The 72,089-nt window shown below is 39.1% G+C and overlaps 1 long non-coding RNA gene across 1 annotated transcript; it reads right to left on the reverse strand.

Annotated features, from left to right (window-relative positions):
- Positions 1-292: 292 nt before the first annotated feature.
- On the reverse strand, positions 293-54,078 carry LOC135312861 (uncharacterized). The gene is made up of 4 exons (XR_010372480.1): positions 53,913-54,078; positions 45,152-45,384; positions 30,317-30,411; positions 293-2,550 (listed from the first exon to the last, which is right to left on the reverse strand). It is a non-coding gene; the product is annotated as an uncharacterized LOC135312861 (long non-coding RNA).
- Between the last annotated feature and the right edge of the window lie 18,011 nt (positions 54,079-72,089).

Consider the following 72,089-nt stretch of genomic DNA (forward strand, 5'->3'; position numbering starts at 1 on the left):
ATATGGAAAAAATTACATATTACATTAAAAAGCTGGTTTAAAAATATACAAACACATTAATTAGCAGTTCTGGGAGAATTAAAAACATTCCTGTTTTTGTCACAATTGTTTTAAGGCTATTTTTCTTCTCACTCCTTTGGCTCTGTAGACTAATTTTACTGTAAAAATTCTGGATTTTTTTCCTGCAATAAGAGCAAATATTTCCCCAAGGAAATATGACAGAAGTTCAGTAAGTTTATCAGAGACAGTAAACTTCCACTTTTATTGCAAAAAATGTGTTTACTGATGGAAATATTAGAATGTACCTCTAAATGAAATTCATAACAAGGTTACAGAAAACAAACTGAGGTTTTACATATAAGTGTTTCTGGGAAGAAAGAAAAAAAGCTACAAAATTTTGTATTTAAATTCCAGAGCAAGGAAGTCTGCAGGTAATCAGCTTTATTCCCCTGATAAGTATTTTGCTACAGACCATGGAACTGCTCTAGAGATGTTCACAGATGCAGAGACTAGATGACTCAGGGGAACAATACTAGGCTACCAAGCCTTCCACCTCTAAATCAACAGCTGAATGCAACACAAGGAAGAGCTAGATGATATTCTGAAAGCAGTGTAATGTTTTCTTTAATTCATTACTAGACTCTATAAATATATTTTGAAAGGAATCTTTTAATCTGATGGATGTTCAGGGTCAGTGTTAGTGATGCTTGAATTCTTTTTTATGTGTCAGAAGTTTGGTCATCACCATTACCTTATGACAGCTTCAGACTCATGGACGTAAGGGACATGGAAGATGAAATATCACCCCAGAAATTTTCCTTCCCAGCAAGATTTGAGACAAATTAATGGATTAGTGTGGGGAAATTTACATCAGGTTTTCTTAAACAGCAGAACATCAATAGATGTCTTCAGTCCCCACGGCTATCACATCAACAGCTTTCATCATTTTAATACCTTCCAAAAAAACTCCTAAGACAGAGTACATTCTCAGGAAATCTAGATTCATACAAATCAATGAAAGATAAATCAATGAGCCAAATAACGTCATAAGCTACCAAGACAACAACACTATCTGAACACATAAAACAATAAATCTTCAATACTTTATGCCGTACAAACCTTTTGGTGAGTAGAGCTTTTTAACTGCTATCTAACGGGAAAGGTTTCTTTTAAGATGTACATATATTTGTTTTCTGACACAGAGCAGTCTATTTATAATCAATGTTTAGCTTTTCTGGGATTTTACTTTTAGCACAGTATTTTGAAAATATGTGTCCTTCACTATAAGGTCCTATATCCAACAGGCGATAATTTGAATTCATTTAATTAGGTGATTCTGCCGAACAGAGGTGCAGGTATGCCTTTCAATTTTTCTCACTTATTGCTGTGTATTACCTCATTTTATGGATAAGGATGAATGGATGTTAACATTAAAGGAAAAGAAAACAACAACACTATATTCCCATTCTTATTGCTGGTCAAAACGTCCTTCTAAAATACAGAATTTTTCTTCGTTGCTATAACCTCCATAACAGATATAATGCAGACAGAATAATTACAGTTTAAGATGAGGAAAGTGTGTCCTTTTTGGTTAACATCTTGAGGGGACACATTTTCTTCCTCTTATTTTTGAGCAATATATGTAGCTCTATCACATTCACTGCAGGCAGTTCCCAGAGGATTTTCAGAACACCTCCTCCTGTAAATAGGCCAGTTCTTTTGGAAGTATGTATTCCAGAAAAGAGTGAATTTAAAAGACTTGAAGGTGGCTGTTACCATGCTCGGGATGTACCTTGAACTTCACACCTTTTCTACAGTAAGGATGTTTTAGGGGAAATGTTACACCTAGACTAGAAAACCTATTTTGACTTCTGTCAGCATTTTAGCACCATATTGATTAGACCTGCATACACAGTTCTTGAAACACTGGCAGAATATGGTCGTACAGATACCTTCTAAGTCCAAACAGTGAAATCAAATTAACATTAGGAAGAAAAAATTCCTATTTCCAAAACTTCCTAACCGAGAAAAAGAGAATACAACAGCTCCTGCAGAATTGTGGACTATATACCTATATATGGATTTGTGCAGTTCAACATTTCTGAAGGACGTAACCCTTTGCTTCGCTTCTAATGTAGTGCATTATAAAGAAATTCAGTGAGCACTGACACTGGGTTTCCTTAAGATCAGCTTGGGTTTTTTTGCAGTACAATGAGAAAGAAGGAAAATCCAGGGGAGAAAAAAATTTTTAAAAAAAGAGAAAGGATGACATTTTTGGTGGAATATTTTAGTGGATAATTCACAACTTCTTACCATTTCTGCATATATTTATTTATATGATTGTACATCATTATATTTGTATCACCCACCCTCAAAAGTACTGCTGGGAATGAAAAAGTTTCAGAGAGATGCCACAGTCATATGGACTTGACTTACACCCATCATTTTTCAGGAGGTTCAGATGCTCGTCTGAAGCACTCTTGATATGGTCCAGAGGCTTCACTATCTTCTGTCGTCATGGCTCAAATTATCCACTGATTCTCCAGGTCTCTGTCAAGGTGAATCAACACCATTATCAGGAAAGGTTTTGCTGTCATTAAGTCTTGAAATGCTTGCTCTGGTTATATCAAATACTAGTTCCGTTTAAAGATATTGCAGCATGAACTCCAAGGCAGGCTTGTCCAGTACTGTGGGGAACTACTGAAGCAGAAAGAGTGTGCTGCTATGATTAAATTCCTATCAATCAGGTATGCCTGCGTATAGTTTAGTCATACCTTGAATTGCATTCTACAATCCAGTTTCAAAGATACTCTGAGAACATCCTCTCCAATGGCTTTTGCCCTTTGAGACACCCTTCCTGACACCATCTCACAAATATGTGGGAATAAAGCATTAGTGATATGACATGTACTTGCTAAATGTGCCCATTAGAAGATGACAACCAGTCCTTCATGTTGTATCAGAAGATTCTGCAGTAGATTTGAACTCTAGAGGGTAAACTTCCTCCTATCCCAAGTGTTCAGAGCAGTGGCGGAAGCAGCAAGGGTATCGTGGAAGCGGAAGCAGACTGTCAAGAGTAACTCTCTGAACAACACACAACACGCCCGGAGGCAGCCACAGCAACTCCCTCCTACCCATGGGAGGCCACAGTAGATGGCTTCGCATGCTCTTCTTTTTGAGGTTTATACCTACATAATGCAAGGCGTTTTCTGAACAGCTTTAAACAAGGATGAACCCAGAGACTGAATCCAATCAGTATGTAACAGAGCTTTTATAGGAAGGCACAAATCAAGCCCTGTGATACTGACAATTTGTGGGATATTATTGTCAGCAATACTATTGACAGGCTTTAGGAGGACACGCTAAGGGTTCAAGGTCAAATTTCCATCAGGCAAAGTCATCACTAATATAAATCTCATTCAAGTGTGATTTTGTAGTTAAGAGTATTAATATCTGGCATTTCTCATCTGAAAAAGCCACTCACTAGCTGTATGTTTACACCGCATGCTGCACCTCAATGGGAGCTTGTGCTGCACACAAATGAACTGATTCTGTCTGTGTCCACAACTGAGGGGGGGGGGGGGGGGGAAAATACAAAGCCCCATCAGGTGCTAATAATCTAATAATCTCAGCCTCTCAACAGCTTTTGTTATTTTAGCACTTTATTAATGCCCTCATGTATCCTTTTTTCTTTCAACTCAGGGCACAGATAGGGCAACATTGCACGGAACCACAGTGTATCGTGTAAGCACTGTGCAGGAAGACTCTATAGTAAGGATTATTTGCCATGTCCCATGTGGAGCAGATTATGTTCATGGAGAAACAAAGGGCTTAAGGACATAAGCATCCTCTAACTCGAGTGGTGGAAAAGAAATAAGAATGTTCAGGGAGGGATGGAGGGCAGCAGCTGTAGAGTCACTGATTGATTGGTGTGGGAGGGGCTCCCATACAAAACTGACATTGATCTATCTTTTAATCTAACTGCACAACAACAAATCTTAAGGCAATCAATTTTAATGGTATTAATAGTCCCATTCAAATTATTCACTTTCTACCTTAATTTAGGAGGCTGGCTTCATATTTCCTTGGCAGATTTGTCAAATAAGTATTGCTGTTTCTTTAGGAGCAGCTTTCCTTACTGCTTCATTTCTTTAGCATGCTTGCTTCTTTAAAGAGTGTTATAATTTCCTCCCAGGACTGAATAATTAATAATTCATTCATTTGCTGCTTGTTGTGATAATCTTTCTTCCTTTTATAAATCATTTCCATGTTGGCTTGTTTTTCCTTTTGGCAAACCACAGCCAGCCTCAACATATCTTAATCCAACACAAGCTCTGATCAGTTTAGATAATCTTTGTCACTCCTGAGTCAAGGCTGGGCACAGGTCAGGACTCTTCATTCTAGTAATTGCCCTCACTTCATCTATAATTTGCTCTCTTGAATAAACCATCAGCTCATCCTGCTTTGTGGTTTGGTTTTTTTTTTTTCCTTCATTTCAGGCCTCTTCCAGTGGCTATGGGAATCAATGGGAGTTTTTACTGTGGGAACAATAGGCAGTGAGTTAAATTTTTATCACTTTCCAGTGTATTGAACTGGGTGAGAGGAGCAAATGGAGCAGGGCTAGGATGAACCGCTTCGAGACAGAAAGCAATAACTTGAGCAGCAAGCTCACAGAGCTCATAGGCCTGCAAGCATATGATCATCTTCCACGCCTGCTTAAGTCTCTGGAATAAGTAAATAAATAATAAATACATGAACAGAAGCCAAATTGCTGTTTTCCTGTAACCAATAGCCACAGAGTGATGCAGTAATATTATTTTTCAACTTAATTTGTTTCTAAGTAAAATATGAACATAAATACATGTAAACACCATATGTAAAAGCCATACTTCCCTACTATTAAGGGACTATATTTTCATTTATGGGAATACAGCTAAGGGAATGCAATTAAGTAAATAGAACTTCAGTTTCAAAGAACGTCCTAATTTCAGAAAATGCAAACACTTTGAGAATAGACATATCCGCTAGAAGTTGGAAGACTGAGTTTTATTTCTTTCTCTTTATTCATATAGTCTTCCATAAGGATTTGCTACTGGCCACTTCCAGAGACAGGTTTGGTGTGGTTTTCATCTGACACAGTAAGACAGTCCTTATATCCTTACACCCTCATAGTGTGGATCCCTGCACCTCAGGTCATGCTATCCTCATACATCTAGAGTGGCTGGTTGTCAGGTAGATTTGGGGATTTTAACCATATATCTGTCTGTCAGACTTCCATATCTGATCTGTAACTTTGGGATTTATCTCACCTAACTTAAAATTTCTACAAAAGCTGAACAGATCTCCACCCTAAAACAGCTGAATCACTTTCCAGAAAGGTTTGTCATTTCCATGTATTGCAGAGAGACAGCCTAGTCATTTAAGACTCAACTTTAGCCAGCTGGTCAAGGGTGTGACCAGCTGTGTAAAACTCTGCTATGTGGCTACGTCCCAGCCAACTTTGAGCTATAGCTGTCAACATTAAGCTGTGAGCAAGAGAATATGTTGACTGTGAAGTTGCACAGATTAAGAAAGCACAGAGTGGAGGAGTGAGGCTGTGCTCATAAGAATCTATGAACTCAGTTTCAGAAGAGAAATGTTGGCATAAAAAGCTATAAACTTTGAGAAAAAGATGGAAAGTAAAAAGAAAGCAATTTAGCAAGACTGAGGATGAAGACATTTCAAAGAGCAATGGAGGCCAATGCTTTCGCCTTACTGCCTCACCAACAAAGACTCCTCAGATATCTGCACCAGGGTGGCAAAACTAAAAATATTCAACTTAATCTTTGTTTCAGCCTTTGATAGCCATACTAGCCAATAAACAATTGCTGTACATGCAGAAGTTGTGCATATGATCCTGACTAAAAGCCTTTACACAGAGTAAGGGACATCCAAATAAAAAGGTCCAAAAACTCACTAAAGGAAGGGATTCGGATCATTAAACATAGGTATCTAGTACCATTTTAGGTGTTTAAATGATCTGATAAAACAACAGGTATACTTCATTCTGGCAGATAATGATACAAGACCTTCTGGAATAGCCTGCTGAAGTCAGGTGTGATAGCCTAGGATGCACTGTTAAGTGCTCATGTAGTGTCCTGAACCAGATCTTTAAACCAGGCTAAATTAATCTTACCCTTACAGACTAGTGTTGAAAATTGGACAGTGAACTGTATTAGTCATTAAATGAGGAAGTATCTCATTTCCTAAAAGCAGTAGAAGATATCTGCTCTGTGTCTCCTTCAGTTTTTCAAAAGAGCTGCTTCACCCTTGTTGATAAGGAGATTTCAACCACAGATCTCTGTCGTGGTTTAGCGGCAGCTCAGCCCCACACAGTCGCTCGCTCACTGCCCCACCGGTAGATGGGGGAGAGAATCAGGAGGGTAACGCTCGTGGGTTGGGATAAGAACAGTTTAATAATTAAAATTAAAAGAAAACAACAGTAGAAATGCAATGTAAAGGGGAACAACGAGAATTAAAAGAAAACAACAGTAGAAATGCAATGTAAAGGAGAACAACGAGAGGCGCAAAGCCCCGGGGGGGGGGGGGGGGGGGGGGTGGGGGGAAGGGAGGGGAGAGGGGGAACGAACCGCCGGAACAAACTGCCCGCGCCGCAACCGCGCGCCGCCCGCCGACCCGCCGCCGCGCCGCCTCCACCCCCGCTGCAACTGCCCCCACCTCAATATATTGGTCATGGTGTCACATGGTATGGAATGAACCTGCCATTGGCCAGTCGGGGTCAGCCGCCCCCACCATGGCCCTGCCCCTCCCAGCCCCCCCCCGCCACGCGGCAGAGCGCGGGAAGCTGGAAAGGTAGCCGACCCCCACAGTGAGGAGAATTAACCCCTTCTCAGCCAAAACCAGCACATTCTCCACCCCTTATTCCATACCATTTACACCATGCCCAGGTCCCATATGATGCAATACAACCATACCAACCACCACCCCTCCCCTTCCCATCCTTTAACATAATACACAGACATCATTCCCTTAGTTCATGGACCTTCCCTGTACAATGTCCATTAAAAATGTCCATTGAGTTCATCCAGTCCATGACTCTGGGCTCCATCTGTTGTATCAGTCTTTCCGGGTGGGAGAGATGGTGTGTGGCGTTGGGTCGCTGCATACCGAGTCAGTCATCGTTCCATCACTGCTGCACGGCTTGTTTCATAGTTGATCTTCCATAGGTTGGGAGGCTCGTACTCTGATATCATTGGTACAACACAGAGGTGACACACAGTATTATATAGCAGCTCACATTGTGCCATTCAGTTCATTGACTGTTTTCACCCAAAATCAAATCCCCTTGAGGCACACATCGGATTTCTCCATCCTCCCGCATCACCCACCAAGTGCACCCAGGTCCTCGAGCAAAAGCAATCCCACGAATGGGTTTGCCTTTGCCGGAGGCAGGAAGAACCCAGACTGTTTTGCCCAGCATACTTTTTGTGTGCACTACAGGGACTCTATCCCCTTCCACAGTACGTAAGGATTCTGACTGGGCAGGGCCAGCTCGGTTGGCAGATCCCCTCGTGTTGACTAACCACGTGGCTTTTGCTAAATGTGTATCCCAGTGCTTGAATGTTCCACCCCCCATTGCTCTCAGTGTAGTTTTTAACAGTCCATTGTACCGTTCAATTTTCCCAGAGGCTGGTGCGTGATAGGGGATGTGATACACCCACTCAATGCCATGCTCTTTGGCCCAGATGTCTATGAGGCTATTTCGGAAATGAGTCCCGTTGTCTGACTCAATTCTCTCTGGGGTGCCATGTCGCCACAGGACTTGTTTCTCAAGGCCCAGGATAGTGTTCCGGGCAGTGGCGTGGGGGACAGGATATGTTTCCAGCCAGCCAGTCGTTGTTTCTACCATTGTAAGCACATGGCGCTTGCCTTGGCGGGTCTGTGGGAGTGTGATATAGTCAATTTGCCAGGCCTCCCCATATTTATATTTCAGCCATCGTCCCCCATACCACAGAGGCTTTACCCGCTTCGCTTGCTTGATTGCAGCGCATGTGTCACATTCGTGGATAACCTGTGCAATAATATCCATGGTCAAGTCCACCCCTCGATCACGAGCCCACCTGTATGTTGCATCTCTCCCTTGATGACCTGAGGTGTCATGGGCCCACCGAGCTAGAAATAGTTCACCCTTATGCTGCCAGTCCAGATCCACCTCAGCCACTTCAATCTTGGCAGCCTGATCTACCTGCTGGTTGTTCCGATGTTCTTCAGTGGCCCGACTCTTGGGAACGTGAGCATCCACATGACGTACCTTTACAACCAGGTTCTCTACCCGGGCAGCAATATCTTGCCACAGTGCGGCAGCCCAGATGGGTTTGCCTCTGCGCTGCCAGTTGCTTTGCTTCCATTGCTGCAGCCAGCCCCACAAGGCATTTGCCACCATCCAGGAGTCAGTATAGAGATAGAGCACTGGCCACTTTTCCCGTTCAGCGATGTCTAAGGCCAGCTGGATGGCCTTTACCTCTGCAAACTGGCTCGATTCACCTTCTCCTTCAGCAGTTTCTGCTACTTGTCGTGTAGGACTCCATACAGCAGCCTTCCATCTCCGGTGCTTTCCCACAAGGCGACAGGACCCATCAGTGAACAGGGCGTATTGCTTCTCATTTTCTGGCAGTTGGTTATACAGTGGGGCTTCTTCAGCACGTGTCACCTCCTCCTCTGGTGATAATCCAAAATCTTTGCCTTCTGGCCAGTCCATAATCACTTCCAAGATTCCTGGGCGACTGGGGTTTCCTACTCGAGCCCGCTGGGTAATCAGTGCAACCCATTTACTCCATGTAGCATCAGTTGCATGGTGTGTAGAGGGGATGTTTCCTTTGAACATCCAGCCCAGCACTGGCAGTCGGGGTGCCAGGAGCAACTGTGCTTCAGTACCAACCACTTCTGAAGCAGCTCGAACCCCTTCATATGCTGCCAATATCTCTTTTTCAGTTGGAGTATAGCGGGCTTCGGACCCTCTGTATCCCCGACTCCAAAACCCTAGGGGTCGACCCCGAGTCTCCCCTGGTGCTTTCTGCCAGAGGCTCCAGGTAGGGCCATTCTCCCCGGCTGCAGTGTAGAGCACATTTTTTACATCTTGTCCTGCCCGGACTGGCCCAAGAGCTACTGCATGGACTATTTCTCGTTTAATCTGTTCAAAGGCTTGTCGTTGCTCAGGGCCCCATTTGAAATAATTCTTTTTCCGGGTCACTTGATAGAGAGGGCTTACAATCAGACTGTAATTTGGGATATGCATTCTCCAAAAACCCACAACGCCCAAGAAAGCTTGTGTTTCCTTTTTGCTAGTTGGTGGAGACATGGCTGCTATTTTGTTGATCACATCCATTGGAATATGACGACGACCATCTTGCCATTTGATTCCTAAGAACTGGATTTCTCGTGCAGGTCCCTTCACCTTACTTTGTTTTATGGCAAAACCAGCTTTCAGAAGGATTTGGACTATTTTCTCTCCTTTCTCAAAAACTTCTTCCGCTGTGCTGCCCCACACAATGATGTCATCAATGTACTGAAGGTGTTCTGGAGCTTCTCCCTGTTCCAGTACAGTCTGAATCAGTCCATGGCAAATGGTAGGACTGTGTTTCCACCCCTGGGGCAGTCGATTCCAGGTATACTGGACGCCCCTCCATGTGAAAGCAAACTGTGGCCTGCACTCTGCTGCCAGAGGGATTGAGAAGAATGCATTAGCAATATCAATTGTGGCATACCACTTGGCCGCCTTTGACTCCAGTTCGTATTGAAGTTCTAGCATGTCTGGCACAGCAGCACTCAACGGTGGAGTGACTTCATTCAGGCCACGATAGTCTACTGTTAGTCTCCACTCTCCATTAGACTTCCGGACTGGCCATATGGGACTGTTAAAGGGTGAGTGGGTCTTACTGATGACTCCTTGGCTCCTCAGTTGGTGAATGAGTTTATGGATGGGGATCAGAGAGTCTCTGTTGGTGCGATATTGCCGCCGGTGCACTGTTGTGGTGGCGATTGGCACCTGTTGTTCTTTGACCTTCAGCAACCCCACCACAGAAGGGTCCTTTGAGAGACCGGGCAAGGTAGACAGCTGTTCAGTTTCCTCCGTCTCCAAGGCAGCTACACCAAAAGCCCACTTGTAACCTTTTGGGTCCTTGAAATACCCTTTCCTGAGGTAGTCTATGCCAAGGATGCACGGAGCCTCTGGGCCAGTCACAATGGGGTGCTTCTGCCACTCATTGCCAGTTAGGCTCACTTCGGCCTCCAATACAGTTAGCTCTTGGGATCCCCCTGTCACTCCAGCAATGCTGATGGGTTCTGCCCCTATATAGTTCGATGGCATTAAGGTGCACTGTGCGCCGGTGTCCACTAAAGCTTTATACTCCTGTGGGTCGGACGTGCCAGGCCATCGGATCCACACAGTCCAGTAAGCCCGGTTATCCCTTTCCTCCACCCGGCTGGAGGCAGGGCCCCTCTAGTCCTGATCATGGCAGTCACAACTCACTTCCTGCAAATGTGAATCAGGAGTCCCTCTATTACACTTAGAAATAAAATCTGCGCTTCTACTCCTCTGTCTGGGGACTTGTTCACTGGAAATTGGAGCAGCAGCTTTCCTGGAAGAGCCCCCCTGAGTGACTGTTCTTCCTTGCAGTTCATGCACTCGTGCCTGTAGGGTCGAGGTAGGCTTGCCATCCCACCTCATCATGTCCTCTCCGTGGTCACGCAGGTAGAACCATAGGGTGGCCCGTGGTGTGTATCCCCTTCTTTGAGCCAAAGGACGCTTATTCCTAACAGCTGAGACACTGCTCTGTCGAGGTGGGGAGTAGGACAGATCTTCTTTGAGTTGCTGGACCTCTTGGGATAGTTTCTCCACAGCAGAGACAAGCGAGGAAGAGATATTTGTGTCGTAATCTCGGAGTCTATCTATCACCTCTGCCACCGTTGGTGTCTCGTCATCTTTCCAGGACATCACTGCCAATGAGTTTGCATGCGAAGATGGTGCGCTCCGTACAAACTTCCGCCACATGGGTCGTGTGCACTCGGCTTCATCTGGATCTTTGGATGACCGTTGATCATCCAGGTCACCATAAATCACCTCAAACACAGCTAATTCCCTTAGATACTGGATGCCTTTCTCCATAGTTGTCCATTTTCCTGGGCGATATGTAACATCTTCTTTAAAGGGATACCTTTCCTTCACTCCAGACAGGAGTCGCCTCCAGAGGCTGAGGGCTTGTGGCTTTTTTCCTATTGCTTTGTCAACGCCCCCTTCCCCAGAAAGGGATCCCAATTGTTTGGCTTCTTTTCCCTCTAGTTCCAGGCTACTGGCCCCATTATCCCAGCATCGGAGCAGCCAGGTGACAATGTGCTCACCTGAACGACGGCTATAATCTTTTCGCATATCTCGCAACTCGCTTAAGGACAGGGATCGGGTGGTCTCTATTTCATTTATTACTTCTCCCTCCTCTCCCCGCGATGGCCCTGGTTCTTCATCATCCCGTTCTAAACGAGTTGATGTCCGCTTCCAATATTTTGTCTTGTGTATGGGGGCAACTGATACTGGTACGGGTTTATTTTCTGAGCTAGCTCTGGTACTTGTTGTGGGGGTTTGAGTGGCTGCAGTGCCTGTCGTCCGGGCTGGATTGTCTACAGTGCCACTCACTTTGCATTTCAATCCAGAGACATTCTCTTCCCCCTGGGGGCATTGAATGCTGTTGAGCAGGGCTCGGTATGCATGGGCCAGACCCCAGCATGTTGCAGTTATCTGTGTCTCTCTGGAGTTCCCAGCACAACAACATACTTTCTCCAAATATTCTACTAGTTTTTTAGGATTCTGCACTTGTTCGGGGGTGAAACTCCAAAACACTGGGGGTGCCCACTGCCCTAGGTATTTGCCCATGCTATCCCACATGCCCTGCCACTCGTAACTATCAAGCCTCGGGGCAGATTTCTGGGTGATATTCTTAAGTTGCTTAGTCAAAACCAAAACAACCTGCCCAAAAACTAACAATAAGTGCACCTTAACCACCCAAGGATGTTCAAGATACAAAGACGTTGTTGTAACAAAGGCACAGACATCATAGAACAAAGTTGCAAAGGTATTATTCTGTATTTCCTCCATATAAAATCTCTCAGAGGAGGAGGTATAATTGCTAATTGCCTCAACAAGGTGGTATCCAAAGTACAGTAACGGTTTCAGCAAAAACCCCAAATACCAGATAAAGCTGAAAACGAGTGTTTGTATAACAAATCTTGTAGGCAAAACATTACTAATCACAGCAGAACACAGCAGACTCAACAAACCAACACCAATCTGTAACACCAACTGCAAAAAGGACAACATGGTGCTGTGACCAGCAGCTGTTATTATCTCCAACCCTTGAGCCCCACGTTGGGCGCCAAAAAGACTGTCGTGGTTTAGCGGCAGCTCAGCCCCACACAGTCGCTCGCTCACTGCCCCACCGGTAGATGGGGGAGAGAATCAGGAGGGTAACGCTCGTGGGTTGGGATAAGAACAGTTTAATAATTAAAATTTAAAGAAAACAACAGTAGAAATGCAATGTAAAGGGGAACAACGAGAATTAAAAGAAAACAACAGTAGAAATGCAATGTAAAGGAGAACAACGAGAATTAAAAGAAAACAACAGTAGAAATGCAATGTAAAGGAGAACAACGAGAGGCGCAAAGCCCCGGGGGGGGGGGGGGGGGGGGGGGGTGGGGGGAAGGGAGGGGAGAGGGGGAACGAACCGCCGGAACAAACTGCCCGCGCCGCAACCGCGCGCCGCGCGCCGACCCGCCGCCGCGCCGCCTCCACCCCCGCTACAACTGCCCCCACCTCAATATATTGGTCATGGTGTCACATGGTATGGAATGAACCTGCCATTGGCCAGTCGGGGTCAGCCGCCCCCACCATGGCCCTGCCCCTCCCAGCCCCCCCCCGCCACGCGGCAGAGCGCGGGAAGCTGGAAAGGTAGCCGACCCCCACAGTGAGGAGAATTAACCCCTTCTCAGCCAAAACCAGCACAATCTCATACGCATATCCTATCATTACTTATGTGTAATTTGGTAGCACAAGGAAGCTCTCATCATGATCCTGGACTCTTGTGTTACACCTAGTAAAACACACAAGACAAAGGGACCATTTCACAAAGACCTTAAAATGTAAACACAGCAGTCCATTGGACCAGCAGACTTCTTCTTTTATCACTTTTTGTTAAGAAAAGACAGGGATTGAGAGCTGAGAGAGCTCATATTATGGTGGGAGAGAAACAGAAGATGGAAAAGGTAAAAAAATGCAAGAAAAGGGACAGAAGATAAAAGTTTAGGAGGAGATAAAAAGGGTGAATGAAAAGATAAATATAGACACCTATCCCCTGACAGGAAAGAAAAGAAGAAATCATTTTATAATGAAGCCATCCCCAAGGAAAACAGTGGAGAAGGTTTTCCTTGAGAATGTCAGGAAAGAAAAAAAAAAAATTCATTCTCTTTTTAAGATGTTATATTGAGAGAAATGTCTCTGCCATAATTTAGTTAATGTATGAGAATGGAGATAACCCTATCAGAAAATCATAAGTAGCACCAGTAGCACAGAGACCTTACGGAAAAATCACTACAAAGCTTACTCTGAAAGAAGATGCACTTCATAGTAGAGCGTATTTATGCGACAGTTTGACTGCAAATTATATGACAGTTGCCATTAATAAAAATGGAATACAGCATAGAATATCTTAGCATTTATCCCACAGTCTGATATTTTCAATGTTTGCTTTTGAAATCCCACTATAGTATATCTGACTGCACATTTAATAACACCATATTAAAAAATCCTGTAACCAAAGTTTACTATACAAGTGATGAATTAGCCATGCATAATCACAGTGCTGAGTAATTAATGCATTTTTAGAACCCGGATTACAGTGTACAACTATATATCACACAAATGTGAGATACAAAGACAAATTACAGTGTAATTGTAGTGTACCTATAGGATATTGAATGTGACTATAAAGTATCAGCCAGCGAAAAGGATGTTTGTGATCTGACTCCCCAACACTCTGTTGGACAGTGCAGTGTTAGAAGTCCCAATAAATTGAGGAATAGGTGCATAAAGAGCTTATCTGGAAGAAGAAACTAGGAACAAAACTCAATCCATCGAGTCTTGGGGAAAAGAGTAAAAGATGTCAAGAAGACTGTGAACCTCTTATGCAGTACCTTGAAGGCACCGTGTGGCCTGGGAGATGATGAAGAAGATGATGATAATTGTTTATCTTGCTGATGGGTTATGGAGGGATGTTATAGGAAAGAGTCAAATAGTACAAAGAGAGACAACCTAAAAGAGCAAGCCCACAGCTGGCTGTGATCTGCACCCCTATGTCTGGAAAGAGACCTCAGCTGTGTGTGAAAGGGAATGGGTGGCAGCGCCACCAATTTGTGCAATGCATTGTGCTCTCACCGTCCCTTAGTCTTTTTCCCTAGTCTTTCTCTTTTTTAATGTTTGGAAGCTAATTGATTGGGATATTAACATATTAATCTTTCCTCTGTAGGAATCTCTTTAGTGTCTAACATCATTGCCAAAACTTCAGAAGTGTTAAAAAAATCAACAAATGCCAACAACCCTAGCAGGAGTCCTCATAAACCCCAACTATTTATGCTTCAGCTTTATAATCTTAAAATTCTCATGCCTATTTAGTCAGACAAAATACACTACAGAAGCAAATGTATGTGGTGGCCACAACCCTTCACTCTGTTCAGTAGCTATATTATGTCAATCATTTTTCCCCAACATAAGGATTTCTCATTGATTTGTCTTGAAAATTAAAGCCTGAGATGTCATTGTATGACTTTCCTGACTATATCAGAAAACAAACCTAAGCAGAAAAAAAGCTGTATGATAAGAGGTCTACAATGACATAACAAGGAGACAGGCAGACACAGAGAAAGAGAGAGAGACACGCTTGGCCATCAAGCGGAAAGGCTACACTTTCTTGCATACCTACAAATATGTTACATGAACCACGTTAAAATTTATAACCTCACAATCTCTCCTTCTTTCTCTTCCCTTCTCATCCAGCTAAAGAACACATTGAAAGGTCTCTTCCATTCAGTTCAATCAATATCTGATAATTATGCCTTCTTATTCTTGTGTTATTAATACTTGTGAGTCCTGGGCATGGGCTATTTGGTCACAGGCAATGTGCACCTAGGTCTGAAAGGTCCTCCTACTCTACATTTCATTCTACACAACTTTGGCAAGCAATTTACTAGAAAATAAACTAAAGTCAGCTTTTCTATGAATGCAGAAATTGTATTTTTGCCTGAGAAACTGGAATGGTAGGCTGAGTTTGAAAATCGTTTCTATGATATTGATTCAAGTGGGCAGTTAAGTCCATCAGAGCAAGACAGAAGAATGCTTTATGACCCTTTTCTTAACAGGAAGAAAAAGATAGCTGTAAATTTTCAAAATACTTCACCTGCCATCTCCTACATAGCCATTCTGGTACCCCCTTCAACAGCTGCCTTGTGCTAGGGATGCTGTCCTGGAAACAACAAGCTGTTCACAAGAGCCATCCTTTCCCATGAGAGCAAAAATATGGCTCCAGGAACAGGAGGTGGGCAGGAAGGACTGTGGCAGGGTCTGCAGCCTAAATTACATACTGCCAGCAGAGGTCCAGACTTTTCAGATGCAAGGGAAGAATTCTGACTTTTCATGCACAACAGGCTGTTTTCCTTTGAGATTCAGAATGAGTTAATGAGCAGGGCACTATATAAGAAAAGGATTGGTAATTTATTCCCCTAGAAGTCTGGTAATGCTGGCTAAACATACTCTCTTAACAAAGCCTGAGGAGCTGTGGGCAGCTATAGTGACCATGAACACTCTAAAATAAGATATGACCTTACCCTTCCCTACCGTCTGCCTGCACCGAGGACAGCTGTCACTCTCAGACCCGTCTGCTTCTGCATTTCTCTTGCAGCCTTTGACATTTTATTCGGACATTGAGATAAGGCTGTAACAGGAGAACAATGGAAGCAGAGGCACCACAGAGCAATTTTCCTCCCTCCACCTCCTTTCTCATCCTTCCCCAGCAGCACACAGAAAAATAACATGGCTGTAGCCTTTTAACAGCTTGGGATCAGGTTCACACTTTCATTCAGGACACTGCACTAGAATGACTTGTGTTTATCTGAGCCACTGAAGCAGTCAAATCCGAGACCAATGTTTTCTTGGTATAAAAGAAGTTAATTGGAGCATTTCAGGCTTTTTCTGGTTCTATCTTTAGACTGATCTTCCATAGGATGGAGTCCAGTGAAAAATATAAATGTTAAAATAAAACAAGCAAGACTTATGTCCATCCAATGCCACAAACCCTCCATTAGTGGTATTTAAGATCTAGCCAGCTTTAGAGTTCAGAAGGTGAAAACTTCCTCAGAAGGATCAAAGCTGCTATTTTCTGAGGGTAGAACAAAATTTTTAAATCACAGCGGAAAGATATGGAAAAGTAGAGGTATCTTTTTTTGTAAATTTACAATAATTCAGTGTTTACTAACAAGAGTAATTCTGAGTTTCTTCATTATTTGAAAATGGAGTATTTAATAATTTTCCTTAAAAAAAAAAAGATACCACCAAAATGCTAAACAAAAAAATAAGTTCAAATATTTTCAGACACCCTATCTTCCCTCTTTTACCTGTAACCCAGTTTCTTTTTATTTCAAGTGTCCAACAAATCATGAATGTAAACAACATTTTCATATTATTTTAAACATTAATTTTACTTTTTGGGGTTTGTTTTTTTTTTTTGTATTTTGGTTTCTGAGCCTTTGAGATATAATGAGTCACTTTTGTAGTTTCCTCTCCAGCCAAAAGGCTGAAAGCTTATGGTTTTAGGCTTTTTCAAGGTTCTGAGGCTGGGTGTCTGACATAATTTCTATACTGATAAATAAAATTCATAATGCAGTTGCAATATCTTCTCTCTTTCTTTAGTCTGAATGTAACAGCTGGTGAAAGAAAATCTAAACAACTGTAAACAAAACAAAATTTCACAGATGAATGATTCTGCTTTCATCAAAACCCATATGTTTCCAGACAAAGATTTTCTTTCGAAAATTTGTTTTTCGTTTCATCTGAAAACGCCAAGGAAACCTTTAATTGATGGGAAAGTTGAGAATTCTTCTGATATGTTTTCCTCCCACCGCTTAATCACCTTCTCCGTGTAAGGATGCTTACTTTATTTCTCATTTGCAATTGTCTGACTTCAGCTGCCAGCTATTATACTTTGTAATGCCTTTGTCTCCTAGATTAAAGAACACTTCAGTAGCCAGTGTTTTCTCCCTGTGAAGTTACTCGTATCTGTGCTATAATCAAGTCACCTCTCAATCTTCTTTCACTTTAAAGGAGTGTGAGGGATGAAAGACCTAACAGACTATGAACTCTGGAGGGGTACTTAGAATGGGAAACCCTGTGTTCATTATGGGACCTGTCGTTCACCCTCAGGCAAACCAGCTTATCTACCCCCATGTTTTCCTTCTTACAGATTTTTCTTGATTGTTTAAATTGCAAAGTCTTTGGGTGTGTCTGTAGTGCAACAGATTAGCAACCTTTTTCAGACCTTTATTAGTGCAATAAAAAGCCGCTAAACCATACCACAAAGGGGTTTGTCCATTGTAGTTCATTTACATTTATTTGGTTGGTAACTGATCTTATGCTGTTCTCTAAAGTTGTTCTTTGTTTGCTTGTTTGTTTTTTAGTTGAAACATTGATTGACTTAGAAGACATGAGGATCCCTCTTTAGATCACTGCTGACTTGATTTCAGAAAATTTAGGATCAGTTAATGTAAGGATATGAAGTTTTTCCAACCTACCAATTGCAAATCCCAAGAGAATATCAATGGAAATACAGTTTCAAATATATCTTTGTGGCAGTTTTTTGAGCAGAGAGATTCCTAATGCAGGAAGTTCTGTTCTTTTGGGACATTAGTTGCTCCATTTTAATTAATCATAGGCAAGAGCTCCCTACCCTACAAAAAAAAACATAATTAATAATATTAGCAAAAATGTGTACTTTATGCATTGCTCTTTTACATACTTCTGTGATAGTTAAAGGCCTTAAATGACTGAGGCAAAAGCTAAGAGCATCATTTAATGATACCTGAACTCCGCTCCATAATGCTTATTGGTTTTGGTGTAGGTTGAGTTAATTAAACTTGGAGTAAAAGTTAAAGAGTTAATCAAACCCACAGAAAAGTGAAAGATTTTTGAAGGTAAAGAGTGTCAAGAGGTACAACTGCAGTCAAGACAGAACAATTCTGAGAATACTTTAAAAAACCCAAAATACCATAGTAGGCTACAATAGGTAACTTGTGATAATTTGTGGCAGATAACTTCTCCCTCTGGACACACAATTCTGCCTGCATACTATGGACATCATCAATACCAACTAAACTATACACAGTGCTTTAGTAAAGAGACCAAATCAATGGAATAAGAACATAGTATATTACTTTCATCAAGGTATTTACTTCTTATTGGGTTCTGCTCACATGACTGAAAGGAATACTAAAAACATCCCTGCTTCTGCACACCAAAGGAAGATTGATGATGCATAATAAATCATTAATTCATTTTGTTGTTTTCTTGACTGACTTCACATTGAAAAGTTGGAGTAAAAGACCTGAGATTTTGAACATCAATTCAGAGACCTTTGGAACACCACAGATGTTCTTTATCTTCATGCTAGACCATGTCAGATATGACACCAATTAATATTACTACATGCTATAATGTTGCAATGTACCTTTTTAAAGCAGAGGGAATTTATGAAAATTGTGGAATCAGAATGAAATCAACACTTAAAGAGTTATATGAATGTACTAAGCTATACACTTTCATAAGCCTCAGTTAATTAATTTTCACCCATCCCAAGAAAAAATAGGACTAGAGGTTATTCTATGTCCCAGTCCACTCTGGGGTTCCTCTGAAATTAATGAAGCTTAACATTAAGCCTTACTCCAGGGAAAGAGCAAGCTAAAGTCCTGTAGAAGAGAGAAACAAACTGAAACATGAAGAAACATGAAGTTGTGAGGAAGTTTGCTTTCAGTAGCTGCATAAGTTGAGTTTACTTCATACCTTCGTATAGTAAATTCCATTCCAACCTATTAAATACAGAGAAAAACAAGGAAAAAAGATCTGAGATGGAGGTGGTGACATGTTCATTAAAGTGACACTCCATCTCACTTTAAAATAAGTGTTAGGGTCGTCATGGGTCACCTTAGTGCTAGCAACTTATTTACACTGTCTGTCTGACCCCTCTGGGCAGAAGCCTAAAAGTGAAGCAAGTGGACTGAGATTTCCTCACTAAACCCATCCCAAGGTTGAATTCTTGTAACTAAGCAAGACATGAACTGATTCCTTAATACAGATCAAAGGCTGCCAGGTCTTATGATAAAACTGAAAAGATAGCCCATGTTGGTACCTGCCCAAGTATATAGACCCACTTGCACCCCAGGGTAACTCCTGGTGGCATAAGCCCAACATTCCTGTTAGTCTCCGGGGCTAACATTAACTATCTGCCCTTATATGTTATGCTGGCTCTTTCCCATTCTAACATTTACCCTTTGGTTCTCAGGGCTTGAAGCTTAACTTTAGGGGTGGCCCAGATGTTAACCCTGAACACTCTCTGGCCTTCATTTCAACCTGGAGACCACTTCCATAGCCAGAGATCATAAAGTAGCCACAGGTTGTGCTGGCTGATTCTGCTCGTTGATCCTGTTCTAGCCCTAGTCCCAGTTTGGCCCAGCATCCTCTTGCACCATCTGTTGTGTATGTATATGTCATATAGACAGGTGTATAAGTAAGTATATAAATTCACACCCATATTACATACATCTGTATAGGTGTATACACATTGTATACATGTATACAAATACACACCAAATATATACATATATACATAGATAAATACATGTATGTTTAGCTAGGCCACTAATGAATACCACTGTGGAGCTAAGATCTATTAAAAAAACAGATGACATCTGCCTATGCCAATGCTAATTTATACTAATTATACTATATCCATGGCTCAAATACACAAACCCCTCCTAGCCCCACCACCCAAAATAGCCTCATTGTAGTCCTCCCTGGTACGGTAATCTGTGCAGGTTTCTCCTGCACGCTAGAATTCTGACAAGAGGAATAAAATCATACATGCAAGGTGCTCCTTGCAGGTTGGTTTGAGTTTTGTTTTTACAATCAGCAAATATGATGTGATTTTGAAAGTAACTAAAATGTTCATTATGTATCAAGGACATAGAAAGGCTCTTTAACTGGTGCCCTGAATGGCTTAAAATTGTACTGGCGCCTTCCTGCCTGCTTCTGTATCTTAAACTAAGCATGAATCACAAGTAAATTGCCAGTCTAATCAAATTCTACCTGAATATATGTTACATAGAGTTGCAGAAGATGTGCTATATCTTGAAAAATGGAAATATTTCAAGGTCTAATCAGATCACTTTAAGTGGAGAAGCAGTGATCACTAACGCCAAATGGAATTAGATTGTGGAAAGTACAGAATGTGTTATTAGATAAGGGCCGAGTGATCACTAGTATAAATTATTGATCACTACTTCCAAATTCCACTCTATGACTGACATCTCCTCCAGTGTTTCTAAGTACGGGTCAATTGTTATATGACTAACATCCCCTAACCTTATACTTTCAAAGTACATGCCAAGGTTTCTAAGAAAGAATCAGTGTGATAGATAAAGCCTGATTCATCACTCTTTATTTCCAGTCTTGGCAATGTATGGAATGTTATTGAGCTCAATGGCAAATAAGTAGGGTTTGTGCATAAAGCTATAATGATCATTAATATAAATGACAGATAACTATCTTAATTTCCAGTATGACTGTTCCAGAGCTGCAGGATCAAGCTGAGGGAGATGGCTGCAGAAGAAGCAGATAAAGAGTGATGTGATTTGAAAGAGCATCTGTAGTGAGGAACTAAATCTTCTTTCACTGTCATAGGTACCTGGAGAGCTAAAACAGGAGGGTGAAGGGTGTGCATGTATGTCTGTGTTGGTGTATAGGGAAGACAGGGATAAGAAACAAGGATATTAGCAACACTGGGCTGAGAAATCCCCTTGTTATGAAGGCTAACATCCTTCCTATTTCTTGGAAGGCTTTCAGAGACAACCAGGAAAGATACAGTTTACTCATACCAGAGAAAACTCAAAGCACCCAGTTCCCAGATATTTGGAAATACAGAATCCAAGCCCAGCAGCTGGTGGAGGTTTACCAGTACCACAGAAATAAGTACTGACAGCACTGAGCAGATACGTAAAAGGAAGAGAAAAACCACAGACAGGCTCACAAAATATGGATCACTGGACTGACTTGCCTTCAGAGAATCAGTGCAAATCTGTATCTTCCACTTACACTGCAATTTATACTTCACAGTGCTTATTCTTCTAAGCCAGGTGCACACACCAGGTTTTTGGCTCACTTAACACTTTACTTTCCTGTGATTTTGAAGACTCTCTTCCTGACTAATCTATCATTTTTCTGTAAAACATTTTAAAAAATAATCCAGAATTCTTATGCAGCAACTTTGGACTGTCTCTGGGATGTATGGGCTTGACTGTTTTTGTGTGGAAACAAGAAAGGAGTGGAAAGAAATATGGGTAAAAAGAGAGGAAAAGTCAGTTGCTCTGAACAGCTTAGCTGCAGTCAAAACTAAGAAGTTCAAGTACCGTAAACAGCACAAAGTATATCTTTTGGTTTTTATACAGAAGTGTACTCCTCAAAGATTTCCAGCTCAATTTTCAAATAAAAAAGCTTTCAACAGAACTGTAATATTTGCAGTGCATTTTCTGCTGAACATTATGGAGTGTATGTCACACATATTATTTAGGTCAAAAGTATAATATTCAATTGAGCCCTTAGTCTGAATGTTTATATCTGTTATATTTGATTTGGGTTTTTTGGAGTGAAACAAAAATTGACATCGAAACAGGAGCTATTGCACACTAGCAGCACACATTTTTCACAATATTTTTGCCAAACCGAGTTGCTGGATCTATTGAAACTGATAGCACTGGTCTGGGAACTTGCTATCAATTCAGATTTGATAGGAAGGAAATCAATAGAGCTGTTGAAATTAATAGTGCCATTCTAAAGAATATGACCTGTTAACTAACCAACATTTAAATAATCACTCCTGGGCTCAATATAAAATTTCCATGGCTTTAAACAGTAGTTTGAGCAAATCCTTATTCATTAGCAGGTCAGATTTGTTAGATATGGTTTATTGATTCACAAATCAATGAAAGATGGTTTTGGAAAGGCAGCAGGGACTATTTATTAAAAGCTTTAGTTTAAACTCACAGAAGAGCTAACCAAGATAGCTAAAGATAAAACCTCTAGCATATAAAACATTCAGATCTGTAGGGAAGAGCACCATTTTTGCAAGTACATTATGCTTCTCTGCACCCAGCTGAGCTTCCTACTACACAAGCAAGAGTCCTGCTATGTAGCAGAAGTCAGAAGGAACATATGAGAACTTATCTACAGATGCAAAGAAGAATGCTTTTAAAATTCTTTAAAATAAGAGTGAAGAATTAAACCTGCAGAAATCTAATTGATCCCATGAAAAGAATAAGGTCAAGAAAAATACACTGTAAGGCATATACTTCAGAACAGTTCATCACCACTAAAAGTAAACAGATTTATATCTCTTATTTTTCTCTTAAAATTCTTTTTGCAGTGTTGGTTCTAGATCAAGTCAAAGAGCTTCATTCCATTTTTAAATTAATTCCCATTGTGTTCACCTTCTCAGCAATCCAATTTTTCCAGCACAAATGTGGAAGTGAATTTCAAGTAAATATACACAGAAATGGGATTTTCAATTCACCCATGCAAATATTCACCCTGGCAGAGCATGCATGGTCATTCAATCCAGAAATAGAAATTCTATCATGTGAGTTTCTGACCACCTACAACTAAGCAACACAATATAAACTTTGGCTGTTTGCATATCAACTACTCACAGAAAATGGTTTATGATTAATGGCTTCAAGCAATAAATATTGAAAAATGGCAGACAGAGTCCACTCAAAGAAAAAAGGAATCCTGACCTGAGCACAGCTATTTCAGAGAACACACACACAAAAAAGGATGCAGTCATATAAATGATTGACTTCAAATTTTTTCTGTGAGGGAGACAATTTTTTTTCTATTTCAGATATGGTGATTCCAAGTGCAAAATTAATTCTTTCCGGTTATCCAAAAAAGAAAACCAAGTTTGCTTTGTCATTACTGACTGTTGCTTTACTTATTAAACTGTACACGGGAATGTTTTTCAGTACTTATCCACAGCATAATAAACTATAGAGAAGCTACGGAGCATGAATTTCTGGACATACATAAATTCGAAGTACTGTACTGTCTTTAACATATATTTCATCTGTTCTTTTGCATTTGATCTTCATTTCAAAATATTTTTTGCATGTATATATACTCTACTGTAACACAATAATGTTATGCAATTTTTTTCACATTTCTTTAATTTTTACAGTAAGAAGACAACTACAGTCCATATTGGCTTCAAGAGGACTGTGGCTGTATTGCCTTTCAGGAAGTCAGGCCATACAGACCTATTATCAGCAGGTTATTTTCTGCTGTTTGACTGTAGCAGCCACATTGTGGATCTTTTTTTTCTTTTTATTCAGACACTTGGAATTGTTTGTTTCTGTTGGTAATGAGTCAGTGTTCCTAACTCATAAGTGCTTCAAATTTTCTTATTTCAGAAAAATGACAGAATAACATGAAAGATGCTGTCACTTACTGTATTTTTCTGCAACCTCTGTGACATATCTCAAGTAAAGTAAAGAAACAGAACATTTATTTTTTCCCCCATCACTGAGAAGAAAAGACTGTGGTGGATTCAAACAGTTTTAACTCTTTAGTACCTAACAGCAGAAGTGAAGCAAACAGCTGAGTACTAAAAAAAGATTGGAAGGATGAGTCAGGCAGGCAGGAAGAAGAAATCAGAGATCCAGAACTGTTTCTACAACTAAAGGAGAGGGACTAACCGCCTCAGGGACTTCATAAAGTTGTCCAGAGTGCTTGGGAAGGAAGTGCTGCTGGACCCAGCCCAAATCATCATGCTCTGTATGAACACAGCAGGACAGCTCTCTAAACTGATTAAACTGGATTTTCTCTTTAACAAATAAACTGCAGGAAAAAAATGCCCCTCTCTCAGCACTAAGCTAAAGAGATGTGTTTTAGTTCTTCTACGAGCCTTAGCTACAGGATCACAGAGCTTCAGCTTAGTTCCTTATTACCACAAGCATTCCTTCAATGACTATAAAACCGGCTTAACAAGCTTCAAGTCAACAAAACTGGGACCAGAATGGCTAATACCTACTGTCTCCTCTCAGGAGTGAGTGACACAATAGTAGTGATCTTTTGTGACTGACTGAGCATGAATGTTATTTTCCCCAATGTGGCCTAATCTACCCTGTCAGATTTGCAGGGGGTAAACTAACATCAGTGGGAACCCTTCAGTTAATTCCCTGTGAACTATTCTTTAAATATCCCCCCACATGTCACCTTTTAGAAAGGCAATTTTGCTGCATAACAACACCCTCTGAAACTCTGGCATCTCAGTGCCAGATGAGGAACACCGTTTCAAGATATCAAGGCATGTAGGAGTAATGCAGCCCATCTCTGTTAAGGAAATCCCTTCTAAGTGGAATGAGGTGCAGACAGGAATTTCTAATGATAAATAGGACACGCTAATAGCAAGAGATCCTAGCTTGTCACTGGTATCTTAGCTGCTGCTGAAGCTGCTAATACTGACTTCTATACTCAGAAAAAGTTTCCAGAATCATCCACAGTGTCTAGATTTGGCCCACTGACTGAGGAAGAAAATATTTAAGGATTTCAGGACCAGGTCTATTCAATTGGACAGGCCCAGTGGACTTTCTGCTGCTCTAATTTCATTCTTAGGATTTCTATCAGGAAAGCAAAGGAAGCCTCAGCTGGCAAAAATTAAGATACATGTGGGCTGAGGTATGCTAAAACCTGATTTACCTTTCAATTTTTTAAAACTTTACCTTTGAATTTTTATGCCCTTTTTTCTTGCGACTCACTACATCATGCCTACTGCTCTAATTAGAGTTACAGCAATCATAACCACTCCTGGCTCTGATCCTTTCCTACAAATCACCTTGTAATATGAATTAATGAACTGAAGGGTTAAGAACTCTTAATCCAGATTTCATTTCTTTTCTTCGCCTATAGCTTATGTGGCCAGCTAGCTGCTTGCAGTGACATATTGCATTATTTTCTGTCCACTGTTGCATGCTCTGCCCTCCAAAGGGAGTCCAGGCACTGCAAACCCAGGCGTAGATCTCTTCAGCTTTCTATGTTTGTCACATCTTGGATGATTTTTGCTAACCAGCATTATTCTCTTACCCCTCTTTTGCCATTAAGAAAAATTTAAGGTCAAGAAGCTGGTAAGTAATTCTTTCTTTTTTCCAAAGCCTGATTATTCCCAAAACAATTCATTGCTATTTTCGTGTAAGTAGATTTGTATTTAAGGGTACTTAATACCTCATTTTAAAAGGGACACATAAAAATAAATATTTCTTTCCCCATTACAACTGTTCTTTCCACACTCTATTTTTCCCTCTTTCTATAAAGTAAGAAAAATAACATGTTTGTTTTAAATCTGATTTTTCAAGAAGGATTAAGAATATATGAAGTAAATAAAGATTAGACAACTTTGTCTTTTTTCTTTACTTATTTGTGGCATTTTTTTCATCAGCTTTTCCTGAAATTCCCATCAGCTTCTCCCATTCCAAGATCTACACACCCTTTTTTCTTTGGAAACTTCCTGTGAATACAGACTTTAATTAGTAGACAGTATTCCCTAAGGGTGGATTTTATCAAGGGCCTTCCCAGGCCCTCTGGAGCTCTTCAGCCTTGAGTGAAGCTGAGCAATACTGGTGGAATGAAAACTGGGAGAACAAATTTCTTGAAGTGTCTCTAATCCCATTATATACTGCAGAGTATAGTCAGGTTAGTATCAAGAAGAGTGGCATGGAGATTTTCTCCCCTCTTTTATGGGACTGACTCACCAGTACAGAGTTCACCAAGTTCAGCCTCTCTGGGCAGCTTCGATGTGGAAGGGATAAAAATATTTTCACTCAAAAATGTGAAGCACAATATGTTGAAATTTGGATACATGCATACCCACTGTCATAAATAGAAAACATGCAAAAAGGAAAAGAACTAAGAGTCCTGTGGGGGACCATTCACTGGCCTGAAAATTTAGCTCACCATGCAATGTTTACTCATGTTATAAACAACTATTCCCTAATAAGCACTCTGGAGTTTCACTTCATTAGCTTTAGTGTTCAGTACTGTTTTGTACTTTGTGTTTCACATATTATCTTTGCACAATATAGAGCCAATACAATCCTCTTCAGACTGAAAGAGAAAACATGATACCTGTTAGTCAGGGGCTGAGAAGCTTCTCCATGAAAAACAGCTTTTGTGGTGCTCTGGTCTGAGTGCAACAGAGCCTGGAAGGGCAGTGTGTTGAAATACTGCCTCTGTTTCCCTCCCTCAACTGAGAAGCCCATGTCTGAAGACTGACAACTGTGCAACCTTTTTCTGCACGGCCTTGCAATGTTTATTGCTGGGATCCCATCTGAAGAGCAGGGTGAACAGCAGCTAAGTAATGAGGCAAAGTGCTCTCCAGAAATAACACGGGTAGTCAAACTGTTGTACTTTCCATTCACCAACACTGCAAACATTTATACTTTTTAAATCTGCTCCTGTAGCACTGCAGCTTTTCAGAGTGGAAGCATTGCTTTTAGGTGGGGATAGCCCACCTTCTTTGAAGGAAATGTAATTATTTCATTCATCTTCCAGGTTGAGAGTCACTGTTTCTTTTATTACCCCCAACACTTCCTGAGATCCCAAATAAGATATTTCTTCAGTGCAAACCACCTCTGCCCTCCAGGCCAGCACGGGATTTCTTAGACAAACAGCTCCATATATGCTAATGAAGATTCCTGCCTGGAAGTAGGGTTATAAAACTCAGTACCTCCCCTAGCTGCTTTCTTCCACCATTAAAAAAAAAAAAAAAAAAAAGGAAGGCAAAACATGCCCTTGGGGCTTCAAGAACAGCTTATATTTATATTACCAAAGAAAAACCCCATGACAGGATAAAAGCCCTGCATGTTATTGCACAGGGAAAGTTAAATTGTGTTAAAAGTGATGGATGCAAAGTAAAGCCTAAAAAAGTGCACAATCCATTCTGGCATTTGGATATGCAGGTAGTTCTCAGGTGCAGCATAATGTGATTCCCCTTATTAATTGACTAATTTATGCATGACAGAAAACATTCAATTATGCCTACAGGAACTTTTGCTAAGCCCTGCTCCTGCCTTTCTTTCTCACACTATCAGGTGAGACCTTTCAGTGTGGCTGGACCCTTGTCAAAAAAGGAGAAAGGATGGCACAGTGATTGCTCGGACTAACAGAGGGTCAGTTTCATGCTGAGAATACTTCTAGGACTCTGGAGCATCTAAGTTACACTTGTGCATTTTGGGGTCCTACCTCAATGTTCTTCTCACATGTGTTCATCTTAATTGTCACCACCAGGAAGGCAAGACACAACAGTAACACCAAAGATTTTCCCCTTATCTGAGGTAACCATCTCTCTTTGTAACCCCCTTTTTTTCTCCTGAAGCAGCACAAGACGGTAGCTGGGTGGAGGGATGCAAGGATCTAAGCCTCATCCTTTCTTAGGGATGCTCTGCTGAAGTTTGAATTGGAAGCCTATTTATAAGAGCCTATACGTTAAGGTTGTTAATACCCTGTACAGTGTTTCTTTAAAACAAACAAGAGCATCTTTTCCCTACTACTACTCATGACTGAATAGTGTGAAAAACTAAATAACAGATCTTCCAATACTATACTCTTAGCTATGCTGATTCTCAGCTGAAAAGTCAACCATCAGTTGAAAGAGCAGACACTCCCACTAAAAAGATGCAACAGCGAAGTATGTCAGGAAACAGGGAGGAAGGTGGGGGTGGGACTGTTTATGAGACATATGTGAACCAAATGCCCAGACAAGCCTAGCCCACACAAAAAAAAACCCTAGGTCTTCAGGTTTTCTCCTAGAGACTAAGACATGAAGCTAATCAGGAAAAATTCTCATCAGATTTTTCTCAGGACAGATGGATATAACACTATTAAAAATAAAAGAAAAAAAAATAATAATTAGGAATAGCTGGCTCATTATATGCCTGTTGGGATGTCTGGTTATAATACCCCACACTTAGCCTGTTATATACTTTTACAGTTCTTACGATGAAAATGAAACCACTGGGTTTGGTGGTTTTTTCCTTTTCAGTGTTTAAGAATGACATTGCAAAGGCATGAAAGAAATCTCATTCCAAATACAAACCCTCTGCAAATTCACTGGTTTGATGGTTGTTTGCAAACTTCCCCTTGAGAGGAATAAATCCTTGGTAACCAGATCACAAACCCTCCCACCCGGTCAGCTTAGCATTTGTTCCTGTTTAGGAGTGCAAGGGGAGCACCCAAGGAGTCTGGCTGGCAGGATGCCCTGGAGAGATAGTACTGCTTAGCACCAAGGTTTTAAAAGTAGCTTTGCAGACAGAAGATGAATCAGATAGAAACACTGTCACATAACAGCAGGAGAGTAACGTAAGGACAGTCCTTGCATTGCATGCATTTATCCCTCAAAGGACAGCTAAGTGAAGTACAAAAGAGCTTATGTGCTCAAACATTTCTGCTTTTTCAACAGTATGAGTGGTTCTCACAGAAAATAGTGCCTCTTTCCACAAACCTGGCTGATGAACAAGAGAAGTCTGCTTCAACTGAATCAGCAAAAAGGAAGAAGGCAAAAGGAAGGAAAAACAAAACCAAACCAAACCTCAGTAACCATACTGCAAAGGCTTTTGTTAGTTTAGTAGATTGCCTATTTTAGATTTGGTTTTAATGTGCACAGATAATTTTCTGGTTCATATTAAGAAGTAGGAAACAAGTTTCATTGTCAACAAACAGCCACCTTCCAACCAGGATGTGACAGCATCTTGAAATTAGACTCACTCTTGGTCCAAAATAAGTTTAGCAGAAGGAAGCAATTTTCTTGCATTTTTATCATTATGGAGGGTTTTTTGCAGTATATTGACAACAAAGTGACCATTTAGACTTATTCTACTGGTCTGGAATTTAGATGATGCTTCAATGGTTATTTTTGCTTACACAAGCTCTTGAAACATTGTCTTTGGTGTTTATGGGCCTGATTATCAAAAGAGCTGAGCAGATTTTGAAAATCTGGTCACCACATTTTACTTGGAGGCAGAAAGAGATTGACTGTGTGACTGAAAACATTTGCTTTTTTTGTTTTTTAATTGATACCAAACATTCATCATCACTAGGCACTGTACCCCAGACCTTTGGCATCAAACCACTGACCCCTCTATCTTTTGAAATAAGGAACCAATCTGTTGGCTTTATGTTAACAGTCTTTAGAAGGGGAACACTTTGTATGTATTGCTCACCTATATGGCATTTATGTCAACTGAAACTCCTAAAATTCTAACACATAACCTTTGGATGATCAAAATTGAGAACTTTGTGCACAGACGAGTGGGTCACAGCCAAGCTCCATCTCTGAAAATACCCCTGGCTACCAAAATCCTGTTTACGCCTCAGGTAGAACTGCCTATGTCTGCCCATGTAGCTGCACATGCTTTAGAAAATACTGGCCTCAGAGAATACGGAGTGCTCCTTAGCCACTTCACTACTTCAGCTTTCATGCATGCATATGAAAGTATGAGCCTCACTAGAGCTCTACATGTTTTCATTTGCAACACAACATACTCTCTCTACACTTCACCAGAACAGTTATTTCTCGTCGCAGCTTTGCTCCCCAGTACAGGATAGAAGGAATCTGTTTTAACATCAGCAACAAACTGCCCCACCCATGGAGTGAGGTGCTCTCAGGTACTGGTGAGGGCTGCAACATCAGAAAATAGCTGTCTCATGAGAGGACTGCTGAACTGTCTGGATCGACCCTGGAGTGGACCTAGAGGTAGGGCTAATACTAAGAAACAGAAAGGACAACAATGCTTGGAGACTATAGCATCATGTTGCAGTAACAAACTGTTCTTGCAAGCAATCAACTTCCAACAGAGACAAAAGCTAGGGCTGTGAGACAATAACCGAAATAGAGAATAAATATACTTTACTTACATGTTTCCACGTGGTGAGAAGAAAACAATTTTCCCAAGAGCACAGAATATCATTCAGCTCCATCCTCCAAAGACTTCTGAGAGTTCAAGGTTCATCTGATATGAAACATTTGTGATTAAAAGCAGGACAAACTGAGCTCATCTTCAGGTACAAAGACTGATAAGCCAGGAAACTTGGTTATACAGGGAAGCTATCCTTCACTGACTATACAAGGAAGCCAAGGGGATGATTTCTGGGTAAAATAAAATGAGATTAGACCTCACAAACATTGCCCAAATAGCAAAAAAAAAAAAAAATGCTGTTCAATGGGTAAGTAAAGAGAGCTTTTACAGTGGAACTCTTTATTACAATAGGTATATTAGAGTGGACTGGTGCTGAGAGGCCTGTTGGACATTATAGAATTGAGCAGGTAAGAGCAGTATTGATTACAGAACAAGTGAGTCTGCTCATAGCATAGATCCTTATGTCTTAAAACTAAAGAAGTAGATTAACAGTAGACCATGTCTTCTATATCATAGCCTTCACTATGATTGCAGCAGGAGAGAGACACAGGTTGGCCCACCAGAGCACTAAAATTTGCCCTTGTTTTGCAAGAAAATATGCCGCCACCCAGCTTCACAAAAATGAATCTTAGAATCGTAGAATGGTTTGGGTTGGAAAGGACCTTAAAGATCACCTAGCTCCAAGCCCCCTGCCATGGTTAGGGACACCTTCCACTAGACCACGTTGCTCAAAGCCCCACCCAACCTGGCCTTGAACAGTTCTAGGGATGGGGCATCCACAGCTTCTCTGGGCAACCTGTTCCAGTGCCTCATCACCCTCATAGTGAACTTCATTTACTGCACCTTTGTACAGGACAGGGTCAGCAGGGTTTACCAGTCACAGAGAAATGGTTGGATAATGAAGAACTGTCATCATACTGATGTACCACTTGTTTGCCCCTGCAATAGCAATCATAAAGGGTGCTAGCTTTCCTTTGTGTCAACTGCTGGGATCCTTGGGATTCTCATCTGGATATAAATGCCACTAACTAGCCATTCTTCCTGAGAAAATTTTGCTGCTTAAGAATTATTTTTATTGAAAAAATATGGCAAATGACACATGCATGCATGGGAATACAATACGTCCCATTCCCTATCATAATTCATCAGGGTCAATTACCATTCTTGACATAAAACATGCATATTATCATCACTACGATCTTGAAATGTATGTTAACCCATGGGAACACACTAAATCATTTCTTAAAGAAATAATACACTATAATGTTTGTATGGTACAAATCTTTTAATAGAATTATAACCTAGTCCGTCTGTATTTTAGCACAGTGTTTCTGTTACTCCATAATCCTGGAGTGTGACATTCCGTGTCATGTATTAAATATTTACTTTTGACTTATTGGGCTCTCAATCTAATATAAAACACCTTTTGGGTCCACTTATCCTCTAATATAAAACAATATTATTTGCTAGGGGAAAGCATTCCATATTCCCAGGAGGATCTTAACAGCTGCCTGGCTTAAATCCAAAATCAAAATGAACAGCAAATAAAAAAATATTTTTTTCAGTGACCATTTTATTTCTGAGGGGAGTAGTATCATAGAGGGCATTATCTAGTATGACAAACAATCTTCTTGTATTGAGTTACACAAAAAATATCAGCCACATGGCTCACTGTTCTTCACAATGTGCAAGAGAGTGACTACATCCTTCATTTTCCACCTAAATCATTAATTTCCCCACACGATCTCAGCACCAAGAGACTTTCATTCCAAACTATTTCAAAGTTGTCAAGGAATAATCTGACGCAAAAAGAGTAATTGAAAAGCATTTCAACAAATAATGGAGAAAGCTTTATTAATTAAGACAAACCTTTCCCTAATAACTTTTTCCCACCTCTCAGGCATGGCAGGTAAGCTTGGACTGCATCTGCAGACATAGGGGAAGCGGAGCATGTTTCTATGAATATTAGAGTGCTTGCTTTAATATGACTATGGAACCAGCTGGGCACACTTACATACACATTAGTGAATGGCTAGCAGATTTGATTACTTGGTACTGCCACACACCAAAAAACATGACTAAACATTTTGAACCTAGCATTGAATGAATCTGCAACTTCAACAAACACCAAAGAGATGACAAAGGAAAGTGGTGGTGGGCTGTCTTTTCCAAACTTTTTCATCCATACCTTGGTCTGCCTTTTTGGCACAATATAGCAGTCAAAAAAAATTATGAAAAGCACATGAAGTAATTCTAACTTACAAGACCACAGACATCAGAGGCTTTTTTTTCAATCTCTTGGCCACAAGAAAGAGGATAACCCCCTCTATAATTCATAAGACTAGAAGAGCAGGTGAAAGGTCCACCCAGCTCAGTGTCTTGTGATTGTGAAGGGTCAACTGATACATCTGCTTCCTTGAACTTCCCATTCCTCCCTGACACCCTTACAAACCCACTCAGGTTTTCTCCTTTCCCCCCCATAAAGAGTCCTCAGCCATTTTATAGGAGCTGTTTCATGCCTTTGATCACCTTAGCCTGAAACCTTCATATTTCTTTTTTAATCTTCTTGAGATGATGGGACCAGAACTACACAGCCAATGTGAGATGCTGTCACATAGTGAATTTTAACATAGGAGGGTCTTTGATTATGTTTTCCATTCCTTCCTTTTTAACCTTTTCTTTTTTTGCTACTAAATAATGAGCAGAAGTTTCTGAGGAGCTAACACCCAAATGCTTTTTGGAGTGGTAAATACTATTCTGATGCTTATAATTCCCATTTGCATCATTTGATATTTATTTAGATTTAAGTTTATTTTTTTTAATTTTTCAATTTTATTTGCTGTTTTATACATTTCATTTTTTTCTTTCATTTTTCTGAAGGCCTTCTGCCACATCGTTGCAGAGTATTGAATATTATCAAATATCTGTCATCACAGTGTATGATTAGTCTTTCTAGATCTTTCATTAATGTTTATCTGAGCATAACTCCTCACACAGATCCCTGTGGCACACGCCGGTGACCTGCAATAAGAAAACTGATTGTTATTTTGTTGTGTGGGGTTTTTTTTTGTTTCCAGTCTTTAACCAGATATTGATCTTTTTGAATACCCTTCTTCTTACGCTACATCAGCTTGCTTCTTTAAGAATGTTTGGTGAGAAGGCTTCATCTTTTGGAAACCAAGCTAAATGATATCTACTGGATATTCTTTCCTCTTCATACTTTGTGATTCCTAGAATGCCAGCTAGTACAATCTTTTATTCTCACGATTGTTAATTCCTTCAAAGAACTCCACTGGCTTTGTGAGGAATGATCTCCATTCACACTAGCAATGTCAGCTGTCTCTTCATAAAATTACATTTATCCATTTGTCCAGGAATTCTGTTCTTTAGTAGAGTTTTGTCAGTCTGTCTAGTATGAACATCAGGCTGAAGACAATTTTAAGCAACGTGTTAGACCATACATTAATTGTTCAGTCATTTCATTCTTAAGCTGTTTGAGAAGCCTTGGTAAAGTAGCACCAGGTCCTGATGACATCTGACAATTTATTTTGTCCAGCTTGTTCTATAATATCTTCTGCTGACCCTTCTTTTTGGGACAGATCACCCAGTGCTTCTCCCATAAAGACTGTGGAATGGAAACCTTCATAAGTTTAGCCATGGATCATACAGAGACCAAAAAAAAAAAAAAAAATTTCTTCTGATATAGTGTCATCATTTCTGAGTGTTTCTTTACTCCAATATGAGTATGAGGCCCTACAGAGTCTCTGGCAGGTTTCCTGCTACTGATGTGTTTGAAATAAGATTTATTGTGAGCTTGTTTGCATTTCCCAAGTGTTTTCTAAAAATGTTATCTACTTTGAACTGCCTCAGTGTTTTTATATTTTACGTACCAGAGTTTGTGATTTTTTCTTTTTCTGTTTTGTCAGTTGTTGTGAGAAATTCTTTTATTTGAACACAGCTTGACCCTCACAAGGTCATTCTCTTACTTCTGGTAGCCTGCCACCTCCTGCTATAGAGCTTTCTTTAGCTTCCACCTAAAGTCTTTTAACAGGCAGTGTCTTCTGTGAGTCACCAGCGTTATATCTTCAAAATTTCCCCATCACCTGTGACTATTTTCTCCTGATAACTGCTCCTTTTAATTTACTTCCAGTAAGATTCCTCATTTTTGAGCTTTTTTTCCTTTTTTTCCCTTTCTATAACTTAGAAATGAGATCTGGAGACCAACATATTTCTGAGAAGAGAAGGTAGGGAGGTGCAGAGCAAGGGCAGATCCCTGAAATATGAAAAAGAGAAAGGGAGACATAGAGAAAGATCCATCAACAAGCTCTGAAAAGGGTATTCTGTAAATCAAATTACCAAGAAACTTTTCTGGTAAAAAAACTAGGATTCATATCCGTATGGGGCAAGGAAGGCAACACAGTGGCAAAGCTGTGTGAAGCGAGTACACATGTCAACGGGAAGCCCCGGGGGCTTGGAAGACTGAGGAGGAAAAGCAAAAGTAATACCAACTCTACGTTGGGAGATGAGGATAACTGCAGGACCTGCCCATGTGGAAAAGGTATGAGTGCTTCATACACACAGATAGTCTGACATATGTTTTTTATATATAACATATGGTATGTGAGTGGACTGTAATTAAAGGGAACCACTCTTATGACTCAATATATGATCTCACATAAGTTCAATATGTAAAACATATGCTATTTAGGTATATATAGCAGTTTCATATAGCTTACATACATTTTTGTAATGCATCATGGGCAAGCATAATAGGAGACATTTGGATGACTGTGGATGCAAAAGGAAGGGATTTTAAGCCAGAAGAAGACAGTATCCTGATGGAGTATACAATAGTGGGAAAGAAGGAAAGGCAGAAATTAAAATCAGTGGAATGGCGTAGAGATAGTAAAACCACAGGGTGAGAGGAGGAAGAGGAAAAGGGGTACTCCTGTTTCCTAGCTGGGAGTACAAAAAGCCTATAGTGAGAAAAAGGCAGCTTGTGGAAGAATTTGCTATGTCAGATGGAAGAGACGAAGCATAAAGCAAATACAAAAAAATATGGGCATGAGAAAATAAATTTAAAACAAAACAGTATCAGAAAACAAACAAAAAAGTACAGTAGAAATGAAAGAAAAATAAATGTTAAAAACAGAGCAGCAAAAGAAACACTGAAAAAAAACCACAATAAGAAAGGAGTAGAGGAAAAGAAACAAGGAGTGGAGGAAAAGAAACAAAAAGCACTTGATTTTTTTATTGATAGCAATTAAATACATTAATACTGCTTGAAAACTAAAGTATAAATTTCTGTGTATTAACAAAGTAATATTAGACATTTTTTATCAGCCTTTGTCACATCATGCCTCCTCCGGATGTTGAGATTATACATCATTAGGATCCATTCGGATGAAAGACACTATGTAAATTTAAACTTATTAGCATAGTAATTGTGACATTTTCACAAATGCATCATGATTCACTCTAATTTATTTGTTATTTGAAATGATTTGCCAACTAATTTCTATAATTCTTGGTCTGCAGCTCACTCATAGTTCATTGTGAAGAACTGAAACTCATAATCCAGGCTATTTTGGTTGAAGAAATAATCACATGGTGGGTTTTTTTTTGCTGATTGGAGGCCTGTGACTCTTAAAATACGCATTTTTGTCCATATATCTTCTTGATTACCAATTTAAAATCTGTTTGTAGCTAACAATTTATATTTTTCATGTAAAACCCTGTGCTCTAGAAAACACTCTGCCAGGAAACTTGTTTGTAAGAATGGCTATTGATGGAAAGTGAATAAAATAGATATATCTACAAAGTCAATAAAATTCATTTAAAATTGCAAATGAATGTTCACAGTATGTTTCTCCCAGCATTTGCCAGCTCTGGAAATAATCATGGCCTAGGTTACACCCAGAAACATGTGTGCACACCATATTTAAGCCAGACTTAGAATTCTCACTAATTTATGTGTGAAAAATGGAGTTGCTAACACTTCTAATGAGCTTGTTTTACAAAAGAGCAACATACTATTGTTATTCTGAAGAGAATAAATTGATAAGCCCTAGAACATCAGCAGCAAAAGTAGTTGGATCTGTGACTGTGAGTCTTTTTCTAAAATGTTGATTTGTTTGGATAAATTCAAGGTTTGATACAAGAGATGACTCATTAAACCTGAATTCTCAGTATTCCCCAAGCAATTTCTTTATTCTTAAAGAAAGGTTGTGTCAAATGCTGGGATGAAAACATTGCTCATGATTTCATCTCACTTAGAAATATTGTGTGCATTTAAGTTTGTATTGAAGAACTGTCTTTCCATCACACAGATCTTAATTTGAACCTATAATCAATCTCTAGTTCCTATAATGGCTAACCTCTGGTTCACATGGCACTCTGCCACATCAACTTATGTTTCACCTAGAGGGAGATGAATCACAGCATGGATACAGTAAAATGCATCCAGATGCAGATTTAGCTGGGATTTCTTAATTACAATCATGTAATGAATTATTGGTGCTGTACCTCCCATGTCAGATTTTTGGTCCCCATAGCCATGGTCTTATGTTCATTTGATGATACAGGTCTTTTACTACACTTTCTTAATACTTTCTGTCAATGAGTGCAGTTCTTGTTAGGCAAGGAGTTTTTGTATGGTCAAAGATCTGAAATACCCAGATTTTGTTGAGAATTTGAAATTAAACTGATGCTGTCAGTGACCTTTAACAATTGTTTATTTAAGCAAAACCTCCACACTACTTATATGTTTGCTGTCAATCTCTGTTCCCCCCAAAGCTATAGAATAGAGTGGCAAGCTTTCCTGCAAGCAGATAATAATAATATAATAATATAGATTCTTGCAAGCAGAATCCTGTGCTTTCCAAAGGTGGGCATGATAGTTTTAAGTTTGCTCCAAGAATAATGAAGACAGGATAATTTCTAATTCCGTTATTTCATTTCATGTTAACTTGATGCTTGTAGAAAGTGATAGAATAATTGTCGATGGGAATTAGTTACTGTTTTCATCATCTGTAAAGTTAGAGCAGCAGCTAGAGGAGTTACTAACACTTTCCCTGAAAAAAGCCTCAATCCTTATTTTGAGGATCCACAAGAAAAATCATTCGTCCACTCTCCTGTTCCTCTCTGAGATTCCTAACAAATGGTAACTGTCATGATTTTGAATAGGTAACACACTGTGGGCTTGGATACACAGCCGGTCAATCCATATGTGTAAGATAGTGTTTAGATTAGAGAGCAGATGTTCTAGACATTTAGACAGCTATACTGTAGAAGTGCAGGATATTTCTGTATTGCCTGTCCGTTCTGTAGCACATACAAAGATTCTTCTATTGTTGCCTGCACATTAGGGAATTACATTCCACTGGAATGATAATCAGTCAACTAAGCAACTAATCAAATGCAAAATGCACTGTATACTGGACATTCGAGAACAAAATTATTAAAATAAGAAAGGGTTAAAGCTGTGAATGAAATTATATTCTGTCTAAATCAGCGTTATTAATTCTTACTGAAAATGGAAGATGTAATGAGACGTTTTAAACAGCAGCTACTTAATTTGTGATGAGAGTAGGAATGGACTCTGAGGTATACGAAAAATAACACTTTTTTCTGCTAAAAATGTTTTTGGTTTTTAGCTCTAATTATAGTCTCCTAGGAGTATAAATTGGGCAATTTAAAATACTTAGAGGTTCTCCATAAAGCATCAATAAACTTCAATAAACTTCAGCTGAATTTCAAGAAAATCAAGATGTGTTTTGAGCAAACTTGATTCAGGTTATGGAAACTATTAAAATTGTATAGTTTAAAATTATTCTAGTCACTAAACATTACAAAAATACTGTTGCCAGTTTGATTCCATTTTAAGAACTTGGTACTCTTCAGTTTTACATTGAAGAAAAACTCTGTGGGTGAAACAAAACCAGAAACAAAATTATTGACGTGAAGGCAATCTGTTGAATCTCAGACTCCCATCAGCATCTCTGAAATCAAACATCGTATTCAGAAAGAAGAGGAAGAAGAAACAGCACAGTTGCAGTTTAATACTTTAAAAGCTTTTTTTTATAGTTTTCCTTTCAAATCTATCATTTTTTTCTAACATTTAATTGGCTAGATATAAAAAATGTCAAACATCTATTATAGAACTTAACTTAGTACTTAAGCGTATATATTTAGACCTTCATATCTGTTCCTAAGCCCCCCACACTCGTAGATGCAAAGAGAATTTAAAATCTGGGAAAAAACCTTGAGGGCCATGTCATGTGACTAATTCAAAACACATTCAAAATAGATAAAGGGGGGGCAGAGCTAAGAATCTAAATCCACACCAAAAAAAATTACAAAGAAAGTATGTGGGCAACTTCCACTTATGGTGGGCAATACTATTTTCAAAGACTATACTTACTACACAGTAAATTAATTCAACTTTGGTGTTAAATGGTATTCTTCTGTTTTTATTGGTGTGATTTGTATGCAGACTTCCCACACATATCTAATACTCTATACTTCATATTGCACTGTGCTTTTCTATTCTTTTAGGCAAAATTGTAATTCAGACTGATGGCTTTTCCTAGGTTCCATGCAATTCCTCTGCTCCTGAAAGGTCAGCTAACTGTACTAAGGGGAAAGACGCTTCCACTTGCAGGCAATAGGCATGCACCATCCTCTCACGGGCTCAGCCCTGTATCATCCCTACTAGCCTTCAACATTTCTTTGAAGAACTTCCCAAACATGGTCAATTTGGTCACTGCCTTTAATCTCAGCAAATATCCACCAGGACTGAGAAAACTTTTCAGACATATTTCAGCTGATCAACACTCAGCCCAGGTACAAAATTCTTCTACTCAAGTTTAGGTAGCTGCTATGAAGATACCTGCATGTGAGCTAGTCATCCTGGATTCTCTTTATAATTAACAGAGAGGGTAAAGTCACTTTCAGATTTATGGTTTTGAATGTTCTGAAGTGTTCACATTAGAATAAGTTAAACCTTATGTCAGAAATGCCTAAGAGGCATAAAAGAGGAAGAAGTTTGAGCAGAATAGAAGGACCATTGGAAGAGTTTTTTCTGGCAGACAGAGAATTTTCAAGTATCAGCATGTGGGAAAGTGGGAAGGTGGCAACAAAGGAAGGAAATGTTAAAGGTAAGAAGGAAATCTACTATTCAAAGAAGGCTAGTCAGAATATATGAAGGTATGTACAACACTGAAATTCCTGGATTCCTGAATGATCTATATTCAAGTGTGTTAAGAAAACTGATGTATTCCTCTGTTTTGTCTAGTTCTTTTCTTTCTGGATTTTTCTTTTCACTAACTAAAACGTAGGTGGCTCCGCAAAGTTACTAGGTCCTTCTGTTTTCACCATCAAATGTCAAAAAAGCAATGAGCTGTAAGCCAGAGCTGTGACAGAGTGAACTGGGAATCTGGGAACTTTTAGATAACAGCTAGTCTTGGACAGCTGAAGCTCTGAATTCCCATTTCTATAAGCTGGGAAAAGAGCCTTTGTCTAGAAAGTGTGCAAAAGAGGCCATGAAAACCTTGAAACTGGAATGTCCATGTAAGATAATGACATAGGAACCTAGAAAAGAATGTTCAAACCCAGTGCCTAAAACTACCAAGTATTTAGCTGAAGTGCTTCACCAGAATTTACTTTGCAGAGTGTTTGATCTTGTGCCAAGGTAACCTTCATTCTCCTCCAAGTGCTCCTTCACAAATCTAAGTTTGTAGAAGAGGATTTAGGTTATGACAGTAGAGCATTTACAAAAAAAAAAAAAAAACAAAAAACAACAACCCAATATAATCTGATAAGAAAAATTCCCATTCAACTAACAGTACTGTTAGGTTCCTCTGCCTTGAAACATTTATTCTAATTTTAATAGGCCACAGCTCAAACACAGTGGCCTGCTCAGCCAATAAGAGAGAATTCTGCAGAGCGGAACAAAGTATTTAGCTGTCTATGGGAAAAAAATAAAGAAAAAAATTAGGTAATGTAAAGGAAACTAAAAATGTTTTTGCACCTCAAGGAAATAGTCTGCAATTGTGAGCATAATTAAAGTCTGGAATTAACAGTTTTTCCTAGGAAGTAAGAGAAATATCATTATTTTAATATCCTGAATTGGGCGATATGCTGTAGGTAATAATATTGGCGTAGCAGAAAAATGGACAAAATGGCCTTATGCTGTTGTTAATATCTAATTTACATGACCCTAAGAGCTAGATGCTTGGTCAACGTGAATTTGCATATCTCCATTGAACTCAATGGACCCTTCAAGAGCTAGAGGCAAAGAGGTGCCCTCATATGTACAGCAATTGGAGATTTATTAATTATGGAACAAGTGCTTACACCTCCACTTGAATGGGACACCATCCTATTTCTTTTGCAGCTCTTGAGCTCTTCAGTGTAAAGATATTTTAAGCTGGCCTTAATTCGATTCTAAAGTTTTAACAATTTTTTTCAGAAACGCTAATTCAGTTCTTGAATTCACAGTCTATAAAGAATTAGAACATTTGCTCTTGACACACCATACCTACATGATTACGCATGTAAGTAAAGACTCAGAATCTTAACTCTTGTGTCAAAATATACAAAATGCAAGTGCTAGATTAAGAGCACGTGTGAATACCATCACAGAAGCTGATCACACATTTTCCTTTCAACACTCTTTTTTTTTCTATATTTAGCATTAAGCAATAGTAATATACATTAAATGATTCTGAGCCTTTGCAGGTGCAATTAAGTGAATAAACACAAAAAGAACAGAGAACATGTACATCTGTAGCAACGACATAATTATTTACCTTTCAGATATTGAACAAATGTATATTTGTGCTGATCAGTACACTTCACTATTTTTTCTTATGTTGCAAGTTTAGCAAGCAACAACAGTCTTAGTCAAAATCTTAACTTATGTGTAATTTTCACAAAATGAGCCAAAAACTGTGTTTAATAGATCAACAGCTTCAGAGGAATCTAGTAAAAAGATTTATTTAAAAAAAGACATAATTAAATTTTAGACAGGGGAAAAGAAAGAAAGTATGTGTGTGAAGGGAGGTTGTTGTTCCAGGCAGACTCCTACAGAATGTTTAAGGGCTTAAATTAACAATGATATTATAGAAAGAGAAGGAGAAAGGTAGAATGTAGAAGTCCAGAGATGCATTTCGCACCAAAGCAGAAGAATTACTTAAAAGGCAAGGAAGTAGCCCTTATATAATTCAACAAACCTTAATAATTAATTTTAAAACAAAAAACCTACTAGTTCTTAGCACTCCTTTATATGAAAATATTAATTGCAACTGTAAATAGTGATCAACAGATCATTAAGGCTGTAAGGTTTTTAATGATTTCTCCAAAGAATCGAGATTAGTCACATTCCACTCACTTCTGGCAGTACTGTCTTTACTGGGGAAGAGCCTTTGGCTAGCAGCAGCTACTCCTAAGCCTCTGGCTTCAACAAGTGCCCTGGCTCTGAGCTATCTGATTTTCCAAAGCTTGTCCTGTTGAAAAGCTGTGCTACCCTCCAAACCTTTAAAACAAGCACATGCCACCACAGTGCAAAGGCTGAGTTGATTAATGCTTGTAAGGGCTTGCAAACATTAAATGTTTACATTTAGTAAATTACATACAGAGCTATCTGGGCCTTGGAAGCCAAAAGGCCCTTCAACTCCCAGCTTGCTTGGGTGGTTGTTATACCTCCAAGGCCCAATTTTGCAAGGCTGCCCATGCAAACTGGTGACACTTGTGAGCAGAGTTTGCGTGGACACATGTTGCTTATCTTGGAAACAAGTAATTTCTGGTTCCAGAAGGGCTGAGAAAAAGAGATGCAATACTTAAGCTTCTGATTGACATCATCACATTCTAATTCCTTCACTCTAACTTTGCAATATATTTCCTACGTGATTTGCTTGATTGATTTGAGGTATTCTATTTCAAATTTATTCAATACAATTATTTTTGACACTGTGTTATCCTTGACTTTTAACCACTCCAGCGCAAAAGTCTTTTCAACACTATTTTGTGCGTGCGTGTGTGTGCGTGTATGTGTACCTGGTTTTGCCTAGAATATCAACACCATTACAGAAAATGGACTATATCTTTCTGTAGCTAAATCTATTTCCATATGATCATGACTTGTGTCAAAAGCCTCTTTTAATGAAAAGCATTATAATTTGCTTTAATTTGGCACTGAAAAAATCTCACCAGTTTTCTTTCTAAAGAAAGGATATACTTCTTGGCCTTGTTTTCAGAAAAAAAGGACTTAAAAAGCACAGACAAAAAATAATTATAACTGCATATATTTCAAATCCATCATTGATTTTCCACAGCAGAAAAACTGCAGAGTTCATCTCCATATCATAGATGTCAGTCATGTTGCTCAAAGCAGATCTAGAAAGTGCTTGTATAATATGATGTCAGCAGCAGAATTTGGTTAAGGCAACGTTTATGGGTGCGATTAATTAGACCCAGGCATCAAAGTAATTCCACTATAACTGCCTGCCCATGTGGCATTTACCACATAGCTAGTATGAGAAATGGGAAGCTTTGTACCAGGGCTGGAACAGCACGTGACACAGACAATAATTGTCCAGAAACTAGTTCCCCCTTTTTATCCCTTTGCTCAAGTAACCACATCTAGAAGGAAGTTCTGACAATACATAAGGCTAAATGGGGGACGCAGGGACTGACAGATCCAGCCTTCAGTAATTGAACATCATTTCTGCTTGCATGATTTGACCTCATATTTCCTTGAAGCAATTATTCCTCATTGCTTCTCTATATAGACAGTCCTGTTGAATACAAAGGCCAGTGTTATACTGTGGGGTTTGGGAGTGCTCTGTTGTGGGTGAAAGGGGGTAAATACCAGCCCTCTCCTCTTTCTTATCACAACCCCAGGTTTCTATGCAAGGACACCTAAGACCAAGCAGGAAGGAAGCTTTGGTACACTTTGGTGCATCCATGTTGAGGTAACAGGGGGGACCAGATTTTCAGCACTACACAGAATACCTATCACACAATATAAACATGCCTGACCTGTGACTTTGCAAATGGATGAAATTAATCTACAAAGAATAATAAAGGAATCTTAAAGGAAGATGTTGTGGAACCAGTATGGTGCTCTAAAACCTAAAATCCCACTTTTCAAAGTTGTTCCCTTCTAGATATAGTTGTACTCTTTATCCATTAAAACACAGCTTCATTGGTCATACTGGACAGGCACACAGCAGTTCATGCAGGGAGGTGCATGCAACTCAAGTTGTACTGAAATGGACTGCTTGTGGTTGATCAAGGTGAAAAAACTGGACTGTCTTCTCTCCTCATCACACATAGCTTCTTGCTCAAACACATTAAAAAAGCCGAGAGCTGATGCTCTGAGCAAAGCATCCATGCTTTCCTATTTTAAACATCAGTGGAATATCATGACTCAAAATAGGAGATGACCTGAAAAGTTCAGAAAATTCCTCAGTCCTTCACAGTTAAGATATTACAGTTCAAGAACTTGATACAATTCCCTTAAAGACCAGAAAGCAGAAAACTTTAATGCAGCTTGCCCACCCTAAGTGCCTGCTTCCCAACTAAACAAGTCCTTTTCCAGGAGATTCTTTGAGCTGGAGGTCTGTTTCTGAACTATATATAGGGATCCTATCCCACTGCAATATTTGGAATCACATGTGGAAACCAGCTGAAACAGCTGTCTCATATTTTAAAGCCAGGCTATTAATATTTGTTAAGTGCCCATCAGCATGTAGGCATTCATCCCTTTCACAAATCTGTATCTTCAGAGCTTTATAACACAAGCAAAAATAAATATTCTATGAAACGTCTTGGCATGGAACATTATTTCCAAATACCATATTCTGCACAACCTTAAGCATGTCTGCACAGGGAAATTGCCTATTACAACTACAGCAGAATAAGCTCTCCCTATAAGCTCTACCAAAAAAACTATTCAGTGAATATTGCACTCCAGAATAAAAGTGACTTAATATCAAAATAATTATTCCACTGAGATGTATTTTGCCATTGGTAAGCTGGACAATTTCCTGTTCCCAATTTTTCTGTTACAACGGGAATACCTAACTGGAGGTTTTAATCACATACTAAAAATAGAAAAAAGTCCAACATTGTCTATTAAAATGCATGTTACTCATTTGTTCAAATATGGTCCAATTCATGTGATATTATTAATTATTTCTACAGTGACAGAGATCCTGCAAATTAACAATCAGTTACTGCGCATCTGTAGCAAATATTGCAGATTAATTTGTTAGAAGGATTTTGTTCACAACATTGCTATGCTTTCTAACAAAGTGGATCTACCTTTTAGTCTCTTGCTTCAACAAAATGACTACAAATACATAAATAAAAGGTTTTATTCAGAAAACTGGAAAGTCTGCAGGTTGCTCCAGTCAGACACGATAATGTGTGTTTCAATTTAAAGGCTTTATTTGCTAAAAGACCACATACAAGCATTCACTAGAAAACATTCCTACATTAAAAAAAAAACTTTTGTGTGAAATATTTTTAAAGTCCAAACAAATGTGACTAAATATTTCTTTCACACATTTATGCTAGAAGTGCTAAAATTCAAAGGGAGTTCAAGGTTTGGGTCACATCATACTTTTCTCTTACTCTTCCCTTTCCCCATCCCAGCCTTCTCACCCCACTGTAGGACAACACAAGCTAAATGAGGACTGTTGACTTTACGTTGTATTTTCTGCCTTTTTTCAGCTTTATATCAGATGTTTATCATAATTCAAACATTTAGTATGGAACTTAACCATTTGAGTCATGTAAATATCTGTGATTGAGACTTTTCACATACCTATAATCTGAAGTAGTTTATGCAGCGTAAGTTTAAACAACTGAAGAGCTTTTGTCTTCCACCATTTCCTTTAAGGCATCTGTCAGACATGTTGACACAATGGGGATCTGACCCATGCTGAACTAATATTGGCCTTAAGTGGTGACTTGAGGCCAAATTGACAAAAGGAGAAGAGGAAGAAAAATTTCTGAGGAAAGTCCAGTTTCCATGAAGTTCAATACTGGGCTTCTTGTCTGAAAAATAAACCAAAGAGAGAGAGTTTGATTAGATGACATAGGTACAGATCCTTTATATGTAATGTCGAAATGATCTTAACAAGCGTCATCATATTCTTATACCTAACATCCCCAAAAAGTCAGTTGCATTTAATCAGCGAGAAGAATTTTTTTATTCACATTGAAAAGATTTGAGGGGAAAAACCCAACCCTAGAAAAGGGGCAGAAGGGTAAATAAGAAAGAGATTGAGCAAGCGCAGCTTTATTTCAGAGAAAGGATATCAAAAGATAGTATAAATTCCATATTTGATCTAAAGAAGTTTTTGTATATTTGTGGGCTTTAGCACCACCCAAAAAGAGATACAGAAGATCAGTCCTGAGCTACTATGAAGTCACAGTCTCCTTTGTGTATAGCCATTAACCCTCTTCTAAATCTGGGAACTTGAGACTTCTCTTCAATAACTGAGGAAGTCAAGTCATTCCCAAAGAGAACTGCCAGAGGATTACTGCTCACCCTGGAGGAGAGATATGAAGCCCCAGCCTTTTTGTTTCTAGTGGAGCTTGAACCAAATCTAAAATGATTAAGTAGGAATCACTAATCACCATGCTATTAGCCAGCACTCCCTGCAAACCAAGCAGAGGTACAAAGCTCAGGGTTAAAACTCAGAAAAGGGATCAGAATTGTTATCATTATGAGTCACAAAATCATCATATAGTCATAAAATGAATATTTTTGGTATTGATATTAAGTATTCTAGCAAAATGTAATTAATTTCTCTTCTTGAAGCTCAATTTTGTGTGTGTGTGTCTGTGTAATATCAAAATATTTATCAGACCACTGATGTTGGAGACTGACTCTGCACCTTATGTTAGTACTCAGGTAGGAATACAGAAACTCAGCTTTCAGGCCTGAAGCTAATGATACAATATTTTAGGGAAAGAGTTCCAGAGTGTATTTTTTGTGAGATGAAAAATTGGATACCAGAAGTATGATAAGAGAGAGTATTATCATGTGAACTTTGACATGGAAAAGCAATAAAACAGGTATCTACAAGCTCCTTGCTGCAGAAATTTTGGAAGTTATTCTGATGCCTTTCAACAGAAACTTGAGTATGTATGCAGTTTTAAGCACCTATGAAAAGGCGAGGGGGAGGAGGGTAGGTGTTGAATACCACTAGCATTTAAATGTCAACCCTGGCTGCCTGAAGAGGTATTTATGTGCCTAAACTCTCCTTGTGAATCTAGGTCTTTAATGTTTAATGTGGATGTTACTGATTGCTAGAGTGAGATGAATAATTCACAATTAGCAATGTATTCATCCAGCCTAGCTTTTTCTGCTTGCAGAATGTGCAAAAGTAGATCTAGATTTCCCTGAATTTATTTGCTTTATTGCTTTAGATGGATTGCAAACGGCTTCTGTCAGAGATTTGTCTATCACAATAGAATGCTGAGCTTCATGAATTAAAGTGTAAGAGTTCAGATTATTCAGTGTATTTTTTCGGGTCTCTGATCATGGTTTCTAATAGGTTTTGAACCTCTTGGGGAGCTGCAGTAGATAAAGAAGATTAAGGAATTTTAGAACACTTAAATTCTTGTCCTCTTCAGCCACATAGCTTTTCAGGGATTCATAGCCACCAAAATTAGCATGCTATTGAATATATTTCCTGAAAACAGAGCTGAAGTTAATTTTTCCTTCACTGCATTGTGAAGTCTCTGCATATAAGACTCCTGTGAGCTTGAGAAGGGAAACCCCCCCAAAACCCACAGAAGTATATCACTTTCATTTGCCCATGTTTTGTTACTCAACATGTCCTCATTCTCTTGGACCGCAAATTTCCTCATATCCACTGCCGTTGCGACACTGAAAAAATGTGTGAAGCCGCTGTTAACAGCCAATGCATGGCATTGCTACCTCCTTGTCTGCAGAAGTCACCCATTCATTTTCAGTGGGAAGGTTGGATGCAGCTGTTGTCCATCTCTGGGAGCGGTCCACATCGCTGAAGCTACTCTTGTATCTTGAGACATCAAACCCGCACTGTAGCAGGCAGTGTTAATCCAGTTGGAGAAGAGACTGCAGTCTCTCAAGTGCTTACAGTAAATCCCTAATAATGCAAAAGCTATTTTTTGAATCAGTTTTGCACTCAGATATGCTGCTTCTGTGTTTCCTCTGTACAGGAATAAATGTCACCTATTGTGTAAAATTCTTCAAATAAAGCCTGTTTGCTCTAGCTTTTGTGGAAAGCAAGCGCAGAAGGAATAGAAAATGGATGTGGAACTCAATCAAAATTGCACAAAAGATATTTTACAGTATTTGCCTAGCTCTTAATGATTAAACAACCAACATGTCACACAGTTGCCATGCAGAATAGTCACTGTTTGTTTGGCAGTTTAAGGCACCTAATGTACTTCAGTGCAAAATGTTGATGTTTTATTAACATATCAAGCTTTTCTAATGTGTCATTAATTAAACATTTAAAAAATTCTCCAGGATAAACGTTATGATAAAAATCCAGAATTTGTCACTGCTTTCCAACCATGTGCTCTATCCACTGAATCTCTTAAGTACCAACTGCACTGTAGCAGTGGGAACACTCTAAGTGTCCATCTTGGTTTTATAATAATAATTATTTTGCTTTAATTTCTTCTTTGGTCAGCCTCATCAAGTTAATACCTTTTTCCTTTGGAAGTGGAGAGTTTCATACTGTCTGCAGTTTCAAATACGAAACCCATTTACAATCAGAAATCAAGTGATTGCTTCTTTTAATACATCTTGTTGCCCTAACCTTCTGGGTTGATTCAGTGTAGATAAGTCATGGTAGAAAGAGCAGAGTCTCCTCTATAAATAGCTGTGCAAGGACCCTCTTCACTCTGTGAAGTTTATAGAAACCTTGAAAATATTAGAGAATGCTTCTTATACACATACTTTGCATTTATTATAGCAGTATATTTTGATGTTAAGCTACTGGGAAATACGATAGAGGTCAGTATCATGTAATAAGTGATCCAAGAAATATAGTGACTAAATTGCTGCCACAACTAGCTGGAACTGAATGAATGTTAAAATCTCTTCAATGATCAGTTTTTAATAGCACTTACATGTCACATATTATTCAGCTCAGATAACAATAAAATCAGATCTAAATTTCTGTTTCCTGTTAACTTTAATTTCTTAAGTTTTCAAGTTTTCATATAATTCCTTATGTTCTCGCATAGTACTTTAAGTTTTCTCCAACCTGAAAGAATGTTTGAACATCTCTAAAATATTTTCCTGATTCTAAAATAAATTAATAGATAAATAATGTTCCTGTTTATGGCTATTTCTGCAAAATTGAGCTGACGGGTAAGGAAATGTTTAATTAATGGGGTTCTTTAACTTGGATCTTCTCATAACTTGAGCATTAGACACAGGTGATACATGAACTTTCTGTGTGGATTTTGATTCAGCAGGAGAACCTATCTTATACTCTTGCTGGCAACACCACTGCTCTGACAATGTATCTCAAGAGGGCACATCCAAGGGAATCCCAAAGTCAACTGCAATTCTTTTCATTTCTGTTTACAGAAATACTCTCATGTGGTGCTTATACACGGTGCCTATGTTTTTAATCCACTTGATAGCCTAATATAAATAAGATATATTAATGCCTTTGAGCTCACAACATTTGGAAAATCATCGTTGCTACAACAGGTAACCAATATAACACAAGAAAAATAATTTGTCCACAAAAATCTCAGAATAAGTTTTTTCCACAGCTTGTAGCAAAATAGTACAAAAAGAGGATGTTTAAAGGAATGTTCTTGCCACAAAATCCCATATTCATAAAGTCTAGACAGGGCCACATGGGACAAATAAAAAATAGAGTGCTAGAGCTACCGTAACTCCCCGTCTAGAAAAACAGAATCTGATAACACACTCAACTGGCCTTTCTCTCATTGGCAAAAACTTCTCAAAATCCACATGTTCTTGAAAGTTTTGCAAATAGTTTCATCAAAGAAGATCTACTGTAGCTCCACAAAATATTACATGAGAAAATATTTTATTTCTATAAGACTCAGAACCTTATCTTCCTGATGACTTTTTAAAAGACAGGCTTTAGTTTTTAATGTTCATTGCTACTAGATAATATGTGCCAATAGTTTTAGACTTCCTGCCAATAATACATCAAGCAATAGATCCTGGTTGCATATCTCTTAATTTTAAAAAAGCATGACAACTCTAGTTGATCAAAATGAAATTTCTACTCCATTCAATTTACTCAGTGTCCCATGGGTGAATCTGGTGACCTCAGGATTTTCTTTTTGGATGGCTGAGATCAGGTGTGTTACTATAATGATGAGCTTGTTTCTGAGGAAAAAGGGAAAAGAACTACTCTTTCTCATCATCCTTCTCAAATCTTGGCCTGGAGATATCATTAATGAGAACCAGAGGTGTGTGCATTCCGCTCTGCTTGCCTTCCCACCAGCTTTCCTGATTTATTTAAGTCTCTTCTGGTTGTAGTCTCTCATGAAACTTGAAGTAAGCAAGCATTCTAGAGATCTAAATATGTACTTTTTTTGTTTGCTTTTAATGTAGGAATTCTGGGGCAGGAGTAGCCCTGTACTCCAAGCTTGGACAGACAGGGCCTTTGTGCATGGCCTCAGCGCTATGCCTCTACACTGTAGATTTACATTCCTGTGCTCAGCACCAGAAAATTATTAAGCAGCCCCACCTCTATCACTATTTAGATATTTCCTACCTAGCTGTACTCATTTTAATGGTGTTTAAGCACAGCTAGCACCAGTGAATGAACCTAGGAGGGAACTATGGACAAGCATGGGACTGAAAATTTTAAGTTTCTAAGGGGCTGATCTGCCTAGGAATGGCATCTCCAAGGTACCAGCTGAGGAAACAAATGGATGGCGATTAAGATCTCTAGATATCAAACATCACTTTCTGAAATTGTACACCTCCAAACGAAGGTCATGCGGGCTCTTGAAACTCTTCACTATACTGATTACATTTAATATCTTTGCCTTGCTACTGAGCATCCTAGAGCCAGTCCTGTGAACATGTACTCTGACAAAAATAATTTCTTTCCAGCATACCCACCGGCTCTAGTGGCATCACTTGTTTGATTAAGCGTTCAGCCCAAGAGCAGGAAATTGCCAGATCAGTCCAATATGGTGGCAGGAATAAGAAATGCTTGTAACAAACAGAGACGATTAGAACAGGGGGCATAAGAAGAGAATCTCACCTTATTGCTTCATAAGTAACAACTTTTGCTTTTAGGCCATTTGAATATTTTCTAGGAAGACTGACATAAATACTGAACATTTTTTTCTGTTTTCTATGTAATAAAAGTATGCAGTCTCAAGCATCAGTTTGATTTTCTCAGCTATTTTAAAGGCTGTGTACATCTGCAAAATAATCTGTTTGTGCTGTAAGAGGAGCTAGTATGTAAAATATACATGTTAATGGCAGTTCACATAGTCTATATATTATTATTAAATGTATTTCTTTTATTGTAAATAAAAATAGAAAACTCAAGACAGAATTAGCATAAGGTGTTGTTGGTATAAAGCAGATTTATATGGATTTTATTTGTACTGTTCTTCATTATCCAGAAATCAATTAAATTAAACTCATATTTAAGATCCACTGTATAGAAAAAGTATAGAATTAAAAAGGTTCCAATACTTGCACACATGTGGACAAACTTAATCTGTAAGAGTATGACTTTTCCAGAAAAAAATGTCTTTTCTTTAGAAAAGTTAGCATTTGAACATTAATATTCCTAATTCTTACTGAAGATCAGGAGCTGTATATCAAGGAAGAATAGGATTGCTTATTGTTAGTGGTTCTTCCCCACCTAAATAATCATTACTTAATTTCAGTATTAATGTTAAGGGACTGAAAATAGATATGAATGGCCAATTTACCAAGAGGTTTCCAGGACTACCTAAACTTGTCATAAGACAAGGGAATCATTGTAGAAGTAGCCTTTTCCCAGGGGCTGTAGAAGATAAGGACAATCATGTTTAATTACTGTGTAAATAGGATACCATCACATATTTCTCAAAATGTGATCTCACAGAAGATAGAGGTTACTTTTGTGTTAATTTCCAAAGTTGTTTTATAAATAAATTATCATTAGATAGAATTAATTTGTCATTGCCTTTCAGTGGAAAATATCTTCCAAGTACCACGTAGAGCAGGTAGAGTTTATTTAGGCTAAAATGTGGAATTACTCCAACATTCTTCCTGAGAAATTACTCTGTGGCCAGTCCAGGCTGCAGAAACATGGGATGGACCCAGAGGAAGATGGAGATGGTGAATGAAGAGTAGGCAGGTAAAGAGTTAATGTGCAGAAGGGGGGTTTTCAGCCCCCCCTTTTTTTTCCACCTCCCTTTGGGGGGAAAAAAACCCAAACATAACAATTTACAGGTTATGTGGCAGTAATGGAAAAAAATGAATGTTAACAGCCTCTCTGTGGAATGCACTGGAGGCTCACAGGCGTGAAGGAGAGAATGCTTTGAAGAGACAGCTCCTCAGCAGTTGGGCCTTTTGAAAGGCATTTTCAGGATTAAGCCCAAAAGGTTTTTTATACCTGAAAAAAAAATTGCCACGGATAAAGTGCATTGAGTGGTCTATAAATTTTTCTCACATTCATCTGAAGTTTCTATTGCCACCATGAGCTGGCAGGCTACCAAGTGTATTTGTTTAGACATACGAAAGGCACAGAGTTAGGATCAGGTTAGCTTTAGAGGGGAAAATCCCAGTAGCCTAGCACAGTATCTCCATAACACAAGACTAATTTTAACCTAGCAAGTTAAATATTTCCAGAGAAGACAAACAGTACAGAAACACAGAATGGGGTCAGGAGATTAAAATAACAATGCCAAACACAAGTGCATGAAAGCCAGAACTTCAATGAATGTCTTGCTTCTGATTTTTTTTATAGTGCATGCTTCAGAGTAACTACAAGTACTTTTGAGTTCAGTTTATCCTTTGGGCTACTATATCCTGTTGGCATTTATGATCAGCTGAAATACAAGCAGTTATACCCACCATTTACCTCTCACCCTATTTGTGGGAGACTCACTGGTGTGGCCGCAAACTGCTACGCTCTCATATCCACCCTACTTGTCTCCCAGAGCTATATAGGGTGAGCAGGCAGGCAGACACACTCTCCTCATCTTTGATACATCTCCAGTACCTTGTGTCCACTGAGGAATAGGAGAAACATCATGTAGAAAGGCAGTGCAAATAGACAGACAGCCTACTCACTTGTCTGCATTTCTTCAGGCCAGGAGTCATGTGTTGTTCTGGCTTATTCAGGTGGAAAAGGTTAATAAAGAAGGGGCCTGTGCTGCCAGAATATACAGGAGGAAAAACAGGGATAGAGAGAAAGGAAGCAGCAGCTCAGCATTGACAGAGTACCAATACTTAAGCATATACAGGGTAGAGAATGAGATGTCCAGTTGTGGATACAAGATGTTGCTGGAGGGGCTGCAGGTAGTTAATAATAGGAATAGGAAGGTAAATCTGAAGTTTCATTCAGCCAAGAAATGTGATTTCTGATATTCTGCTTCACACATCTTCAGTCTGTCCTGTACAGAAGGGAAAGCGCTGCAGGGGAATCCCTGTAATTATTCATAGAGGTTCTGACAGACAGCAGTTTACTCTGCATTCTTCCTTCACGCAAGAAAGAGAGAAAATCTAGAAACCATTATTAGTGTTGGGTTTTATGCAGTAATGCATCGAGGACTGTTAATACTCACAGGCACCTGCATAGGGACTATCACTGCTCAGAAGGGCTTACAACCTAGCAATATAATCTCTACAATATGTTTGCATAGCCCTGGACACTCTTTATTCCTTCAGCCCAACACTTTCAACTTCCCTCCCTCAAACATCCATTTGTCCAAATCTGCTTCCAAAATAGCTGGTTGTTATGCAGTTGCCAGTGAATTGTTATACTGCTACCAATTGTGACCAAGTAATTAGTCAGGTCTGAAAGAGAATGTCATCACATCACTTGTACCAAGTTTGAAGAATAGGCTCCTGCCTTTAATGAACCAACAATGACTCCACCTAGTCTGCTTTTTTCTCAAATCAAGATCTGTTTTACTGAAATTTATTTTAACTGTATTTCATTACTGAATATCATAAAAAGAAGTAATAAAAAGATACAACGTGTTATTTTCCCCTGAAGTGATGTGAAAACACATCTTATTGTATTTATAAGCTTTTTAGGCTATAACTTTGTAATCAAACAGCTGTTTCAACAATGAATTTTATCTTCATAATCTCCACTGGTGATTTCTCTTAAAAATTGATATTATCTTTTGTAATACTAAATAATTTAATCTACAAATAGCTACATAATATAGATATACTAATAAAACAAAAGGACAGTGCTGGCACAAGGACAAATGACTATAAACTGATTACGAATAAATTTAGGCTGGAAATCAGAAGACATTTTCTTACCATCTGGGGACTGTGGTTCAAAAACAGCCTTCCAAAAAAAAAAAAAAGAAAAAAGACAGGCAAAAAATCAAACCTGTAGTGGGAGCAAAGAAGCATTTAATTTCTGGAAGAATTTGATTCCTGCTGTCTCAGCAAATGTTGCTTTTGAAGGTTTTTTGGTGTTCTTGCTCAGTTTGGGAGGGTCTTTGAATCAACTTCATTTTTAAGTTTCCTCTGCAGCTACTCTGTCCTTGACACTGCAAATCTGCAAATAAAATTATATCTGTTAATGTATATTTTAACACTTTCAGAAGACTTTTGAGTTTCAAACATTTTGCCATGAAGAAGTGGGGATCTCTTCCAAAACCCCATGACATGTTTTTGAGAAGTCCGCAAGAGGGAAATGACGTGTTCACACTTGGGATAGGTTTGTTCTCAGAGATCTTGCTCTTCACTACCTGTTCTAGATCATTCCCAGCATTTTATATGTCTTTTCATCTCAGTGAAAGCTCCTATATTTATGAGGGTGGATTTTGTTCCTGAGTAGAAGATTTAATTCATGTCTTTGTCTTTTCTCATTCTCTCCTCTGTGTGGACTACGCTAGCCAGAGACAAAAATGCTGAGATAGAACACTAGATTATTTCCACGTAATTTTGTTAGCTACTCTTTTAAATTAGCCACTTCTTTCTCCATGTAAGCAAGTCTTCCCTTCATCCCATTGTTCCCCTGTGTCAGCCTATGCTTGCAAAGCATTTGAATTTCTTATGTCTTCCTGTTCACCTTAATAACAGAAAAAGCCTGTACTCATGCTACCTGTCACATCATTGACACTCCTCCTCATTTTGCTTGCTTTTTTTTAATTTTACCTATTCTTTTCTGTATTTTTCCTTGTTTAGTTGTGCTCTATGTCTCCTTCAAAGACCACAGCATGTTTTTCTGGTTGTTATTCAGCATAAGTGTCTGTCAGGTCTCTGAATGCATTTCCTATTTACCTTCTATTGCTGCACCAAAAGATATTTAATTTTTAATGAGAAAGTCTTTGAACAAGACTTTTTAACATTATGAAAAATGACTGTACTGTTTTATCTTCTTACTGAGTCTGTACCTTTTGGAATATATATTCCTAGAATATTTATTAAGCCTTTCTGATCATAGGTCTGCCTGCCTGTTGCCCCTACGGCAGGTTCAGAAAATCAAACAGCTCACCATTCACAAGACATCTGATTGGAAGAGGCTATATCTTCCAGTTTAAGAGGCTATGGACCTACTGAAGATGCACAAATGCTCTTGCTGGCCAAGTGCTATGTTAAAGCTACTTCGAAGCCACTCAGCCCAGCCTTCTCTGGGAAGACTTGAAAATATTGTAAGCACTTAGAGTATGTACTTTCCCTTCACCTCTCCCTTTATTCAAGGCTTGTCACAACCTCCTCCTATACAGGCAACATATAAGTGGACGTCCAAGTTCTTATGCAAACTACGGGCATATATCTGTTACTGTAGCTTTGTCACCTTGCTCACTTTGAGCATGTTATTTCAGGAATAATGAAATACTGCAAACAAAAGTTGCATACATAGAATTACAGATGGTGATGATATTAAAATATCAGCAAAGCCTTTATTGTGACCCTGGTCAAGCCAGCACTTCAGTTCTCCCAGTAAAAGGTCCGTCACAAAGGTATGAGAAAGATAAAGTCACCACTGATTGGTTGGTGCTCAGGTGCTGTGCAGGAAGCACAAACTTACTAATATAGAGTCTTTCTCTGAAACAGAAGGTTCTGCTGATTATTGTATTTGATAATATCTTTCCTAGATTGTGGTTAGACAATCAGCAGAGTTTTTTGTATGCTCACTTCAAATTATTTGAATGTTTCTTTTTGCCTGTCTCAATTATACTCTGACTAATATTAGGGGGAAAACAGCATAAATTTTTTTCCTTTTTTTTTTTAGTCTGAAAATTTAACTTTTTGAAAAGACAAAAAGCACATTGGAAGTTGTCCCTATCTCTGTAGCCATTCCAAACGCGAACTTCCTATAGTACATGGCATCCAAGGCCAGTTATCTGATTATATCTGTTTGAATAAATTTGGCTTTTATTTAGAGAGAGATTGGCAAGTTTTGCCCCTCCTTCAGACTAAAACAACTTCATTTGTTAGTAGAATCTTTTGCAGATGTTTAGTATATAAAGATACGGGGGAGGACATCTTTGGGGTTTTCTGAAACAACAATAAGTTAAAGTCCTTTATTTAAAAAAAAAAGTTCTTTACACACACTAGAGAAGATATTCTACTTCAAAATAATGCTGCTGCATTCATTAGAGAGATGTTGTAACATCAATATTCAAAGGCTTTGTAGACTCTATGACAGTGTACCTAGTTCAGCATTATCACAGCACCAGCAGGTGTAATGCATAGTAATCTTATTACGCATTGACAGCTTACACCCTAATGGCTCTGATGGAGCTGTTATGATGTATTGTGTCATATCCTAATAGGGATGTAGTGCTAAAAACAGCTGTATTTTGACAAGATCCACACAAACTAGGTCTGAGGGATCTATAGCTCTGCATGCTGACAGTGTATATGAGCTAAAAAAGTTTATGTAATATGAAAAATTAAGTGCTCAGGAGAGGTCCACTTTAGTAATAATACTTTGCTCTTATCTAAACTCTTCTGTGTGAAGATCTTGAAAGACTGATTAATTGAACCTTACCAATACCTCTGCGAGCTAGGAAATATTTTAATATCCCCCATCTCTCACTGAAGTGCAGGTATGTTCTCTGACTTGTCAAGGTCACCCTGCAAGTCTATGACTGGGAACTCAGTGCTCCTTGTTTCAGCACTAAGACTTAGGCAGAGAGTTCATCTTCTGCTATTGTTTAGAAATATTAACAAACTTGAATTGCACCCAGTTATCATGTCATTCAAAGACCATTTAGTAATGCAAATTTGTACTAATTCTAGTGCTAATTCTTCAACACTAGTAGAGGATAAAACTGATGCCTTTGCCCTTGTCTTTCCTTGATTCCATTCATTAAACTTAGACTGGTGATATTATTTGCATATAATTTTTGGAATTTAATTTTGAGACAGGGAAAGAGCAAAAGAGAGGTTTTGTATTCTCTTGCAGATTGGTTCAGAGGTGTCACAAGACTGTGCTTTTACATAATTTAATGCAGCCAGTGTGACTGTAGAAAGAACTGCAGGGCCATAAAATATAAAAATAGAGAGACAGTTCAGGTGCAGAGTGAAATGAGATTCTTGCACTGGTACAATCTTTTGCTTTTCCCACGGGGAGCTGAAGTTTTGAGCCTTTAAGCTTAAAAAAAAAAAAAAAAAAGGAATATCTTAGTACAAATGAATATTAAACCTGGTTGAAAGCTTCTGGCTGGAGACATTTAAACCAAACAGGAAAGTGAATAGGAGAATCAGTGTACTTGCTGCTCTGCTGGTGCTGTTATATGGGAGCAAGGTACAAACAGGCAAAATACTTTCAGTATAATTGGTGGAGAATGCAACTGAGATATCTGTGCAATAGTTTTAATTTCCTTCTCACCATGCTACCTCTCATGCTATCTTTCAGTAAATGATTTGATGCACTAACTCAAATAATCAACATGCCAACATGCATCAGAAGCATGCCTGGACATGAATTTTCCCACTCAAAGCGCAAGCCACCAAATATTGCCTTCCATCAACACAAGTCAGCCAGAGAAAAAAGGTTCCACATGGCTTCCTCCAAGGCTTAGGGTAGGCAGTCTTACATTGTCCTTAATCATACGTAGTTATGACAGAAAGAAGAGTGAAAGATAGATACCCTGAAAGATGACTGATAATATTTTAAAAGACACAGGCACACACTTAAAGCGAAGAACCAATAGCCTGTCATTTCCTTGTCACTACACTAAAACATAATTGATACTGTAACTTATATGAGGCTTACAAAATCATGTAATATCAAAACCTAATGAGCAGTTTAATACACGTGCTCTAGAAGGTATAAATACAACAATTTCCAGATCACATCCACAAGAGCTGCTTAATGGTCAGTAGAGTAGCAGGAAAAAAGCCATGGCCTAAGGGGATGAGAGACTTAATGTCAGTTAATAACATTTCATGCAGCATATACATGTACACTTCCCCAAGAGAATTGCAAGAGGATAAAAGGATGAAGGGATAATAGATATCTCAGTGGCTGCTTTATACTGGGTCCTCAATTTAATCTATTCTGCTTATTAGAGAAGAGGAGATAATTCAGAAAATATAATTTATTCAACAAATTTCTTCTCTAATGTAAAGGAAAATTTTGTCTAATTTGTTTACTATTCAAAACTACGATCTTTTTTGCTACACAAAATGCTGGGTCTGAAATGACTTCTGAGATTTGCTGTGTAAGTATTCAAACCATATTGGGTGTGGGGGACATGGAGAGAGAGAGGGATCTGTGCTTAGGTGAATGTCAATTGAAAAATCAGATACCTGATTTAAATTTAGCAATCTATTCAGTTATACTGAAGTTTAATATTACTACCTACTGATTATTGAAGAGTGTGAGATTAAGTCAATTTATCTGCATATTACTATTAATACAGGGAGCGCTTTGTCTCTGTAAGCCTAATTATAGCTATGTGTTTTATGTGAGCATTATTTTCTACCAAATCTAAATAAATATATATTAGGTTTTATAAAACCATTAATTTATTTTCTAGGAATATTTTCCAGTATTCCCTTAGGAGAATACAGGACAGCACTTAAACATGTTCGCAATTTTATTTTTATTCTAAACAGCACAGAAGCACTTTCTCATCTTTAAGAACATAGATAAGATCCATTGATTTAATTGTATTATGTAAGTGTCCTGAACAAAAATTATTTTCTCAGGAAAGAGAAAATTATATTTAGCCATTTTTCCACATAATTGCACCATAAATCAGAATATTTGACTATTTTTAAATCTTCATGCAGAATCCATTTCACAGGTTACCCAGCTGAGCGTAACTGCAGCCACTGAGTAATTTAGAAGTTATCATTATCAAAGGTATTTACTAAACACATTATTGGAATAAAGCAACACTGTCTAATTAAATAATCTGATCACATATCCACACCTAAATAACATAAATTACCCGGAAGGCTATTTCTGAATGGAAAACCCTTACTTGGATTTCTCCAACCAGGAGCCCTTGGAAACCACTACTCTATGCAATTCTTGAATGGCTCAAAATCAATAAGGTCTCACTTTATCATTTGTTGCAATGTTTAGTTGATAAGATTTATATTCTCCATGCACAGCAGCATCCACCTTAAAGATTTAAATCTTCCCCCTGTACAGCACAGGCTTCCTGTGCCTGGATATCTAAAAAACTTCACAAGGTGCTTGATAATCTGAAACTGTCTGAAATGAAGGACAGATTAGTATGCCTACCAGGTAGAAGAAATTCAAACATACTCCTCCTGTTTGACAGATGGTCATTATTTTTTCCTACAATCTCTTTGACATAGAGAGTTTAGGGTTTTCTATGCCCCGATATTTGTTCTCTAACTCAATTACACACGTATTCCTTATCCTGGAAAGAAGCACTACCATATTTTGAAATATGTAACCTGGTGCCAAGGCACATAAACAGGTGTCTTTCTTTCAGAGGCCTGTGGCAACATAACTTGCCAGTTAGTAAATGGCATAAAGTGTGACAGTGGACTCCATTTATTACACTTCCATTTGCCTATGATATTTATTCTTATGCACTCAGAAGCATATTGACTTTCTACTTTCCCCTTAATTTGCTATACATGACTGTGATGCTAGTCCGTGTTTGTTACTCATTTCACTGGCTGGGGAAACAAAATGGCATAAGAAGCTTCTTTCTCCTTTCAGTCAAGAGATCACTAGTTTTGCCATTTGTGCATACTTTATTCTTAGCATTGCTTAATTTTTCCAGGACTTATCATTTACTTGTTCATTTACCAGATTAAGCAGAACCTATACACTATTTTGATCTCTGCATAGAAATTATTATCTAATAGCAATCCTTCTATTGTGGCTGAGACAACCTGGGTGCTGCAGAGGTAGATGCAGTCCTCATCTGTGAGGCCATAAAAATTTCAATCATCTTGTTTAAAAAGCAGATTGGCTATTCATTGAAAGAAAACACATACAATACTCTTTGGCCAAATAAAAGCAAGGATAAGTAAGAAATGCCCTTCAGGGGCAGGTCAGTGCTGATCCAGCCCAGTATTCTGCCTCCAGTAATGGACACACAAGGAGAGAACATAAGCTTGGCCACTTTTTGTAGTCCATTCCACTCAAACAGGTCCTTAGGGTCCAGAATGGTTTTGTTAGTATTGTCAGGGGGTACATGCCTGCCCAGTATTAAAAGGACTAAAGGGCACCTTTGTGAGAGTGTTATCCATGGCTTTGTTTAACCCCTTTCCCAACCTGCCAGTAGTGGCTTCCTCCACCCTCTCCAGTGACCTTCAGTACCAGAAGTTCACTCTGTTAAAAAGTACTTTCACCAGATTTAAACAAAACCCCTACTGGTTTTTAGTTCCCATAGGTCTAATATGGGGGTTTGTGAGCAACCATTGTATACTCAGTTCATCTATTGCCTACATGATTCCATGAACCTCAGTCATATCCTCCCTCATCCTTCTCTTCTCCAAACCAAAGTGTCCCAGCCTTTTAGTATCTCTGCACAAGGCAGCTGCTCCATCTTTTTGAGCATTTTACTTGTTTTTCTCCATACTTCTGATTCTGCTACACCCTTCATAAGATGTGGAGACCAAAATGCACATGATGCTCAGGATACGGGCACACCAATTTTTAGAGTGATGCCCTGTTGTCCTCTCATCTCAGGTCCTCTATGTTCCTAAGGATAATCTCACTAGCTTTTCTAAACATGCCAAACACTTTGGTGGCTTTTTGTCTGCCACTCAACACTGAGGTATTGACAAAAGTCAGAGGTTCCCTTCTCAGTTTTAGTTCTAAGTTCAGCATCATGTCAGCCTGGTTTATACTTTTTTTCCTCTATGCATTACTTCACACTGAACTTCACCTGTTGACTTTTGGTCAGCTCCATTTTATGATGTACTTTTGGAGATCCCTGCCACTGAGGGCATTGGTATTGATCATGAACAGAGAATTTATTATTATCCACAGACTTGCAGATTGCACTGTTCATTGCCCTATCCAGACCACAGATGAAGATGCTGACTAAAACTGGTGCCAGCAACAATCTCCTACCTGAAAGATTGCCATTATTAAGGCCTATCCATTGATTTCTCTCCTTTAAAATGCTTTCCTTCAATCCCATGGCAACAGAATTTTTTTAATAAGCCTTTGGTGTGGAACCTGAGCAAAGAAATTTAAAAAAAACAGTGTGTTTTGTCCGTTTGATACCATTTATCCATATTGTTACTGACAACATCACTGAACTCTGGAAGCTACGTGACTTCTTCCAAACACTTTGTGTTTATTCATACACATATACACCATCTGAACAGAAATGGAAATCAGGCTCACTAGTTTGTCATCCTCAAGATCCTCTCTAAAGCCCTTCTGACAGATGGCAGATACACAACTGTCCTAGTCCTCTAGCTTAGTGTCCATTTGTAATGACATTTTATATCCCTTAGCCAGAAGTTTGGAAATTTCATATTCAGAACTCTTGGGTTTATGCCATCTGGTCCTGGTGACCTTCCTAACCTGCCTGGCTGGTCTAATACTTCCTGTGTATTTACTTCAAACTGATCTATATCCTCTAGACAATCTGCCTCAGAAATGCATCAGATGTGCCAATGCACAGATTTCACTCAGTTTCTCTGCTCTGTCTTCATCATCCCTGCTCATGCCTTCTTCATCCTTGCCATGAAGCAGTAAAGGTAGTCATCAACCATCCTCACCTGATTAATTATCCATCTTCGTCAAGCCCAGGTATGAAAATTGTTTGTCCCTAATGTTAAGTGAAAGGAATAAGTTTTAGTTTTTTCTGAACATAGCCTTAATATCTAAGCACACTGTGATCTCTGTCCTAAACACAAGTGTAATGTTCCAGGGTATGTCCACAGCTTGCTGCTAGGTACTACCTCCACAATCTGCATAACCTGCAGGTATTTAAATACTTTGACATCCTTCAGAAAAGCATGGGGCACAGGCTGAGATCACACACTGCGAAACATGCAAAGTTCACTTACATAAAAGGTTTCTCCAAGAGAATCAAAGGGCAATAGTGTAATAGAATAATGCCATACCACTTCAATCAAGACTACAGCAGTTTCATCCACTTCTTAAGGGCTTTAGAAAAATTAAGTCCTTACTTTTGGAAAGTAAGTTTTCCAAAAAGATTAACAACAGTCACACTGACGTCAAAGTTTGTGTGCTCCTATGTGTGTGCTGTTCCTTTGAAGCAAAGATTTTTCAATTTCTGTACTTTATACAGGCTAACTTTTAGAAAAACAGTGGGTTATACAGAAGTGTAAATCAAAAGCACTCACTACCCAAAGGACAGCAAGATTATCAATTGCCTTTGGTAATTAAAGTGATAAGAGAAAATGTATGTTATTTTACTAGAACTAAAGCTATAAAAAGAAGATTTAGCTCTTACACAATATATTTCAGTTTTAAAACATTTACAAACACAAAGCTATCACAACTCTGAATTATATCTAATCCTGTACAGCGAATCATATAAGGTTTATATACCTCTTATTCCTATTTCAGATTATATTCTGGAGACATAGGAGTATTTGGGGAGTGGGGAGAGTGTCAGAAATTCTTCACCTCAAAGGATGTTTGAATTAGAATTTGGGAGCCCTAACTCCCCCAGCTGCACTCTGATCGTAACAACATTTTATAAGTTTGGCTCAAAAGTCTGAAGGTCTGAGCTACTTTGTTCAGGGAAGAAAATATTTCTTTCCAAGAATGGACACTTTTTTGTATACCAAAAAGAATTTGTTATTGTTTTATTTATTACAAAGGCACATTAGTCCTATTCAACATTAACCCAGTTAATTTTTAAAACAAAATTGCCAGTTAAATGTTCAAACTTGGGACATATATCCAAGAAGAAACATCCATGGCCTCATGACACCCAGTGAGAGTGAGATCAACCCTCAGAATTATGTCACAGAAAGGAAACCGATGACTGGTGGCAGTCAGAAATCTTTCTTTCTGCAAAATATTTGTATATAACTTCAAATAGAGCAGTATGCACTAGAAAATGCTTAGAAGCAAACAATTAGGTTTTTCTGACTTGATGTATGGTATCACTTCTGGTAGCCTCAACATTTCCAACCATTGGTGGTTCTGACAGATTCAGATGGTGTCTGAGGAAGACCAAGGGCAGTTCTGCTTCTCAAAGGGTGTAAAGTTCCACCTGTCCTAATATTTCTTAAGAAGTTTGTTCTTAAACGATATGCAGAGATTTTTTTTATTAGTACACTGGTATTACTTAATGGTGGCACACTAAAAGAAACCTTGGCCATCATCACTCCTTAACTGAAAAGACAGAAATCACACTACCTTTATAACAGTCCATTAATTCACATCTGCACAAATAACTGGCTGGGATGGAATACTGAGGTAATATTTTGTATAGCTCTATTAAACTCCTTTCTCAAAGTTCAGGTTAACTCTTTGATGGAGCAGAGAGTACTCTGGTCTTTTCTGAGACATTAAATATAATTATGCTTTGTGCAGCAACTTAAACCCTGAAATTAGGTACTAACTACATTTCACACACCAAAGTGCAATTTCTATACTAAAAAAGCCATGAAACATTCTAAACCATGCCTGGAATACTGACAGAAAGCTTGAACAAAGACATTAAATATACTGATAATTTATCCTCAGTATTCACATTGTTATATATATATTTCCATGTGAGGTTTTTACATAACACCTTCATATTTAGTCTTTTGGAAACATATCAATGCATTTGCCTTTGAGTTCTATTCAAAGACGGTTTCATGTTCTTTGTAGTACACCTAGACTCCAAAGATTTGAGAAAACTGCAGCATCAGTTCTTTCTGAAGATTTAGATATGAACTCTGCAAACAAGACAAACTTGAGATCTTTGCCCCTACCAGTTTTTGAATACATAGGTCTCATCCCAATAGAATATAGATGGGGTTTCTAGCCACATATGAATACCATTGCCTTTATCCAAAATGGTACACAGCTTCAGCATACAAAATAGTCATCCCTGGAATCCTCTAAGACTATCACTCTGTATGTCATTTTTCTCCACTAGCCTATTTAAATTTTAAAAAAAGACTATATAAAAGCTTACCTCAGTGACTCCTCAGTCTTTCTGCTCTCCATATCAGAGACAAAATGACAGCTTGAAGTTAATTAGTAGGTCTGTTAAGCTCTTTAACCTCTGGAGGTAGTCGAAGTTTCCCCCCTGACCTGCCAATTGAGTCCATCAAGTGTTCTGAGAAAAGTTTCCCTGACTAACACAGCTGAAATAACATACTAAGCTGAGTAACAAGTGTGGAAGAACTCATTACTAGATGGTACTCAGCTCTTGCTCATGTCTTTCAGAAACCCTTGACCTCAACTCCAGCTTTTGAACAAGTCCCAACTTGAACTAATACAATTTGATTTCTCAGATTATGAGAACTATAATCTGAGTAATTTGTCAATATACTGCACGTGAATTGCAACAGTGAAAAATGTGGTTGTACATGGAGTAAATTGTATCATGTATCACACAAACCACAAATGGTGGAGGTATGTTAAATAAGAATGAATTGCACTCGAATGGGAGGACTCTGGTACAATGTGTTGGCACTACCAAGGTGAAAAGGGTCTTGTTTAACTTGTCTTCGTGAAAGAGGAGGAAAGAAGTAACTTTTGGAGAATGGGAAATAGAGTGAAATAAAATCTGTTAATCCTGGGTTTAGAACAGAGTTATAGTAACTTAAGCAGAATTCAAAAGGAATTCCCATAAAAACAGAGAGAGAACAGAGCAGGACAGACAGAAACAAATGGAATTTATTTTCTGCCTGAGAATAATGAGGGGAAAATAAACTGATTTCACAGGGTACAAGGAGAGTATCTGTGGTTCAGAGGAGAAACTAGAGGGACAGGGAAGATCCTGGAACATACAATGGCCATTCTGGTGCAAACAAAGCACCTATCCAATCCAGAACTTTGTCAGCAACAATAGCCATAGAATGATGCAAAGGGAAGCACAACAATATGATGAATTATACTTTCCCAGCTATTTTCAGCTCAAGGGATTTCCTGATTCTGATGTGATTTGTCTATTTAATGACACTCAATACATCTCTCTCAATTACTTGTCCAGTCTCTCCTGTGACACATGTAAAATTTCTGTATCCCCAACACCTTTTGGAAAGGAATTCCATAGTGCTGTTTGCTTTAGCTTGTTGTGATCCTGTCCCCTACCAGTTTCATTTTATGGTTCTTTTTTCTTAAATTGGAAGAGATGGAGATGCAAAAAGTTAGAGACCTTAAAATTTATGTCTCTTCTACTCTACTTTTTTTACCAACCTTAAAAAAAATATAGAATGCTGCTATAGATAGTGCACAAACCACAGAATTTAAAAGTTTGCACAACATTAATATTTCTCTTATAGATGGGAAAAGCACAATGTCAGATTTGGACCCCAATGCCCTATAAGTAGCATATGTCCTGCACAGCTCTAACAATGTGACTATAAACCCACATCCTTGTACGTTTACAACACCAGCTGACAAAAAGGCAACCTAGAAAGCGGCCAATACTTTTCACCACCACAACCACCAGTTCGAGGTCAACAAATAGTAATATGGAAAGGGGAGTCAGGAGGTCATCTTCAACATTTTCTGTGGCAGTGTGAAATTGATTTATAAATTAATACCTTTTTGAAGTTAAAAGGTAAGAAGACATTATCTGGGCCTGAAAGATAATGGTATTTGCTCAGAATAAATAGGGCAGGCAAAGAACAGAGAGATGATACTCACCATTATCATCATCGTTGTTATTATTACTATTCCATTCCACCCATAATTCATTCTGAAAGTGTCCTTGATAAAGCAGCTGTGGCCTGAAGGATAAACAACAGTACAAGTAGTACCATCAGAGAAAGAAGGAACTCAACAAAGCCTCATGATTTGCTATCAAGGCTGACTCGTTTTCAGATAACGTCCTGTGCTTGTTTTGGCTGGGATAAGGTTAGTTTTCTTCACAGAAGCTAGTATGGGGCTGTGTTTTGGCTCTGTGCTGAAAAGAGTGTTGATAATACAGGGATATTTTTGTTATTGCTGAGCAGTGCTTACACAGCATCAAGGTCTTTTCTGCTTCTTACCCACCCCACCAGCAAGTGGGCTGGGAGTGCACAAGAGGCCGAGAGGGGACACGTCTGGGACAGGTGACCCCAGCTGACCAAAGGGATATCCCACGCCATATCATAGAATCACAGAATGGTAGGAGTTGGAAGGCACCTCTGGAGATCATCTTGTCCAACCCCCCTGCTTCAGCAGGCACACCCAGAGCAGGGGGCACAGGAATACATCCAGGTGGGTTTTGAATGTCTCCAGGGAAGGAGACTCCACAACCTCCCTGGGCAGCCTGTGCCACTGCTCTGTCACCCTCACAGGAAGGAAGCTTTTTCTCATGTTTAAGCGGAACTTCCCATGTTCCAACTTGTGCCTGTTGCCCCTTGTCTTGTCGTTGGGCACCACTGAAGAGAGCCTAATCCCATCATCCTGACACCCACCCTTTAGATATTTATAGGTATTGATGAAATCCCCCCTCAGTCTTCACTTCTCCAGGTTAAACAATTCCAGGTCTTTCAGCCTTCCTCATAAGAGAGATGGTCCAGGCCCCTGATCATCTTCATAGCTCTCCACCGGACTTGCTCAAGCAGTTCCACATCCTTCTTAAAATGGGGGGCCCAAAACTGGACAGCGTACTCAAAATGTGGTCTCACTAGGGCAGAGTAGAGGGGGAGGATAACCTCTCTTGATCTGCTGGCCACACTCCTTTTAATGCAGCCCAGGATACTGTTGGCCTTCCTGGCCACAAGGGCATGTCGCTGGCTCACGGTCACTTGCTGTCCACCAGCACTCCCAGGTCCTTCTCAGCAGAGCCGCTTGCCAGCAACCTGTACTGGTGCCTGGTGTTGTTCCTCCCCAGGTGCAGGACCTTGCTCTTGCTCATGTTGAATTTCATAAGGTTCCCCTTGGCCCAGCTCTCCAGCCTGTCCAGGTCTCATTGGGTGGCAACACAGCCTTCTAGCGTATCAGCCACTCCTCCCAGCTTGGTATCATCAGCAGAGTTGCTGAGGTTATACTCTATCCCATCATCCAGGTGATCGATGAATATGTTGAACAGGACTGGACCCAGCACAGACCCCTGAGGAGCACCACTAGAGACAGGCCTCCATCCAGACTCTGCCCCATTGATCATGACCCTCTGAGCTCTGTTGTTGAGCCAGTTTATCCACCTCACTCTCCACTCATCCAACCCACACTTCCTAAGCTTGCCTGTGAGGATGCGGTAGGAGAGTGTCAAATGTCTTACTGAAGTCAAGATAAGACAACATCCACTGCTCTCCCTTTGTCAACCCAGCCAGTCACACCATCACAGAAGACTATCAGGTTGGTCAAGCATGATCTTCCCTTCGTGAATCCATGTTGACTATTTCTGATAACCTTCTTGTCCTCCACATGCCTGGAGATGACCTCTAGGATGAACTGCTCCATCACCTTTCCAGGGATTGAGGTGAGGCTGACTGGCCTATAGTTCCCCAGGTCCTCCTTCTTGCCCTTTTTGAAGATTGGAGTGACATTTGCTTTTCTCCAGTCCTCAGGCACCTCTCCTGTCCTCAACAACCTTTCAAAGATGATGGAGAGTGGCTCAGCAAGAACATCCACCAGCTCGCTCAGCACTCATGGGTGCATCCCATTGGGGCCGATATGACATCATGTTCAACATATAAAGCTGGGGGAAAAAGGAAAGAATGGCAGGAGATGTTTGGAGTGATGGCATTTTTCTTCCCAAGTAACTGCTATGCTTGATGGAGCCCTGCTTTCCTGGAGACGGCTGAACACCCGCCTGCCGATAGGAAGCAGTGAACGAATTCCTTGTTTTGTTTTGCTTGTGTATGTGGCTTTTGCTTTACCTATTAAACTGTCTTTATCTCAACCCATGAGTTTTCTCACTTTTACTCTTCCGATTCTCTCCCCCACCCCACATGGGGGAGCGAGCAAGCAGCTGTGTGATGCTTAGTTGCTGGCTGGGGTTAAACCACGACACCTTCCTTTTTCTCAGTTCCCCTTGGTAAAGGTTATTTGCAAATGGTTAGCAAACACAGCTTCTTAACATTCTCTCTGTGCCTTGTCATTGTAACATGAAACAAATAAATAAACCCGTGAGCTGATTGTTTTATTTCATCTTTTTCCAGATTTCATGGTGATATCACAAAAACTTGAAACTCTTCTTGAACTCTTCACCTCAGAATCTGGCATGTCCTGTATTTCATACATCCCTGTGGGATTCATGTCCTCTAGTTCATTTTCAGCATACAAGAAAGCTAAACAGAAGGAGCCTTTTCAGCTAATAAACCTTTCTGAAGGAAAAACTTTATGGTTTCTACCTTTCTTATGCACATTAACATTTCTTTTCTGCAGCTCATTCAAGTTATGATATTTATTACATTGTTGGTCCAATCACTAATATAACATGCTTTACACAATGCCCCACCTGATGGTGCTTTACAAACAAAGAAAAAAAAACCACAAACAACAGTCCAATTACAAATATTTGGCAATAGTTGAAATTCAGCCATAAATAATGCAAGTAACATTGCTGTGACATGTGGTATAAATGGCATACAACAAAAAAAGTCAACAGGTGAGTAAACCTGAAAGACACTGTGTGACGAATTAACAGCCTCGGCTGGACAGAGATGGTCAAGACTGACCCTAACAGAGCAGGGGAAAAAACATGGGAAGTTCCTGAAGGATTCATCAGACTATCTCTAAAAATGGAAATAAACAATGGAAATTTACAGTTGGACTTGATGATCCTAGAGGTCTTTTTCAACCTTAATGATTCTATGATTCCATGAAATTTCAAAACCTGTTTAATACAACACCAGCAAATATTTTTGAGATCTATGTCCTGCTTCCTCTATATTAATTCTGTTTTCGTATTGCTATTCTTGCTAAAATAAAGGAAAATGGAGGGGAGGAAAGAATTCTACATCTTAGATGTTCTATGTGGACTATTGCATTCACTGGACAGTCTTCAAAAATATTTGAACTAAATTCAGTGGTTATAATTACCGCCATTTCCATTGTAATATAAGATTTCTGCTGTACAAAACTTTCTCCCTCTTATGAATTTAATACTTTCTTCCACTACACCCTTTGCACATTTGATCAACGAACGTAAGACTTTATTAAATCTTAAAGAGCTTAAGATAATACAGAAAGGGTTTATTTTTCTAGGCATGGTTTGCATTATAACTACCTGCAGTTCATTTTAGACCTGGAGAGTTTTATTTGCCAGTAAAGGAAAGGAATACACTTGTCTTTAATACATGATCATTAAATAAACATCTTTCATGCAAGAGAGTTGTTATATTAAAGAGTATTAAAATTATATCAGCCAGCTCTTTTATTTTGAAAGTCTGCGTAGAAGTGAGGAAATACAGTCATACTGATGTACAAAGTTATAAATAATAAGAAAAGCTTCTCTCTCTATCTCTCCCCCCCAGAAGAAAAACTCCATTTTTTCACTTGCTATCCTGACAGCCCTAGCTGGCAGATAAAATTATTCCATTGACTTTGGGTCAGGCTTTTTAAGTTTCTACCATCAGGATGCAACTCCACCTAGTTTTCCATGAGACCTGAGCACCAACCTCTCTTTTCAGTACTAGATCACCCAGGGAGCTACAAATGTCCAATTTTTCCAGTGATGCTCACATTGTTAATGAAGGGACGAAATGTAACCAACCTTCTCTAACTGCTAGCGATGATCAGATGCATGAACCAGATTTGTTAGCCAACAAATCTATGGTTCACTAAGGATTGTAAAAGTTCACCTTGCGTCCAACAATGCTTAAATTTTCCAAAAATGTGAAGTATTTCTCCTGGTCCTTAGAAGAAATCTTCCAGAAAAGTGTGTCAAATGGATGATGGAGGTGTAGGACTATTAATTCAAAGCAATCTGGACACACTAATTAACTGTACTCTCCGTTTACCCTACCCTGACCATCCTTGACTAGCCTAACTCTTCCCATTCAGAAACAGGAAAACAGTAATCACCCGGAATGATCCATTATGTCAGTGAAGACAGGCAGGGAGGGACTTCTGTACAAAAATTTTCCCCAAAATAGCAAGAAAATAAGTCAACCATACAAAGAAGCAACCTCAGACAGTAGCATTGTTAATAGCCTGACAGTGAAAGCATGGAAAGCATCAGACCAAGTCCCCCACACCAGATCTCACAACAGACTGGTATGTGCTAGGTTTCTTAATCTTTTTCAGTGTTCCTAAGGCTTTTGATCACTATTATTGGAGCATTTGTCCCAGTTCAATATTATCTGTAAATATTATTGAAAAGGTATTACAGTAGGTTCAATGCTGGGAGGTATTGAAAGAACCGTGGTTCATCTGTGTTCAAAAGAATGTGTTAAGGGTCATATGCTTTCCTGAAGCTCAGATAAGGTACTGCTTCTGGTTTGTTTGGGTTCATATTTTAGGGTTGTTTTGTTTTATTTTAAAAAAAGACTTCAGAAAAAGTGAAATCATGCCAGTTGTATGAATTCTGTTGTACACAATTCTCACACTGTTGTTAAGCAAAAACAAGCAAGTTTTAGTTTATAACCTGTTCCTGCATAAACTTGATTTTCATGCACGGTTTCTCCCTTTGCACCAGTTTTGTTCCATGGAAGCCCTGGGCTCTACTGGTTTCAGTCGAGCAACTCTGGATTACCCAGACCGAGAAACGGGTTTTCCAACAGCTCTATAAATCTCAGCTACTCCCTCGAAACTGCTGCCAACAGGTGGTAAACTGCTACCATTCACTGCAAACAATTTTGCAGCATCGGCATCAAGATGCTACAGTAACGGATGGTGCAAAACAAATGGACTTGCAAAGTTCCTGGGACCACACACTAGGTTCATTCAGTCCGTGAAGCAGCCATCAGATGGCAACAATTTTGTCACCACTAGTACAGAACATAATGGAATATGTGTCCTGGAGCTGAAAAGCTCCATATCTCATTAACTATCCCCTGAGTCATGCCTGTCACCACTAGCTTTAAGTTTTAATTTCCTTGCTTTCACTGGTTGTCAAGGCTATTTGACTATATCTCTTTTGTGTTTAATCAGCAGTACCAATGCTTCTGATGAGATTATGTTGCTAACCTGGTGCTCCAGGAAGTCACAAATATAGAATTGTTTATACAGGGACAAATTAAGTACAGCTCTTTACTTTGAGATAGAAAAATAACTAGTCCTATGAAACATAACATCTTTAGCAAAAATGCTTTGGAGAGCTAGATTATCAAATGTAACAGTTCAGTGGTTCAATTCATACCTGACAGGCTTCAAAGAATATATATGCAAATTGATCTCCCAGCTGCAAGGGTAATTAACATGGCCTGCTGCAGGGGGCTGTTCTTCCACCCATTTTGTTTCATTATTATTTTAGTGACTTTACATTTTTTCTCAACCCACTGTCTTTTGGTATGGAAATAAATTTAACTTCCTGCTTTATGTAAACTTCATTACACTACAACCAGCAGGGATTCTAGCCTGCTGGAAGTGCTAATGTTTGAAAACCAATACAGCCTGACGTAAAGCTTAACACTGTACAAACACTTTTGTTGTTGATATTATTACATGTATTTTCCTGGTTTCCCAATACACTTGTACTGTTTTGAGGGACTGCAGTGAGCCTGATTCTTCCCTTTTACTTAAATCAGTTTGACATCATTGAGATAGAGCTAGCAAAGGACCAGAGAAGACAAAGCATCTTGGAACATGTTGGTTAATCCATTTTTTGGTAGGGTATTCAAATTGTATTTGCACTCAAGCCAGTGGGCTTTTGGGTTTTTTCCAAAGCAGGAAGGATACAGCCCTAAGTGTATAGCATTTCATGCAGTATTGGACCCATCAACCATATACTGGGTCATGAACTGGAGTATGTGGTTCTGTTTCCACAGAGAGATTTGCCCTGTGTATTACATACTGTAAGATGTTCCCCATATGGTTATAGGGGAACACCAAAATTATTTTCCCATCATATAGTAAAAG

This window comes from Phalacrocorax carbo, chromosome 3, assembly GCF_963921805.1.
Source record: "Phalacrocorax carbo chromosome 3, bPhaCar2.1, whole genome shotgun sequence".
Lineage (NCBI taxonomy): Eukaryota > Metazoa > Chordata > Aves > Suliformes > Phalacrocoracidae > Phalacrocorax > Phalacrocorax carbo.